Source organism: Lycium barbarum, chromosome 8 (genome assembly GCF_019175385.1).
Source record: "Lycium barbarum isolate Lr01 chromosome 8, ASM1917538v2, whole genome shotgun sequence".
NCBI lineage: Eukaryota > Viridiplantae > Streptophyta > Magnoliopsida > Solanales > Solanaceae > Lycium > Lycium barbarum.
The window spans coordinates 130,033,837-130,104,411 of record NC_083344.1 but is presented as its reverse complement, the minus strand read 5'-3'; the positions used below and the strand labels follow the sequence as shown (position 1 = coordinate 130,104,411).

The 70,575-nt window shown below is 33.4% G+C and overlaps 6 protein-coding genes and 1 long non-coding RNA gene across 14 annotated transcripts in view; 5 read left to right on the top strand and 2 right to left on the bottom strand.

Annotated features, from left to right (window-relative positions):
- The first annotated feature begins 5,213 nt into the window (after window positions 1-5,213).
- On the top strand, window positions 5,214-6,373 carry LOC132605488 (uncharacterized). Its single transcript, XR_009569200.1, has 2 exons — window positions 5,214-5,562; window positions 6,221-6,373. It is a non-coding gene; the product is annotated as an uncharacterized LOC132605488 (long non-coding RNA).
- Window positions 6,374-24,862: 18,489 nt separating this feature from the next.
- LOC132607438 (two-component response regulator ARR8-like) lies at window positions 24,863-27,522 on the top strand. The gene is made up of 5 exons (XM_060321406.1): window positions 24,863-25,352; window positions 25,600-25,709; window positions 25,812-25,889; window positions 26,431-26,501; window positions 26,609-27,522. Exons 1-5 carry the CDS (start codon window positions 25,247-25,249, stop codon window positions 26,925-26,927), a joined length of 684 nt encoding a protein of 227 aa, XP_060177389.1. The 5' UTR covers window positions 24,863-25,246; the 3' UTR covers window positions 26,928-27,522.
- Window positions 27,523-30,741: 3,219 nt separating this feature from the next.
- Window positions 30,742-39,440, top strand: LOC132607437 (uncharacterized). 7 transcript variants are annotated; one of them, XM_060321404.1, is made up of 8 exons: window positions 30,742-30,897; window positions 34,338-34,496; window positions 36,882-36,987; window positions 37,469-37,642; window positions 38,001-38,489; window positions 38,568-38,636; window positions 38,764-38,810; window positions 39,015-39,440. In XM_060321404.1, exons 2-7 carry the CDS (start codon window positions 34,449-34,451, stop codon window positions 38,793-38,795), a joined length of 918 nt encoding a protein of 305 aa, XP_060177387.1. In that variant the 5' UTR covers window positions 30,742-30,897; window positions 34,338-34,448; the 3' UTR covers window positions 38,796-38,810; window positions 39,015-39,440. The 7 variants fall into 7 exon arrangements, with proteins under 7 accessions (XP_060177387.1, XP_060177382.1, XP_060177384.1 ...); XM_060321399.1 differs by having other exon boundaries at window positions 38,734-38,810; XM_060321401.1 differs by having other exon boundaries at window positions 38,568-38,654.
- Window positions 39,441-39,689: 249 nt separating this feature from the next.
- On the bottom strand, window positions 39,690-47,035 carry LOC132607436 (cystathionine beta-lyase, chloroplastic). Its single transcript, XM_060321397.1, has 13 exons — window positions 46,895-47,035; window positions 45,316-45,463; window positions 45,076-45,224; window positions 43,447-43,517; window positions 43,261-43,352; window positions 42,595-42,682; window positions 42,406-42,517; window positions 42,181-42,277; window positions 42,004-42,085; window positions 41,573-41,690; window positions 40,508-40,615; window positions 40,310-40,412; window positions 39,690-40,114 (listed from the first exon to the last, which is right to left on the bottom strand). The coding sequence occupies exons 1-13, from the start codon at window positions 46,985-46,987 to the stop codon at window positions 39,939-39,941; spliced, it is 1,437 nt and encodes a 478-aa protein (XP_060177380.1). The 5' UTR covers window positions 46,988-47,035; the 3' UTR covers window positions 39,690-39,938.
- A 1,047-nt stretch (window positions 47,036-48,082) lies between these two features.
- Window positions 48,083-57,780, bottom strand: LOC132607435 (condensin-1 complex subunit CAP-D2). The gene is made up of 16 exons (XM_060321396.1): window positions 57,556-57,780; window positions 56,277-56,638; window positions 55,504-55,664; window positions 54,238-55,423; window positions 53,917-54,108; window positions 52,383-53,012; window positions 52,110-52,286; window positions 51,641-51,708; window positions 51,331-51,553; window positions 51,149-51,248; window positions 50,862-50,977; window positions 50,732-50,789; window positions 49,722-49,873; window positions 49,409-49,610; window positions 48,518-48,676; window positions 48,083-48,438 (listed from the first exon to the last, which is right to left on the bottom strand). The coding sequence occupies exons 1-16, from the start codon at window positions 57,698-57,700 to the stop codon at window positions 48,338-48,340; spliced, it is 4,032 nt and encodes a 1,343-aa protein (XP_060177379.1). The 5' UTR covers window positions 57,701-57,780; the 3' UTR covers window positions 48,083-48,337.
- Window positions 57,781-61,656: 3,876 nt separating this feature from the next.
- LOC132607434 (AUGMIN subunit 1) lies at window positions 61,657-66,156 on the top strand. 2 transcript variants are annotated; one of them, XM_060321394.1, is made up of 7 exons: window positions 61,657-61,814; window positions 63,345-63,669; window positions 63,764-63,896; window positions 63,981-64,115; window positions 64,355-64,478; window positions 65,581-65,718; window positions 65,801-66,156. In XM_060321394.1, exons 2-7 carry the CDS (start codon window positions 63,390-63,392, stop codon window positions 65,906-65,908), a joined length of 918 nt encoding a protein of 305 aa, XP_060177377.1. In that variant the 5' UTR covers window positions 61,657-61,814; window positions 63,345-63,389; the 3' UTR covers window positions 65,909-66,156. The 2 variants fall into 2 exon arrangements, with proteins under 2 accessions (XP_060177377.1, XP_060177378.1); XM_060321395.1 differs by having other exon boundaries at window positions 61,681-61,748.
- Window positions 66,157-67,787: 1,631 nt separating this feature from the next.
- Window positions 67,788-70,575, top strand: part of LOC132607433 (protein NLP7-like) — a 4,616-nt gene continuing 1,828 nt past the window's right edge. Inside the window, exons 1-3 of the mRNA XM_060321392.1 lie at window positions 67,788-68,358; window positions 69,290-69,843; window positions 70,459-70,506. Of these exons, the coding sequence (XP_060177375.1) occupies window positions 68,097-68,358; window positions 69,290-69,843; window positions 70,459-70,506 (864 nt within the window). The 5' untranslated portion in view covers window positions 67,788-68,096. The remainder of the gene's footprint in view (window positions 68,359-69,289; window positions 69,844-70,458; window positions 70,507-70,575) is intronic.

Genomic DNA, 70,575 nt, shown 5'->3' with positions numbered 1-70,575 from the left:
CAGTTGTATTCATGTATACAGTTGTATTCATGTATACAGTCAGTTTGAATATATCATTTCAAACTTTAGGATAAAATTCTCTAATTTGAATATAAACTGTGAAACTCAGGAATGTTCAAGAAATATTCTATTCGTTTGCAGATTTAATCATATACAGTCATATATACACAGTAAATTATATTCATATATACAATCTTGTATACAAATACAGGGGATGCAGCCACTTGTGTTCTCAGGTTGTATTCATGTATACAGACAGTACATATCTATATGCAGTTGTTTTCATGTATACAGTCAGTGCAGTTGTATTCATTTATATTCATGTATACACATAATTAGACATCAATAAAATTGAAATATAAATAAAGAACACTGATAAAAATGCTGATACAGACAAATTACCTCAGTTGGAATATGAGTTGTGCAAGTCTCATTTTGATTTGGTGGTGTATCAAAGATGTTGTCATCAACTGAGCGATGTATTGCAATGTCATGCCGCTGAAATGGAGATTCGCTGGCAGCCCCCTGTAAGGAAAAAAATGTATATTTATTTGACTTGAATATAGTAGTGTTTTTAATTGTTTTGTTTTACTTTGTCCAAATCATTATTCCCTTTGATAGCTTGAAGAACCTTTGTGAAGTTGTCATTGATTGTTGTGCGAAGATCATTAAACTCGTCCTTGACCTAAATTTTGAATTAAATATCAATATATTATGCTTATCATACACTTTCAAAACACATGATATAAAAATAATTGAAAGCTATAAATTACTCTTACCAACTTCTTAAAATCATCAAATTCTTGCCTTATGAGAGACAACTCGTCTTGTTTGTTGGTTGTCGAGATGTCATGCTGGACAATGGGGTTTTTGGATGCACTTGCTGATTGGAGTTTGGAGAAACTGGCATTTTAGATTGTACAAAAGGCATCCTCCCAGGGGTATTAATGTTGGAAGTTGGAACTGTTTCGGGGCGAGGACTTGTTTTCTTGGATGAAGAACCTCCAACAGGTCTCTCCTTACGTTTCTTGTGAGGTGGGGTAGAACTAAAATCATCAAAATCATCATCTACAAGCATCGGGGCAGTGGTAGTTTGTGCCACACCAATGACAAGCAGGGGCAATTGAAGACAAGCAACCTCATTAATGGTCGGCACTATGTTGTCAAATGAATGCATCTCCTAAGCAACATTTCAATTTCTGTCAGTATGTGTATAAAAATATATAATGCAATTTGTTATGTATTTGTAATTTATATACATACACCATTTTATGTATTCATGATTATGTATGTATACAAAATTAAAATAGATAAATTAAGATACAAAATTCAAAGAGTTGGAACAACAAATCACCGGCCTGTTATCTTCTTTAAACATGTCATCCATCAGGTCTTTAAAAGTTGGTTGGCTTTCTATGGTCCTCCAATTAAGAATTCTGGGGATGTTGTCACCCGACTTAACTGCAAGAGTGTTGTCAACACATGAACAACACTCGTACAACCATACTTGCATGGCAAGGGGCATTCCATGAAGCCTATAAAACTTTTTCTCAACAGTCATCTTCTGGCTGATGCTTTTGATCAAATCGCGGAATGCTAACTTACCCTATGGGAAATCTCTGTATCTACCAGTCTCCACCAATTCAAAATGTAGCCTTGATATCCTTGTAGCATTCTTCTCATTGGACAAGATATACGCATGTATGAAATATAATATAGCAATCTTAACGGCATCGCCATCATTGAGGCCCCAATTTTTGTCCCTGAAGCAATCAACCAAATCTGCCTTTTTTGGCAATTTTTTAGACCCACCAAAATATTGTTCCAATATCATGTTTTTCTGTTTTTGGTTGACTTTAAAATCGTATTCATCGTCAATACACTTCAAACCAGTAATGAGTGTGATTCCCTAAATAGAAAAGCGCAATTCCCTGCCATTTATGTCCATCAAAAAAGCATCGGTAGAACTATCCGTGAGCTCTCTCACCATGCAACACCTCAACATCTGTGCTTGGACCTCACATAACTGCATATGGATGAATACACCAAAGCAAGTATCCCCGAATAATTTGTACTGCTCATCGGTTAGTTTGTCCTTAAGCTGTTTAAATACCTCTGTATTTGTGTAACAACTCATGTGCACCGAATGTGTAAGAGGATCTTTCACAAAGAACTAATTAAATACAATATCGATAAAAACATGATCAATGATACAGTATATCAAATCTAAATACAGTTATATATACATTGTATCTATTTTTTGCACTGTGTTCACAGCTATGTTGTATTCACACCCACTACAAAGTAAAAATACAAATACAAAAACTCTAAAAAAGGTAAATGGCAAGGTGCATAATGTAGAATACTCATTACAAAATATATTGTATCAAATCTAAATACAACCATTTATACAGTGTATCTATTTTTTGCACTATGTTCACAACTATGTTGTATTCACCCCCACTAGAAAGTAAAATACAATGACTCTAAAAAAAAGGTAAATGGCAAGGTGCATAATGTAGAATACTCATTACAAAATATATTGTATCAAAACTAAAATACTCAATTTATAAAGTGTATCTATTTGCATTGTATTTTCACCAGTAAAATCATATACAAAACACATACACAGAATATGAGATTGTATTCACGACTAAAATCAAATTAAAATACACTATCAATAAAAAGGGGAAAAATTGTATCAAACATTGAAAAACTAAAAATACACAGATACATTGTATTCATAACTTCGTGAAAAGAAATACAGTACCTCCACTGTCTTCTGAGGCACATCTACAACAATATTTTTTCCCTTGCTCCTTGAAGCGTCATCGATGAGTTTTCTCCGCTTATCAGTGCTAGGTACGGATGCTTTGGAATTTGATGGAGTCTGAACTACATCTTTTCGTTTGATACTACTACTCTGGGCAGCCATTCTAGCAATAGAGCTTGCAATTTCTTGTTCATCTTGAGAGGTACACAAATCAAAAGATGGAGCATAATCAAAATACTGCACATTATTGGGTATACCTCTAGTTATTCTACTTGGAGTGCTTCCGTCCGCCATTAACCCCAAATTCGAAACTTCTTCAAAAACCCTAACAATGGCGGACACTTTTTTTGCATAAAAACGCAAAAACCCTGGCAATGAAGTAAAATTTGTTCCTTAAAATTATAGAGGGCAAGATTGTAGAGAACAAAATATACAATAGAAAACTAAAAAACTACCCAATAACTTACCTATTAGTGCGCGGCTACAATTTAGGATGCGTGAATCGGGTGAGGATCGTGTAGAAGGGAAATAGAGAAAAATTCGGAGAAGATTGCTACAGGATGAGAGAGAAAAATGGTTTGAAAAGTGTGAAATGGGGATACAGATTTCTTTTACTGTGTTTTATCGTGTCAGTTATTAAATGTGATTAATATATCGATGTTTGCTATGGAAAGTAATTAAGACAAACTATAGCTACTAAATATAATTACCTAGTATAAGTTTGTCATGCCATGTAGATTTCCCTTCTTTTTTTTGCACGGATTGACCTTCAAAGGCGCTGGTCTTTAATTTTGTCCCTCAAATTGCTGGTTTTTAATTTTTTTCATTCGCTTAAAAGAGTAGTCAAAAATACCCAAAGGTTCTGAATTCAGTTAAAAAAAAAATCGCAAGGTAAGGCTTCACTAAATTTCTGCCTTAAGGCCGTTGCCTTGCAAAAATTCCGCCTTAAGGAAAAAGTTTGTCTTGCAAAATTTTGCAGGGCAGATTTTTTTTTTTTTTTTACTCTGCTAGGATTCTACAAATCAACAGGCCTAACTTTTGCCCGAATAGGTATAGTTTAGCTATGAAATCATGCCTAGCGACTTTCTTTTTACTGAACCGGATTCGAACCCAGAACCTCGAGGTATTTTAGGCGAAAGACAAAAATTAAAGACTAACAATTTGAGGGACAAAAAATTAATCGTGCAAATTGTCCATCTAAATTCCAATCCAACCCCATCTTGTCGTACGACCTGATAGAATTTTGAATAAAGAAGCCCACCAAAAAAAATAAAAAATAAAAATTGAATAAAGAATTGTTAAAGGCATAGTCAACCATGCCCAACTGTATTAGATACGGAGTTGTAAAAACGTTGAGCATTTGAAAGATACAACTCCAAGTAATATAACAAATATCAATTGACAAATCAATGCAGCAAAGTTCAGCTGACAAATTTACACTACAAGTTAGAACAGGCCAATTGGAGTGCCAAGTACAAAATATGGCCCCCTTTATTACTCACTGTTCTAGACTTTTCTTCCCTTTGATTTAAGATTATCCGTACACTGAATTCCACCGCGTGACTCAAATTAGTCCATTCTACTCTTTTTGTACCTGCATTTTTAATACGTTGGGTTAAGGACTAGTTTACTTGATGAGCTTCGTACTTTTCGGTTGATATGAAGAGTTTAAATTCATAGCCTCCTTATCAAGAAATTTATATGTAATTATCTAATAAATAACTTAATAACGTTAAAATTTAACATGTTTATATCATTTCAATAAATTGATGACACATATATTCAGAAGCATGATTGTCACTTGTCACTAAACCATAGTGTATTAATATATATTATCACCTTAAATCAGTACTTAATTATGGCAAACTAGTATAGTTTGTTATAAATACATGTTGCAATAAATTTTACCATTGTTTAATACTCATTTTTTACGCTTTTGCAGATAACTTAACAGGGGTTTGGCCATAGATTTCAAATATTTTTCACTTTTTTTGAAATTTATAGGGTTGTGTTTGATTATATTTTTTAGAAAGAATTTTTAAAATAATGTTCATGCGTTAATGTACTTAAATATAATTCCAGAAGTGAAAAGTGAGTTGGGAAATAAGTTATAAGTTGTTTTTCAAATTTAAGGACCCGTTCAGCCATGAGAACTTTCACCTTTTCCCGATTTTTTCCACTTTATTTGAAAATCAGTGTTTGGCATGAAAATTCCAAATACAACTTGAAATTTTATTTGGAATTTAGAAAACACCTAAAATCTTATTTTCACTTTTTTCACTTTCACTATATTCAAACAACCAAATATTCTTTACAAAAACTATAACCAAACACAACTCCATCTTCAACTCCAACTTCAAAATTTCAAAAAAATGAAAAATATTCGATTTTCATGGCTAAATGACTACTAAATTACAATTATTTCGGAACAAAGTGAATAACTTTTTTTTATCCCCACGTGTTGTTTGTAATTTGTGTATGTCCCTAGGACCCCCCCTACCACTATCAGTGCCACGCTCACAGTCTCTCTGCTAAATTTCTTCTTTTCTCCATGTGATTAATCTCAAAAAAGTCACGAACTTTCAGCTCCTCATTCTCTTCCTTGAATCTTCAAATCTTAACATTTCTCTTCAAAAAACTCGACAATCTAAATTACCATACAAAATCTCTTTCCAATCGTGTGTAAAAAGACAGCAGTCTTTTCCATCTTTCTTGTTTCATTAGTGGCTGCACAAAAAAACTCATCTTTATGGTGATGGTGAACTTATATGGATGTGCTCTCAAATCAGGTCCTTTTTATTTTCTCTGTTTCTTTCTTCTGTTCTAATTTCGCCTTGGAATGTCTTTTGGTTTTTTTTTTTATTTAAAAAAAAAAATGTTCATGATAGTAAATATCCATTAAAATAGTTTATGGAAAATGAAAAATTGGGGAACTTTTTTTTTCTGCTTAAGTTTGAAATCATTTTTGTGCTCTTCGATCTTACATAAGATTGATTTAGAAACAGAGGAACTTTTGATTTGAATTAGCTAAAATGAAAAATAGAATATGTCCTTAGAACATGAGACATGTTACTTGACTGTCGACATTGTAACCTTAGAGTTCTATTAGTAGCACTTTCTTTATAAGTTTATATGTGATGAATTCCCAATATCTATTGTGAGAAAACTATCAAATTTATTTTCTACTTATATTATTTGAGTATCTATTTTGACAAAACCATCAAACTTGATTTAAATGTTAGATTCGTATGTGCTTTTACAACATGTGTCTCACTTATGTCTGACGTCAGCTACAGTAGATTGTGAACAACTTATTCTCCGATAAAAAATCTACATGAAACTATGGTATCCCCTTGTACCTAAGGAAAAGATAGAAGTATTATGTCTGAACTTCATCAATTTGATTGTTGAAAATCTCCTTTGATTTTTTTTTTTCACCCACTATAGGGAGCTGTTGGAGTGGATGCACAAGAGGAAAAATTTGGGTAAATTCAAGCTCGTGATAAAAGAGTATGTCTTTGTTGTTGTTTCAAGTTATATTAATTTTGGGGTATATGTTTGAGACATTTTTCTCATTTATTCAAAATCCTCTTTAGTGAATGCCAAGAAATGGTGTTAGTCTTGCACCCCCATCACATTCTCTTCCTCACGAAAAGAATTATAAATGCATAGAATGGAAACAAGCTTAAAATTTGACGATTATTGTACACAAATTTGTAAAAAATTGTGTAGTGGACTTAGTATTTTTAATGGTGGTGTGTAATTGAAAATATTGGACAATTTATAGTAGCACGAGAATAATACCTCTCCCCAAATTTACCATGGAACTCCTTTTGGTTTGTGCATATCAGGGTGACCTTTTTAATGAGAATGACACCTAAGCTATCATTTGGTCATAGATTTTGAAAGTTGAAACTCGAAAATCGAAAATCTGAATTTTTGAAGTTGTGATTTTGAAACTTGAAGTTGTGTTTGGGCATGCATTTTACTTGGAAAATTTTGAAGTTTTGTGAGTGAAAGTCCCAAAAACCCAAATACTAGTCTGGACCAGTTTTTGGAACTTGAAATTTTTTTGAAAACAGATTTTCAAAATCCAATCCAAAATCTATAGGCCAAACAGATATTTGAAGATGTATTTTTAAAATCTGTCCAAAATCTATGACAAACGCTAGCTAAATATTTTGGCTAATGTAGTATGAAATGAGATGCATTTACCATTTATAGAGGATGGATGCCACCTAAAATTTTTGGCTAATATATATATATGAAGTGATATGCATTTACCATTATAGAGAATTGGGCTATGCATATATGAACACCGTTTATAGTACTTGGAGAACTAGACTTAACTCTTACCAAAACTCTCCTTCACAATTTATGACGAGCGATTATGAATTGGTCATGAGTTCTATCAGATGAGCAAAACTTTGCCTTGTTCACAAGTTATGACAAACGAGTATAACTTTAGTATAAACTATAAACTTTTTACAAGTTCTGACAGATTGACAAAACTCGCATGTGTTATTCAAATGTTCACAAGTTTTGCCAATTGACTCACTATGGAAAGCCTATGGAGCCTGGAGATGCTTTAATTTTTTATGTATCCCCACCCCTTGTCTGTAATGAACAGCTAATTTGTAGAAACTTTAGGATTTGGGAAGCCTAGATTTTCAGATCAAACCAAGTTAGCACTATTGTTAACAATAGATACAAGTCCTCCCAAATTCGGCATGTAAACTTGGATAATTTGCACTTTTGTCCCTATTTCGTGTTGGTCTTTAATTTTTACTCCTCAACTCAAATAACTTTTTCACGGGACATAAGTTTCGCATCGTAATATACCACAAGTTATACCTCGTTAGGCGTTAGGCATAAGTTCCAATCTGAAGGACAAAATTGAAGACCAGCCCATTTGAAGGGAAAACCGTGCAATTTCTTTTGTAAACTTACCTTAAACAAGCCCAAGTATCCTAGGCCCCAGCCAGATTTCTATCCAAGACAATATCATTTTTTTTTCTGTGCGGAATGGCCTTCAAAGGCACCGGTCTTTAATTTTTGGCCCTCAAATCGGCGGTCTTTAATTTTTGTCCTTAGCTAAAAATCCCTTGGTACCTGGTTCGAACTCCCGCTTAGTCAAAAATTAAAAAAAAAAATCACAAGGTAGAGTTTGGATTCGCATGAATTTCAAACTCTGCCTTAAGCCAAAAAAAAAAAAAATTACTTGGCTGGAATTTTGCAAACCTCTGCCTTAAGGCCTAACTTTTGCCCAATAGACTTAATTTTGGACAAAAGTTAGGCTTTAAGGCAGAGGCTTGGCAAGCCTCTGCCTTAAGGCTTAACTTTTGCCTGAATAGGCCTAATTTTGGTACAGCCTCTGCCTTTTTTTTATTATTTATTTTTATTTTTATTATTGAGCCTGGGTTCGAACCCAAGATCTCGGGGTATTAAGCAAAGGCCAAAAATTAAAGACCACTAATTTGAGGGCCAAAAATTAAAGACCAATGCCTTTAAAGGACAACCGTGCAAATGACCCAGACAAAATAATGAAGTTCTGAGGCCCAATAGATTGCAAAAGCCCATTATTATTATGACCAATAACCCTGAGTCAATTCTTTGGTGATCTTAACTGATGAAGACAATAGAATAAAGCATTAGCTCCAAATACAACATTGCCAAATACGTAGAGTTAACGTGCCTAATTTGTGTGAATCGAGATATTTTCCCACTTCTTTTCTTGAAAAAAAGGTGCTATATAAGTGGAAGGAGGATAGTGAGAATCAAACTCACATTTATTCAACGAAACATTAATTCTAACCAGTATTACACAAATAAACAGATTCATGTCTACACATTTAACATTAGAGGAAAGTATTTGCAGTTGATTTATAGTTAATGAGCTACCATCATATCTGATTCTGCTAATATTTTGTTTTCATTTGCTTGAAGAAAAATGGTAGATATAATGATAAATAACCCTTCCCTTTCTCTTTAATTTCAGAGCATCTTTTGTATGTTGGTTTATGAGTAAATTTTGTTAGTTTATTTTTTCAAGTATCTCGTTAAAATTATTAATTAGAATATTATCTCTATTTTTGAACTTTCTTTTGTCATTTGAATTATAATCTTTAAGGGATTGTTTTATCATTTCGTATATGTAATGTCCAGGGACTTTGATCCTACAAAATGGACAACTCAATCTCTATTTTTGGGTGGATTGCATTTTCTGCTCTCATATTTTAGAGTGAGAGACAGCATATCCTCTTTAACTTCTTTGCATAGAGGGAAAGCTCCCTTGGAAAACATATCCACCTTTTTTTTTTTTTTTTTAAATAGCTATGGTGATCGGGCAGCTTAAATGCATCTCGACTAATTCCACGGGATACTTCCTATCTCCCATCAACACGTATACCTAGTAATTTTATCCAGACTTTAAGAATTAAGGGGGTCATGGCAGCGACAACATCGTCTTTCCTCAACGCTCAAAACCTCTCAACGACAATGTCTCTATCAATCCAAGCTCAAATTAAACACCATATGAAACTGAAATATTGGCCAATTAAACAAGAGGGAGTTACTCGAATGGTAAGCACCCTCTACCTCCAAACTTAAGTTTGTGGGTTCAAGTCAATCGGAGAGCAAAAAAAGAGGAAGCTCCTAGCGAGGGGTTATTAAAAAAAAAAAAGATACTGACCGATTGCACCAAGTTAAAGTTTCATATCCAGGGAACTCCACACTCCATCACCAATCTGTTTCAGATTATCTATCTTGATGTCAAAGCTACACATACCTCCTTATGCTAAAACAAACCTAGGTAAACAATATTTAGCTTTTAAATCATTTGGAGCAATATTATGACAGTTAAGGTGGGATGAAAGCGGATGAGGGGCAGCAGTCTTACGAAAATGGTAAATAAGAGCCTGTTTAGAAAGCCACCTGGTAATTGGAATTGGTGTAATTACTACCCTAGTAATTACACAGTATTGTAATTACAACGACTTATTTGTTTGTCATAATGTAATTACAGTGTAATTACAAGCGTGTTGTTTGGTTGCACAAGTGTAAGTTCACAATTAGTTTAAATTAAAAAATAAAATTTAATTATAAAAAATTTAAAATTAATATTTAAAAAATATGTGCCTTTATAAATGATATTAAATTATTTATTTAATAATACATTGTTTCTTGAAAATATGTTAATTAATAATCATATATTTGTAACTAATATTGTAAAAAAAAATTGATATATAATTTCAAATTAATAATATTTTGATTTTAATTGATTATAAAAATTAAAAGCATACCTTTTTTGTGAGAACATCATGGGATTGGATGTTTAATAGTTATAAATATAATGTCATAACACTATTCAAATGTTTGACAATAATTCTATCAACTGTAAGTGGAAAAAAACAACATGCAATGTGAAATAACAAGTCAATAGTACTAAAGCAAATATTTTTAAAATAAAAAATATAACCTAAATTCAAAATCCAAAAGAATATTTTTAACATCATACTCTTATGTCAAATTCTAACGTTACATAAGTAAGTTTCAATATAACATAAATAAATACTCCTATAATTCAAAAGAAAGGAAAAATATAAGTCAATAACCTCACAACAAAATTCTACTTTAATAACTTCATTTTTTATATGCCAAGTTTGCTAATGACTCATTCTTTCTAATATTAAGATATGTAGTTTCAAAAATTAGAATATTAACACGGTTATGCTAAATGAATAATAATAATAAAAAAAGGAACAATTACATGAAACCACAAGAATTAAAGGTTGGGAATGAGAAGAAAGGAAATGAAATATAAATTCTATAAAAATACAAATATATTTTAAAAAATACAAATAATTAAAAAGTAAAAATAAAAAAGAAATTAAATAATAGAAATAAAAAATAAATTATAAAAGAAAAGAAATTAAAATAAAATAAAAAAGAAAATAAATTAAAAAAAAAATTAAAAAAAAAAAAACTAAAAAGTAACCCTGTAATTACAGGGTGTAATTACACCCAATTCTCAGCCCCCCCCCCCCCCCCCCCCCCCTTGAGAATTGGAGAGTGTAATTACACCCTCTCAATTACACCTAATTCTCACCTAACTGTGTAATTACCTGGTCAAACAAACATGCCAAACTGTGTAATTATATCCAATTACACCCAATTCCAATTACCTGGTTGGCTTTCCAAACAGGCCCTAAAGGTGAGAGAGATCATTTGAATGAGGTGATTTTTTGTGCATTCCTTATTTGAATAGTATCGGGGTAAAGTGGTGGTGGAGTAACTGTAATCTTCAAGTGGTGCTTTTGAGAGTAGAAGGATCAACTGTTACGATGATGATTGATTTAGAGTGATAATGAGTGTTGACTGGAAAAAATAATATTTGCACAATTATATTTGAAAATGTTTCAGAAAAAATCTGGACCATTTCACATGATTTAATGGCAAGTTTCACCATTTTTCCTTATAAAAGAGATCCGTTCGTGAATAAAGATATATTTGAACCAATTTTCTTATGAGCCTGTATATTTTACCCCAAACTATATTAGCGGAAGGCAATTTTAGAACATTTTACAAAGTTGAAGGGCAAATTTGAATGTTTCTCCCTTATATATATTTTAATCGTAATTTGTAGCTCACCTTTGCTAACTAGTTAATTAGCCCACACGATTTGTCCATTATGTAGAGGAATCTAATAATCTATGTCCTAACAACTGGATTTAGTTGGTTAACATCTCAAGAAAATAAAATAATGTGGCATTTTGCTTGATTTGATATTGGATAATCTCAAAAGAGATCCCCTCAAGCAAGTTGTACTAGTTTATTATCACTTGTGCTTCGTGCAATGTATCTTAACAATAAATAGTTTATCATATTTTTAACTACATTACTTGTTGCTACTTCCCATCAAGCAATAAGTTAAATATTCTGCCAAAAGAAATAATTATAATCCATAACCTGTTTCGGCCGAACACACACTAATGTGACTTCGATTAGGTTTTGTTGCTAATATATCAAGCCTTTATTACTAGACCAAAACATAATTAACGCCGGACAAATTTCATTGCTAACCAAAAAATAGCAATGAATTAGCACAGATATGATAGCAATATATAAAAACCCTTAAATTTACTAAATTTTACCAATATTTCTCTTGTGAAAAAAATGCTAATATAACAAAATCTCATGAAATTCTTGTCTTCTCTCGTTTACCATAATTAACTGGAAAATCGAGAAAATAATATATATTACTTAATGTCTTAATTATATACCGTAAATTTGATAAGTATTTTAACCTTGTATATCGAATACATGCATGTCGTACACTTATTGATTTAGTGCATCAATCGTTCAAATAACTATTTTTCCCTTCTCCTAGAATTGCATGCCCGTGATTCATGATTTTCATTGAAACCTACTTTTAGCTAGTACACACACATGCACACTGTATATACACATATATACCAAATAATTCTCCAAGTATTTTAATGGTACATGATCTGCAAATTAGATCTCAAAGTACAGTTCTATCACTTTAAAATTAAAAGTAATAGTTTGTAGTGGAGGGTTCAGTGTACCAAATTAGTTTAATCATATAGTAATTAATTCCACCAGCTCATTACTACTATTAAATTCTAGCTTTTGTTTTTATTTTCTTCTGTGAAATGGAGAATTTTTATTTATTTTGTCAAGCATGGCTTCGGGTTGACAAGTTTTCTATGTTTGTATTGTTTTTTCAATTGGCAGAAAATTGCATAGTTGGATTTTTCTACTCTTGAACTACTTAATTAAAGAGATAGGATATGTTAATTAATTAATCAGAAATAATTTGTTTAGTTAAGCTAGCACTTCTTGCCACTACAAAATGAGTGAGTTTATCACGTCCTTCTATATATATACTGACCAACCTTATATTATGACATGTTATTAATTAAAAGAAGAAGAGATCAGGCATGTCAATAATGTCAATTAGTTGACATTGAACACCCTATATCATCCATAAGTCAAATATTATAAAATCATTATTTAATTAGCTATGCTTATATGGTAGGCGAATAAAATCTAAATTTGCTTAACGCTTTCGATTAGTTCACCAAAGAAAAATGCTTAATGGCTTGGCACCGTGGAGATTTTCAGATTAAAATAAGAGCTGACTTTATTCGAAGGGGAACTTATTATTGACTTTGATTTTTTATTTTTTTTAACTTCTAATAGTTTTTCAATTCAAAGCCTAAATTGATGACTAGTTCGTTAAATTGATTGAAATTTGAAGCCAAGTAAATAAACCCAAACTGTAAATACCTTAAACAGTGAATATATCAAGAATACAAGTCGGACTAAATTTTGTTATAATATAGTCTGTTCATTGCTTTTTGGTACATATAATATAGTCTGTTCATGCTCACAAGTAAATGTATGTCGTCGTCTTAACGCTTTACTCTTCATTTAGCGCTTAACCTGTCTTAATTTCTTGAAAATGAATATAAAGTAGAAACCAGCTGTTAAAGGAAAAGAAATAGCAATAATTAACTCAACGCATTGAGGATTTAAAAAAAAATAAAAATTGAAACTCCATCTATATTTTATGCCGAATCAATAAAATCCGTTCGAGGAGAGACTCACGTTAGCTAGTTGGTGAGGCAATAACTTACCAGGACGATGATCAGTAGTATTGGTTTGGAAGAATGACCAGCCATATTTGGATTGGAACATGATTGGGATCCTGCCGGTGGCAAACTTATGAGGATCTTTCGCAATATAGGCAAAAGTCTGACAAAACAATGCCACATGGAGGTAGAAAGCCCACAAGTCGTGGATTTCTTTTCCCGAAAGAAGCAACAACAGTATCTGGGAAATAAGTATTGGCTAATTCTGTGTCAACAGTCGGTGTAATACATAGGATAGCGTTGTATGGAATGACTTGGCGTAAATATGTATTGGCTTTTTTAAGTCCACCATCGAATCCATGCAAGATATGTACACGTGAATACGTATGTAACTTATATGTAAACATTTTTACCACTTAATTATAATATTATGAATTACTTACTATGATTACTGTATAATTTTCTAAGATTAAATTGCTTAATCTAATTCTAGTGTAAACAATGCAAGGAAATACACTTTTCCTGGGGAATAATTAATGCTGTACAAAATATTTACTCTGCAATAAATCAAGTTAGGGAAGGAGAAGGTAAACAACTACTCCTATAGTGCATAGTTGGATAGTACTGATAACGAGATATTGGTAATAATTAGCACTATATATAGAAAATAGAATTTCAACTCCTAATAGGTAAAGTGAAGAAGGAGGTCCACGCATTTGACTTTAGGGACCCAAGATATTCGAATTCCAAAATGGGACCAATGAAAAGAAGACTGAAAATTGAAGGAACACATTCTGTATCAACCCTGAAGGGGACCAAATTAACAAGCCAACAAATAAATTCAGCAGTGACAAATCTATGTGATGATTAGATATGCATCACTTAACTTTAATTATATTTTTACAAGAAGATATAAACATCTTAAATAAAAAAAAAAGAGTAAGAAGATACAAAATAATTGTATTATTAACAAATATGCTCAGTCAGAGTATCGTATATATATGACATTATCGTCCTGTTAACACATGGATTACTCACCAGATCAATATCACGCTTCAATTATAATTAAAATATTAGTTTTAAAGTGTCGACTTAAAGTTAAAAATATTTCATGCAAATGTGATTACTGATTAGCAGTCCTTATATTTCATTGGTACTTTTTCCTTATTGATTAGTTCGTTTAAGAAATGTCCCTTTTCTAACTTTAACTTATAATTTATCCTTTAAGTCTATGAGTTCTACATTCTAGGATAGCCACTTCTAGTGTTATAATGAGTTCTAAATATAATTTTTGTACATATTTAGTAATTTTTTAAATATAATTACGAGATTTGGACAAAAATTACTGAATTCAACTAAACTCATTCGAAGGTTGGCTTTCAGCTCCGCCCCGATTGATCATATTTTTATGATCGCAAAAATATCATAACAAACTTAAGATCATAAGTTCTATTTTTTTTTTTTTCTTTTTTAAACTTTATTTCGAGCCAAATATTGCTACAAGAATGGAAATGAATGGAGTAATATATAGAATGGACAAAAAGACAGTAATACGGATATTGTGGATCAATAAAAGATGAGAATATCCTTAAAACATAGGTGGGGTCAAAGTGATGATGAAAAATAGGATGAGAATACATGCATGGTTCCTCAAAAAGTAGACACAATCTGCCCGAATCAAAACTGTTGTAAAACTGATTATACTCTTCCTTGTCCTGTAAAGATAGACGATTACAGACCTAGACAGGTTCATCCCTTCTATTTTTCTTTAATCATACTGCTCCTATATGATATTCGAAAGTTATTTGTCTGATTAATTCGAATCGCATTGAGTAGATAATGTAATACGTTCTCTAACAAGGAGCTGTTTTTCATTTTTAGAATTTAAATTCGAGATATTTGATTAAGAATGAAGAGTTTCTAATCATCACATATCATACTCGTCGGAGACGATAGACAGGGTGGATCTGTAATGTAATATGTGTATATATTCATGTGAATTCAGTAACTTTTACTCAATTATATATATATATATATATATGTATGTATGTATGTGTGTGTGTGTGAGAGAGAGAGAGAGAGAAGAGAGACTGTAAATCTAATTATTATTGTATATTAAATTGAGGTCATTATAGAAGTTTATAAATTTTAAATCTTGAATTCCCCTTTGATCATAGGTATCGACCCTTCCCCACTCTCGCTTCATCTACACTCCTTGGTGACGACAAACAAGGATGGATCTATAATGTAATATGCGGTTTTACGTGAATCCGATAGCTTTTACACAAATTCTATATATATGTATTAAGAAATTCATTAAGTATCTATAAAAACAGTGCACCTAGTTAATTATTATTATCTATTAAGTTGAAATATCTATAAAAATTTATAAACTTCAAATTTGGAATTAAATTCGCCTTTCACATCCCTTCCCCACTCTCCATCCAGCCATGCACCAATCTGAAGGAAAGAACTTACCTATAATATTAGCAATTAAGTTCATATCTTTATACTGCATGTATGTTTCTTCTTTTATGTTTTTGGAAAAGGACTTGTTATTCTCCATGCGTACCCTAGCTGTTGTTTTGCTTGTCTATTTGTGGTCTTCTTTTTCTTTTCTTTTCTTTTCTTTTTTCCCCTTTGGCTTTGTGAAAGAAGAATAATTTTTATCATAATGCAAAGTAGTTCTATGAGTCTTGGGAGTGGTCCTTAATTTGATCACAATCTTCTTGAAACTTAACTATCCTTCTTGTCTGAATCTTTGATGTTGCTGTCATGCTCATGCATATACCTTTGCGACGAAGGTAAATGAGAGCTTATTACAATTGCTCAATTGCATAATTTACTACTCTTTATGCGATGTATTTTGTTGACACCCAATTACGTCCCTCTATTATTCCAATTTATTTCCTTGGGCTTCTAAATTTATTAACGAGCTAAATACTTTATTTTCACCACTATTTTTTTATTGACATTATTATCCTTCTTATTATTTTCATCTTCACTATTTTTACTATCAACATTACGAGTATTACTTTATCACAATTTTTAACGGCTCGTCATCATTTCATTTTCGGATTTGGACTCGTTAAATTAATTATAAGTCAACACTTTATTAAATCCTTACTTTCTACATATTAATCACTAATTGTCATCATTATATATATACAAGTTAACCACTTAGAAGTTGTAAAAGTTAATCACTAAGAAGCCCAAAAGAAATTAAGTTGAAAGAGAAAAGGCCATGAAACTTCAGCCAATTAATGGCCCAAACTACAAACATAATATGCTCCAATCCGCGGCCCATACGGTAATTCACTGATCAGCCCACAAATATTTTCAACTCAACCCAGCCCATTATCTTTCCTACCTGACCCGACCCAACCTTTGCATTTTCACTTTTAAACCTAAAGAACAAAAAACGTCGCACCATTTTTCTCCCCTTCTCTCTCCTTCACTCTCTCTCTCTCTACCCGACGAACTTGGCAAAATCACAGATCCCTTTCACGATCACAGGCCGTGTATGGCCATTTTGGGGAAGGGATTTAATGGTTTTTCCTTCCCCATCTGGATTCAACGGATTGAAAGAGGGTAAATTTGTTTTCTTCCCCTCTTTTTCTGCTTTCATCTGAAAACCCTTTATGGGCTTTGTCCACTTATTGATTTCAAATACTCGCATGTGATTGGTTGGTCAAAGGTTTTGGAGGGATTTTTCCCTCCGTTCTTGCTCACTTTACAACGAAACGGGGATGATCTAGGGTTTTAGGGGTTCTATAAAAGGAACCCCACCCTCAGTGTTGAGGGCAGTTTTTTTTTAGAATCAAAGGGGAACATATTAAAACTTCTAATCAACAACTTTAAAATTTAATATTATTTGACTGGAATTCCAGTTTTCAGTAACATTTCAATCGAGTCTAAACCTCAGTCTGTTCTTATTTTCATCTGTGTTTGAGTGCTCGAGAGTACGTCGGAGACTCAAAACCCAGTTCGTTGCACCTGAAGAAGGTGCGTGATTCTCCTTTCCTTTCTATTTTTTGTTTTTTGTTTTTTTGTTGAGCTATTATGTGTTAGTTGGTTATTAGAACATGTTAATTAGTTAGCTTAACAAAAGACATGCGTGTATTCTGGCATGTTTTCTCGATTTAGGCAGTCTGGTATGTTGGTGTAATCGGAGATATGTTGCTGATATTTAAGTAATGTTCATGCATGCTAGTTTAATTTGGATTTTTAAGATATGTTAGCTATGTGATATTCTGTCTTATGAAATTTATGTCTACGTCAGTGAACTCAGTGGTATAGCATGCCAGTATTAGTTTTAATATAACCTGTTAAATATTTGATTAAGCCTGCTTAAACTGAGCATGTTCAACCTAACTTAATTCGTCTTAATCCAATAAGGTATTAATTTGGCCTGGTTAAGCATATTTATGTTAGCTCAAGCAGCATGTTTAATTCAAATTACTCATGTTTATATGTTAGTTCAGCTTAGCTGGTACAACATACTTGTGTTGGCTTAATCGGCATATTTTAAAAATGAAAACTCATCCTGTTAACTGAGCATGTTCGATCTAGTTTGGTTCTTTTAGCTTAAGCTATTTAAATGTTGGTCTTTGTAAACATGTTCAGGTTAGATTGAACTAGTCAAGCATGGTAATTAGCTTATTTAGGTGTACTTAAATGTTAGTCCAATTTAGTTAGCTAAACAACTGCTTATCCAGACTGTCCCCTTTCTGTTTATACACATTCAATTGACTACACTAAATGCTCATGACCTTATTATTAGATACTTGTTATAATGTTATTATCTGTTCTAACCTGATTATTGCACTACTGATTGTTGCCCCCTTTCTGTGCATATTTGATGTTTATCTTGACTAAGTATAAGTCCTGTGTTGATAAATGTTCGGTTTAATTATTGAGATGCTAAGATAACTATGGTAAGAGGCTGTCACTTGTCTGTCTGCCACTATGTATTCAATTGCCTTTGTCATATGTATTTGATGTGGATTTGAGGTGGCATCTTTAGCTTTGACTCTTTCTTGTTTGTATTGTGCTGATGGTTGAATGAATATGCATAATATTCTGGCAAATCTTTATGCAAATTTGGTTCGTCTTACACTTCATCTGCTGATTAGAAATGGACTGATTCATTTCACATTTTTTTTCTTTTCTTTCGCATGTACTCTGGAGCCTAAAAGTCTCATTTTTGAGACTCGACTACACCACCACTGAACGACAACCTAGCTGCTACATTCATGAAATAATGTTGCTTGTTGTTGCTGTTTCTCCGTGACGAATTGCCATATCTCTTGGGCAAACAATTGACGCGTCTAAGGCTTAAGCCTATACAAACATCGCAGCTTTGCTCTGCTGAACAAACAGCTTGCCATAGGCTGCTGTAACGCCTCTATTTTCCTCCATGTTCGAGCTGCACAGGAAACATTAAAGCTCGGTTGAATGTTCCATTAACTTGTTCCGTTTTGTTGATTTGTTTGCTCTATTTGCTTGTGTGATATTTGGTGAACAATAAGACTAATAATCGATTTTATTTAGTCATGCTAAATTTCATCTACAACTAGTAATTAAGGGAGTAATTTTTAGCATAGATGGTCGTATACGTCTCTGAGGGCAGTAGCTATAACTTTTTCTTTATCATATAGAATGTGACTTAAGTTTAGAGATTAAAATCAACAACCCAATATTTGGTTTTCTCTTTTCAAGTTCAAATGGTCTTTTCCTTTAAAAGAAGTAATTTTCAAAGGTGCTAAACTTGAAAATAATGCATAAGTCGATGTTCGTTGTCCTAACTAGATCTTTGCTCCTAACCTTGTCCAGATCGTGTTTTAAAACAATTTGTTCATTGGGTCATTTTTCAGCATATCGTTTGTCGATACTTTATAAACTCAAAATGTCTAATTATGAGTTATTTTCAAAATACCATGAGATTTCATATTTATATCTACATTTGGTACCTAACCTTTTAATCAACTTTCGGCAAACTCAAAGGATTTGATCTTTTACAATTTGAAACCAACTCTCTAAGGTTCCTTTTAGTAGTGTCTTAGCTACTTTACACTTTAAATTCATTCTTTTAAAGTCTAATTAATTAACATAAGTCCGGTTGGTTAACCATTATTAATGGGTCTTAAAGGATGTCTAATACCTTCCCTTTAGACTAATTGAACCCTTACCTAGAATCTTAAGTTTCGTAGACAGTAAAACGGAGTTAACTTTAGGTAATTACTTTAATTAACCTTAGGTGTCCTAAATCACCATAAGTAATTAGGTGGCGACTCTATAACTCTAATTAACCCCGGAATTACCGGGATGTTTTAAACTATTTTGACTCTGGTTAAAATAGGGTATAACATATTTAAGAATGAAAGTAAAGATTTTTTAAACTTGTGGTCTTAAATCTGTCATAATATTTATCGAGTCATTATAAAACTTTTAAAACATGACATAACATGTGATGGTTAACTAAAAAGCTTCTCATTATAGATGAGTTAATTGTTTCAAAAAATTAAGTGTGTCATTTTTTTGGAATGTAAGATGATGCTTGTCTAAGTCTTGCATATATAATCTTATTATTCCCTCCGTTCACTTTTACTTGTCACGTTTTGACTTTTCACGCTAGCTGTTTAAGAAACAATGATTAAGATAGGTATTTTACCATAATACCCCTATTAAATGGTGTATAATTGTATTGGAGTTGGAAAAATGATTTGAAATGAGTAATAAATCCTAAGGGTAAAACAAGAATTTTTTTTGTCTTACCTTGATATGTGAAAATTGACAAGTAAAAATGAAAATCTATAAAGGGAATAGTGGACAAGTAAAAGTCAATGGAGTGAGTACCCCATAATCATGATTAAATGCTAAATATTCTCACTTTAATTTATGATTCTCATAATTAAATTGTCTGGTTAGATATGTAACCTTAGGGTGCAAATAAATATTTTGCTACCAGCCCCACATGAAACAATTTTTTGGGTAATCTTAGCAGTGTGGATTTAAGTGTAACAGGTTTGTAGCAGTTTTTTTTTTTTTTTTTCATTCTGTTATAATTGTTATACTAACTCCTAATTTTTTTGATAGCGGAGCTCTTTCAATTGCTATATCAAAATGTTATTATATATAATATGGAGAACATATAATATAACATTAACACTATAGTAAGTTCTAAACGTGATTGGTATAGTAAAATATTATTTTAGAGATAAATGTTATATAAAGGTCTGACTGCAAATGTTATATAAGGTGTTTAGCTCTAATCACCAGAGAAGTACGAGGAGAAGTACCGATTAATTGTTTCATGCATGGCTCTCGTTGAAATATTTGATTTTTAGTCCTTTTTTATTTTTTTTTATTTACAGTTTTCTTAGTAATATGGATCTCCTTATTTAACAGAATCTTTTGTGGCGTCCTATTTATGTTTTTTGTTTCTTGTTCTTTCCTTTCTTGAAAATCCTCTTGCACGAGCATATTCTTTTCTCTGTAATGGTCAACAAAATTGTCCTCATTTTCTCTATCCAATCACTACAAGTTGAACAAACAAAGTGAAAATGGAGCCATGGATTCACACACGTCTCCATAACCTATTGGCTTTGCTTTATTATCTCACTAGTAAATTTACCCGCGCTTCGCGCGGTCAATAAACTTCTTTTAATACATGCAGACAAAAAATTGAAAGTAACAAATATATGCAAGATATACATATGAAAGATCTTTTAGAAAAATTAATATATAAGAGAAAAGATACAAAACGGGAAAAAACCTTCAGTAGAAGCATCTCATATGTGTTTTATAAGTTTATAATAGAGTTCTCAAGAAATAATCCTCCACTCATATAGGAATAACTTTTCATATATATGCATATAAAAGTTAGTTCTATGATCAATATTGCTTAAATTATGTAGGAGTATATATTATTCTTATAAATTTGATCGATATAGAAATAGATTTGCTTGTATATGCATGTTAAAGTTAATGACTTAATTCTATCATACATACCCATTTTTTCTGGTTAGCTGCAGCACTTTCCATATAAGCAGTTTCACACAAAGAGTGGAACGAAAACAAACATATGCTTAAAAACATATGATTATAAATTTTTCATAAGCAAATTCTATTTAGAAAAAAAAACATATCTTTGAGTAAAAGAAATCAAATTGTTGGTAATTCAACATTTTAAATGCATGATTATTATTGTGTTACCATGTTGAGTTGGACCTTGATTAATCGGAGCGTCAATGCAAGTATCTGACACCGCGCGAGAAGCCAGAAAAACAATAATGTTGTATTACTGCAAATAGTGAAAGAAGTCTGTAAAACGCAGGTTTGTGTAGGTTGGATTATCAAAGGAAGTGCAAAATGGCTTACCTAAAACAATAAAAATCAATGCTTGTACATGTATAGTTTTAAAACCAAATAAATTGGTTCCGGAAACCAAGTTCGAGTGGCTCTAAATAACAAATATATTATAAGGTTGTCTTGTTTGACAATATGGGTGTTGGAACTATCAATCCCGACTACTTTAACTTCTATAGGTAGTCAATCTTAAAAGGTTACGTACATATGTGAGGTGATCGTTCTTTTGGAAGAACTCCAAATTTGTCCTTGCATTTAAGTTAGACAGTCTGTTTCTGCCATGATTGGTGCTATCATTTCCGTTGCCCGCCTCGTTCTCTTCACAAAACTTGTTACCGTCTCCAGTGTCGTCGGTGTATCCGTGTTTAATTTGATGGCTTCTCCGAAATTAAAGAGCACATACCATATCAAATGAAACTTGTTTAATTCAATGCGTGAGCAACGACACAACTAATAGACAAAATACTGAGTAGTACAATTAACATAAAATGAGGTGGAAAAAATATATGTTGAAGAGGAAAAGAGAATTTGCTGGCCAGTGGGAGGGAGAGGTAAAGGAGAAGGGCAGAAAGTGAATGAAAAATAGTTTTAGTTGGAAAAGGGAAAGAGGAATAGTAATTAACAAAGGGAGGTTTTAAAACTGCCAATTTAAAAGGCGTGTCCTTTTAATTTTCTTTAGCAAATTAAATGGCAAAAAAGGAGTAAAGAGGCAAAAAAAAATAGGAAAAAAGATAAATATGATTTCTGATTTTTTAGAGCGCCACGTAGGCGAGCCTATTGCCTGCTTTTATATATATAAGATTTTTAGAAAGTCAAATTATTTTGGATTGAAAAAGAAAACATTTTATTAAAAACATAATAACTACTTATGTCTCAATTCTGAACAAGTCGAAATTAATTAGATTAATTTTCGTCATGTATATCTATTAAACTAACCTCGTCTAAATTCAATATTTTTAACAGATAATTTCTCTAGCAATGCATGTCTCTAACAAGCTAAGCAAGAAAGACTTTTAGCAAACATTTGAACTAAAGTAAACATACTAATATGACTAAAATCAATCCAAATATGAACTACATTCTTTCGTTACATGTTATTTTCGCCGAGTATATGATTTAGTTAAAAACTAATTATGTGGTTTAGGAAAAATTAATGTCTGTTCTGTTTATATACTCCATCGTTTTGGCTTAATATTGAAATTGTAATTAACTGTGCTTCACTCGATAGATATCAAGAGTAAAAATTTGCAAAGTTGGGAAAAAAATAGATATATACAGTAATCCAAGGGGTCACTTATCTCTTTTTTCCTCCATCCGGTGGCTATTATATTGTCAAACGTAAAATAAAGAAGTAAATTATATAGTAAAGATTTTTTATGTGTATGGGGAGAAACTTCGGAACGAATTCAAAGATGAAGATGGGCATGATAACGTGAAGAATAATAAAATAACGTATAGTAACTTTATTCTGTTTAAGTCAAATTGTTGGAAGATTCCATGATCATGTGCCTCCAGTCATTCCATCTCATTACAACAAATATCGACTTCTTTCATAATAGTTCTCAATGATACTATTTATGTGTTTTTAATCTGTTTAAAAAAAGAAAGAAAGAATTTTAAATATGTTTTTGAACTTTGTAAAATGGCTAAAATATGTTAACCATTAATAGTTGCGGTCGAATATACTTTTAATGTTACAAGATTTATCCACATATGCTATTAACTAATGGCGGAAGTTTTCAGACATTTTTACAAGGAAAGATGATCATTTTTTTTTTACCTATGCGAAATTATCCAAATTTGCCTTTAAACTTTGTGAAATTTGAACTCGTGAATTGTATGGGCAAACTGAATTTGAAATTTATTTTGAATTTTGACCGTGTGAATCTCAAGATAAATAATGATGCTATATCTTAATTACTTTGATTAAAGCTCTATATTCACGTTACAAAATCACTTAATATATAAGAAACCTGAAAGAGAAAATTACAAATCCACTCAAAATAAAAGCTAGAATTTATTTTTTCTAAAATAGTCATAAATTCAAAATTCTAAACACAATTTTATGGTTAAGTAGATGCATGAATAAGAATAGGTGAGAAGAGACATAGAGAGATGGAGGAGCACACACATGGGAAGCAAATCTCGAAAGAAATTGCCATGTCTCAAAGATATGGTAAGTCCACATAATTAATTTCACACCAGGAAAAGGGCACCATTGCTTACATCACCTGTATCTCTTTGTGGATTTTTGTGGGCCCCCACAACCCACCCTTACCCACGCACCCCAAAACACACTCAACCCCCACTTGTCCTTTTAATTTCCAATCCCCAATTTTTTTGATTTACATAATACATGCTTAATTTTATAGGGATATATTTGATTAATCATGTAATTTAAGATACTACTTTGACTTATATATTACATTAGTAATAGTAAGAGGAAATATATATATATTTTTAGAAAAAAGCAAATCATTTCATGTTAATGTATTTGAGTGGCCGTGGAGTTTAAGTGAGACAAAAAATTAAAATTAATATTCTTAAGTATGTTACTCACATTTATGTGCTTATAAAATCATGTCACTAAAGACGTGACCCAATATTAATGAAATGGGTGAAAAATCATGAAGTTTTAAGTTCAAATCCTTATAAGCGAAAATACTAGTAGGTGATTTGTTTCAATCCGTCAAAGCTTTGATAGATAAAATTACCTGATACTGTGCTGGTAGCGGTAGGAAGTAGCAAGTATCAGTAGATTTAGTAGAGGTGCATGAAGCTGGCCTGACCGCCACGCTTATAAAATAATCATGTCGCTTAGGATAAAATTAAAAAATTAAAATTAATTTATTTCTAAATATAAAAATATATCATTTCTTTTAAAACAAACTAAAAAGAAGAGTGTCATGCCAATTGGAACAAGAAATAGTCAAAGATTTAGTTTGTTAAAGAAATATCACATCAAAATTTTAAAGTAGATCTAATATGTCTGAATTCTTGAAAATATGAAAGTTATATTAAAAACTGAAATGATGCCAAAATTTTGAAATATGTAAAATACATAGGAGTATAGCATAAATTGAGACTATATATATCTCTCTAATTTTTCTTTTGGTCTTCTTATATACATGCAAAAACCCCGACCTCCAAGAATCATCATCATCATTATCAAGCAATATAATAAAAGCCAGCCAACCCCATGTTCTAGATTTGTAATCTTTTTGGTAATCCAAATACCCTTTTTATATATTTCCACTTTCTATTATTTCATTGGCCTTTCCTATTGCTTGCCTTGTAACTCCAAAAACCAGCTTGGAAAATATTTGGAGAGATATTCTGGTCAGATCTTCCTTTGTTGGAATTTATTTCTTCCAAACTCAACAAGAACCCCCCCCAAAAAAAAAAAAAAAAAACCAACAACATTTTTCCATCTTTTTTCCCCCTTTGTTCTCTCTTTTTTTTTTGTTGTGAAAATAAGTTTGAGAAAATGGGAATGGCAGCTGCAGATCTACAGTTTCATGTTCTAGCTGTTGATGATAGTTTAATAGATAGAAAACTCATTGAAAGACTCTTTAAAATCTCTTCTTGCCAAGGTAACTTCTTGATTCAACTCATTCAATAACTTTTATTTAAACCCTGTATTTATATTAAAAAGTTAATTAGTAATAGATATGTATAAATATTTAAGAGTGAACCCAATAACTAAGACGAGCGAGCTATGATTCGGTGGCAAGTTCTGAACCAGTAAATTTTAAATCTTGGCTCCGCTTCTGGCTATTTATTTTATGTTGGTATTGACTTATTTTCTTTGTGGGCATTTTGCATTTGTTATAATGACAGTTACAACTGTGGATTCTGGAAGTAAAGCTTTGGAATTTCTTGGTTTACAAGAAGAACATGATGACCAAAATAACCCAAATCAGCCTTGTGTTTCTCCTAGCAACCAACAGGTAATTTACTAAATTTTAATGATTTTTCTTGGACTTTACCACTGACTTCCAAGAAAATTTGAACAGAAAAATTAATTCTTGTTTACTGGGAATTAATTGCAGGAAGTGGAAGTTAATCTTATTATTACAGATTATTGTATGCCTGGGATGACAGGCTATGATTTGCTAAAGAAAATTAAGGTGTGTTTCTATTTTGCCGTTTTGTTTTGGTTCTACTTTTCTCTATTTTCTGTTTGCTGCCATATTCCCCTTTTACTTTCATTTCCAAATTCTGTTATTTTCCTTTCTTGGAAAATACTCTGAGAACAAAATTTTCCTCATCAAGTTGCTTGTGTCATTTTAAAAGATTTCATTTTTATTTTTTTATTTTTTTGGCTTTTTTCTTGAAGGGTTTCTCCCACTTGGACTTGGGGTCCTTTTCTCACCTTTCAATTTTTAGATCATTTGAGAATCTAATTAATAGAAATATTGCATACCTAAATACTACATAAATAGATATTGAAAGGGACATGTGCCCTATGTTTTTTAGCTATGTTGCTCAAAATATTGTCACACTCCTGATGATTTTCCCAATATGCACCATTTTTGGAGGATCTTTCACAGTCTGATATTTTTATAGAGTCGGAGTTTCAGTTACTTTTTTGGGAACCTACTGGAACTTCATTTAGTTCTTCAATTTTTTGCATTCAATTTACTTACTTTTTATCTTACTTTTGAACAGGAATCTTCATCGCTAAGAAATATACCTGTAGTCATTATGTCATCTGAAAATGTTCCTTCAAGAATCAGTAGGTAAGAACAAACAATTAATCTCTTTGTGAATTTATACAAATGAATCACTTTTATTTTCTTCCTCTATGGGATGTGAACTAATTCAATTGTGTGTATTGATTTTACAGATGCTTAGAAGAAGGGGCAGAAGAATTTTTCTTGAAGCCAGTGAGATTATCAGATGTTAATAAACTTAAACCCCATATGATGAAAACCAAATGTAAAAGCCAGTTACAAGAACCTGAGAAATTGGTCACAGAAGAAAAACAAGAATCAATAGAAATTGCACATGTTGTTCCATCACAACCACAAAAAGAATCAGACACAACACAACAACAACAGCAGCAATTACAAGCCAATAGTAATAATAACAAGAGAAAGGCCATGGAAGAAAATCTATCACCAGACAGAACAAGATCAAGATTCAGTAGCCTCACAACAGTCTAATCTCTGTTGCAAATATGTAAACTTTTTCGTTTTTCCCCTGATTTGGAAGTTACTTCAGATAACCCCCTTTTATTTCCCTTTTTCAACTTTTGTTTAGTTAACAGAGTTAGGATAATGTAAAGAAGAGAGAGAGAGAGAGAGAAATCATCCATCCTTATAAGATGATGTGCTGTCCATGACGGAGGACAAGTCAATGAGTGCGGAAGGCTGACAGGCTTCTAGACTTGAAAGCTTCTGAAGAAGGGGTGTACGTGATATTTTAGGTGAATCTCACAAAGGAACGAAGGAGTAAAGTAAAGAGTTCTAGAAGACATAACAAAAGTTTATATGGTTCGCTCGTTTTTGATTGATGATACCGTAGCTCAAGGGGCAAATATGTGAGTTTATTGAGCCAAAGCGGATAATATGTGCCATAAACTTAGGCTGTGACAACTTCTGTGGACATTTTACATGGGATAAAACTTTCATCCAGTTTTGGTTTGCTAATCTAATAGGGGAACAGTTTGCCAATGTAGTTAGAAATGTGCTGAAATTTACTTCATGTAAATAGACGAGCATTTAACATAGAAGTAGCCTGATGTTCTCTTTCTGCTTTCTCAATTTTTTTGAGCCTGTTGCTAATTTTTATTGGGTCTACTTAGGTTATTGGTTTGTTAGATACTGTGTTACAAACTCAAAGGATAATGGTTTGCTCCTTTTTATGTTTTTTTCCCACTTTATATGCATGGTTCAAATTCGTAACATGCGACAAACCCATGCATCACAAGTTAGTGCTCTTATCCACCACTAAATCAAACCACTGGGTGCTAAATATTGTGTTCTTTTTGTTTCCTTTTTTTTATGCTGCATTGAGAATCTTCAAACAAATTAGAAGTGCCGATAATAGTGTACGATTATTCCAATTTGTGACTGACAACTGCTTGCAAGAGGTGACGATTGGCAGTGTTCCAAACTCTTTAATGCTATCAAATATGCCTTCTTATCCAAATATATGTATCAATATGCTTTTTGGATGCTGAAGTACGTTTTTTAGGAATTGCCATTTAAAAACTAAAAAATTACTCATCTTTATAGTTGAATATGAAAGACATCTATTGTTCGAAAGGAAAATATTTATTTTCTTACTTTTCCTTTTTAGTGCTTAAATTAGGATAAGACAAAAATGAAGCTACATAGTTCCTTAGTTTTCAAGAATTCATCATAATTTTGATGAAAACAAGATTGACTTTTATTATTTGACGCCTTTGTTTACTTTTGTCAAAAGTTATTTTTGCGAATCTTCTCTTGAATGAAAGATTTGGGCAAGATTTTCAACATCCAATTGGTGAGTTGAATGCCTTTGCTTTTGGATAGGGGAAAATAATGTATTTTCTCCTGTTATTTATGACTTATTGTCCAATTCACCTTACAATAGAAACGATCAATCTGTTTTCTTTGGATGTGAAAGAAACTTGGTATCAGATTATGATCTTTAATGATGGCCATTGATACTCAAACCCCACATTAAGGTTCCATTTAATGTAGTATGACTTCTTATTGCCTAACTTAAGCCTAAAGGATTTGTTGGGCAAAAACAGCAGGCTCTTGATATTATGTGATGTTTCTTTTAAGTCACGTTGGTACGGTTTTTGTGAGAAGGCTTCATATTATTAAGAGTATTACTACATTTTATTCGCGCGTCCGACAATTAAGTTGGATCCTACAACACCACTCCGCCGCCTCTATACTCGTCTCGCCAAACTATTATCTTTGAATATGGTGGTGTGATATTGTCTACTTTAAGACAAGCCTATAAGACCTTTCTTTATATATAACTTCTTTTTGTTTCAACTATTGATGTGGTATTGTGCTCGCACACTCGACATAATCTTTTAGACAGAGATGAACGGTGAGAAAGATGGAGAAACATTATCCTTTTGGGTGCACTTATGTCTTCTTTCCCCTGTTTTTCTTGATCATTTTTGACAAAATAAAAGTACTTTACAGCATATGAATAAAAGTCATTACTATATGCTTGCTGATGTTATAAGCCTTTAAAGTTGAAAAAAAGCAAGATATTATCAATAGATTTTACGGCATGCAGAATCTGAGCATGTCAAGTTGTCAACTATCTAGTAGCTATAATCAAATCCTCCTAATGTTTAAGATCTTCATTCTAGTTTTCACACACATTATTTATCGGTGACAGAGAATTGAACAATCCTATTTGGAACAATTTAGATATTTACATGTTACATTAGGTACTTCCTATTACTCCATGTGTGACACAATTTTACTTTGGCACTAAAAGTAAGATAAAGATAATTATTATGTTGTAATTTAAAAGTAAACTATTTAAGGAAACTTACGAAAATGTATCCTTTTACCATTTAATTAGCAAACATGGCCAAAGTATACACCGCCCAGGGGCGGATTCAGGATTTTGAATTCGGGGGTGCTGGATCTAGGAATTTTGAGTTCGGGGGTGCTCTATTAACTATTTATATCTGTTTCCTTTATATTTTCTATACAGTTATACACTCCGTAACTGAATTTAATGGGTGCCGGAGCACCCAAAAATTCTACATAGGTCCGCCCCTGACACCGCCGATACACTTCGTTTGTATAGATAGTGTATAAATATGTATATTTATTACAAACTATACACTGTGTACATATTTTGTAAACTAGATTTTTTAATGATATTTGACTGTAACATTATTCAACTATTTAAGCACTTAGTGGAGGGAATGTATAGTGAGCTAGATTGATACTAAAAGATCTCAATATTATTTTAAGTACCGTTCGGTAGCATTTGTATACCTATGTCAGATTCTAAGTTTGACATATTTTTAATGGTAATTAACTGAATCTTGAAAATACTAGTGAAATGACAAGTCCAACTAAAATTTAATGGTGTATATCTTTATCTACTTTTTTCATATTGTTGATTGCAACTTGAATACAGGAGAATAGATAAGATAGACTGATAATGCGTACCATAGGCTGAAAACACATAAAGCTAGCCCATTTTTTTGATGAATCCACCCTCTTTTTTTTTTTTTTTTTTTTTTTTTTGCTTTTACCATTATTAATCGAGTCAATCTATATGACTTTGACTAATCTAAATTGATTGTGCAAAAACTTCAAAAGACACTTAAATGGAACAAATGGAGTGTAAAATTAATTGAAACAAAAAAACAACACAGTAAAAGCTTATTTGATTAATAAATTAATTTAGAAACTCATGAGCTTCGCATATAATTATATTATTACTGATAAAACACATAAAATATTTTGAGACACCTCAAAATCGAAAGAATTACCGCCATATTTATGAATTCAAATGGAGAGGGTATTAATTTGGCACTATAAAAGAACTAGTAGTTCATAAGCTCGATTCAAATAGATGAGTAGAATCTGATAACTGAAAACTACTACCCCTCGTTTCAATTTATTTGCGTGGTTTTGACTTGACATGAAATTTAAGAAAATAAAGAATACTTTTAAAGCTTGTGGTCTTAAATTAAAGATAATTAGAATGTACTATTTAATCTTGTGATCATAAACATGTCATGTGAAAAGTTAAAATTAAAGAGTTTCCAAAAAAAGAAAAAACCCATTCTTTTTTTAACGAACTAAAAAAGAAAGTGAGACAAACAAATTAAAACGGAGGTTGTATTTGAAAAGAAGAAGAAGAGGGAACTGTTTATATTTTGGAATATTGGGGGTCAATTGACAATAAAAAAAAAAAAACAACTCAACAAGTTGGTACTGAAAAGAGAAAATATAAAACAAGTGGGCATTTAAAACGTATATTCTATAATAATGGGGGGGTTAAAAAGACAAGAATAATAGAAGATTCTAGTCTTCCATATGATCTGTTCATTCAAACAACTTTGCAAAAAAGCGAGGGAGAGAAGAACTAAATCGGAGTTACCGGCAACCGGCGATTACAGCGGGGTTTTCCGGTCAACTTATTATATTTTAGGTAAAATTACCTAAAAATCCTTTTTATTTATTTTCCTTGAAAAAAAAAATAGGTCTTTGTATTATTATTTTTTCTGCTCAGTTAACATGATTTTGGTTCAGTTATATATTGTTATTATATCGCAATTAGTGTTATTAGAAGTTGTTTTTGTACGTAAAATTGTAAAATTGAGCTATTTTTGTTTAATATTATATCGCAATTAGGTTTTTGTGTTTTTTTTTCCTGCTCAATTAACATGATTTTGATTCAGTTATATTGATGTAATTAAGTTAAAAGCTTAGGATTGTTCATAGAGATTTTTTTGTTTAATATTATGTGGCAATTAGGTTTTTATGTTATTTTGTTTCTTCGTAATTAACTTGATTTTGGTTCAGTTATATTGATGTAGTTAAGTTAAAGGCTTAGGATTGTACATAGAATTATTTTGCTTAAGATTACGTCATTAGAGTTCGTTTTTGTACGGTATTTGGGGAAAAAAAAAATTAGCTGCTTGAGCCTTGAAATATTAAACTCCTTTTTTGCTTCCTTGAAGAAATAGGTGTTTGTGTTGTTTTTTTCTCTACGTATTTAACGTGATTTTGATTTAATTGTACTGATGTAAAGGCTTACCTTTATTTATTTTGCTCGAAGAAATAGGTTTTGTGTTTTGTTTCTTCGTAATTAACTTGATTTTGGTTCAGTTATATTGATGTAGTTAAGTTTAAGGCTTACCTTTATTTATTTTGCTTGAAGAAATAGGTTTTGTGTTTTGTTTCTTCGTAATTAACTTGATTTTGGTTCAGTTATATTGATGTAGTTAAGTTAAAGGCTTAGAATTGTTCATAGAGCTATTTTGCTTAGTATTATATCACAATTAATGTTAGTAGAAGTCGTTTTTGTACGTAAAATTGACCTAAAACACCTTTTTTTTGTTTTCCTTGAAGAAATAGGCTGTCGTATTTTTTTCTGCGTAACTAAGAGCCCGTTTGGATTGGCTTATAAGTTGCTTATAAGCCGTTTTCAGCTTTTTTAAGTGTTTGGCTGGCCAGCTTAAAGTCATTTTGTGCTTAAAATAAGCTCAAAAAATTAATTGGGCCCGTTTGACTTAGCTTATCTAAAACAGCTTATAAGCTGCTTAAAATAAGCCCATCCAAACAGGCTCTAACATGATTTTGATTCAGTTATATTGATATAATTAAGTGAAAAGCTTAGGATTGTTCATAGAGGTATTTTTTTTTTTTTAATATTATAAATGTTAATAGAAGTCGTTTTTGGACGTAAAATTGGCCTGAAACGCCTTTTTTTGTTTTCAATGAAAAAAAATACGTATTTTTTTGTGTTTTGTTTCTTCGTAATTAACATGATTTTGATTCAATTATATTGATGTAATTAAGTGAAAGGCTTAGGATTGTTCATAGAGCTATTTTGCTTAATATTACGTCATTAGAGTTCATTTTCCTTGAAGAAATAGGTTTTTATGTTTTTTTCTGTGTAATTAACATGATTTTGGTTCAGTTTATCTTGATGTAGTTAAGTGAAAGGCTTAGGATTGTTCTTAGAGCTATTTTGTTTAATCTTATATTGACCTAGAACTCCGTTAATTATTTTGCTTGAAGAAATAGGTTCTTGTGTTATATTTTCGTCTTAATTAACATGATTTTGGTTCAGATATATTGATATAGTTAAGTGAAAGGCTTAGGATTGTTCGTAGAGCTATTTTCCTTAATATTATATCGCAATTAATGTTTTTGTACATAAAATTGACTTGAAGCTCCTTTTTTGGTTTCCTTGAAGAAATAGGTTTTTGTGTTTTGTTTCTTCGTAATTAACTTGATTTTGATTCAATTATACTGATGTAGTTAAGTTAAAGGCTTACCTTTATTTATTTTGCTTGAAGAAATAGGTTTTTGTGTTCTGTTTCTTCGTAATTAACATGATTTTGATTCAGTTGTATTGATGTAGTTTAGTGAAAGGCTTAAGATTATTCATAGACCTATTTTGTTTAATATTATATCGCAATTAATGTTATTAACATGATTTTGGTTCAGTTATATTCATGTAGTTAAGTTAAAGGCTTAGGATTGTTCACAGAGCTATTTTGCTTAATATTATGTCATTAAAGTTCATTTTCCTTGAACAAATAGGTTTCTGTGTTTTTTTTCTGCGTAATTAACATGATTTTGGTTCAGTTACATTGATATAGTTAAGTTAAAGCTTAGGATTGTTCATAGAGCTATTTTGCTTAATAATACATCATTAGAGTTCATTTTCCTCGAAGTAATAGGTTTCTGTGTTTTTTTTTTCTGCGTAATTAACATGATTTTGGTTCAATTATATTGATGTATTTAAGTTAAAGGCTTAGGATTGTTCGTAGAGCTATTTTGCTTAATATTACGTCATTAGAGTTCATTTTTCTTGAAGAAATAGGTTTCTGTGTTTTTTTTTTTTTCTGAGTAATTAATATGATTTTGGTTGAGTTATATTGACGTAGTTAAGTTAAAGGCTTAGGATTGTTCGTAGAGCTATTCTGCTTAATATTACGTCATTAGAGTTCATTTTCCTTGAAGAAATAGGTTTCTGTGTTTTTTTTTCTGCGTAATTAACATGATTTTGGTTCATTATATTGATGTATTTAAGTTAAAGGCTTAGGATTGTTCGTAGAGCTATTTTTCTTAATAATACGTCATTAGAGTTCATTTTCCTTGAAGAAATAGGTTTCTGTGTTTTTTTTTCTGCGTAATTAACATGATTTTGGTTCAGTTATATTGATGTAGTTAAGTTAAAGGCTTAGGATTGTTCGTAGAGCTATTTTGCCTAATATTACGTCATTAGAGTTCATTTTCCTTGAAGAAATAGGTTTCTCTGTTTTTTTTTCTGCGTAATTAACATGATTTTGGTTCAGTTATATTGATGTAGTTAAGTTAAAGGCTTAGGATTGTTCGTAGAGCTATTTTGCTTAATATTATGTCATTAGAGTTCATTTTCCTTGAAGAAATAGGTTTCTGTGTTTTTTTTTTCTGCGTAATTAACATGATTTCGGTTCAGTTATATTGATGTATTTAAGTTAAAGGCTTAGGATTGTTCGTAGAGCTATTTTGCTTAATATTACGTCATTAGAGTTCATTTTCGTACGGTATTGGAAAAAAAATGAGCTGCTTGAAATTATTTGTGTTGTAAATGTTTCTGGAGCCATCTTGGTTCAATATTAGGGGAATTATTTTTGAATTATTGAAATTGAAACAAATAAATATTAAAAAATCAGAAATTAGTTGTAGTGGATAAATTTTCTTAGTTTCTTCTGGACTCTTAAAAGCTGTATTTTACTGTTACTTGATTGATGCTATAGCGTCATGTACCTCATGGACGAGTTAGGGTATCTGCTTTTGCTTTTGTTTGTCTTTTCTTTTTGGGATATTTGGTAATTTTAAGCGTCTAATACTGAGTTTACTTTATGTTATCAGGAGGAATCAGTTGTTTTGCATATTTGTTAGCAAGAGGTGGATTACATTCCTTTGCAAGACCTTGTCAACACGAATTATTTTGCTGAGTTTTTCAGTATTGAAAGATTGAAAATGTCTGAGGGGGAGGTTAAGAAGATCTCACGCCAAGATATACAACTGGTAAGCCAATAGCTTAAATCATTGTTTTTATGCATTGCTTGTACAAATCATCTAATAGAGAAACATGGACAGCGAGGATCATATAGACGACCGCGACTTGTCCGGGACTTAGATAAATTAGTAATAGTAGGAATGCAATGGAAGAAGATAGAGCATGCATTTTTATCTTTAAGCTTATAAATTTTGATTGCACTTTAGTGCTTAGATAGAAACACTCTTTGCAGTTGCAATTATTTCATTTAATTCGTATTAAGGTATTTCATTCCTCTAGAATTTTGCCTAACCATGCATATCCATGAATTTACGTCTTTTTAATTGAAGAGACTGCCAGATTATGTAAGCAGGGCTATTAGTTAGAACTTTCTTCTGTGGTTTAATGCAGATAACTAGGTTGTGTTAGTTAATCTTGTAGTCGATGTTTATAACCCACTGACCATCACCCTTTGGGTCAGTTGTGATAAACCTACCATCTAAATCAGTTGATGGTCTCCATAATAAGCTGAATCATCTGAATGGGAGGAAGTATCTGAAGACCCATTTTCAGGTTGTTGATGAGCACCGTGGTTAATGATGTGAGGAGCACCAAGGATTTCATGTTGTATGTGCTGCGTTTTTAGTGTGAATGAGGTTTGATCCCATGACCTTTGGATTAGCTAATGAATGGGAAATGAAGGGACTTTGTTCTACATAGGAAGGACAAAAAAAAAATTGTTGGGTATAAATCCAAAAGCACTTCCGCTCTAGCTTAAAGAGTTGGGAAGATGGTATGCCCTCGCTCGGCGACACACCTAAATTCTAAACAGACACCTATTGCTGGCTATAAATGCAGAGGGTTCACTTCAGATTTGATATACTGAAAACACTAAAATTTGAAATCTTCTTGCCCTCTTTTTCTGCATTGTTTTTGAAGACAAAAGTGAGTGTCAAGTGTGATTTGCACCGTTCTTTGAGTTAACCCGAAGTTCTGTATTTGATGTGCCACTATCACAGAATAGTTTATTACGTTCTAAGCTGGGAGGAACTAATCCAATACCTTGGGCAACAGTGAGGGGATTAAATTACTTGAGATTGTAATCTCTAATAAAATAGTGAAGTTTTTATATCTTCAAACTGAGTAACAAATCGGAGTAGAAATCACAAGGATTTTAGTCTACAAAAAGGGAGTAGAAAACCACGAGGATTTTGGTCTCCCAAAAACAGAAAACAAGATGAATACAGAAAATTATTAACAATCTTAAGGAATTCTGTTTACGTTGACATTTTTTATATTCATCTTACTTTATGTCTTCAGGAGACTAAACTCTTTGTGGTTTTCTACTTCCAGTTTGGAGATTAAAATCCCTGTGATTCTCTACTCCCAATTAGTTACTTGGCTTGAAGATATAAACACTTCGCTGTTTTATCAGATCTTTTAAGAATACAGGAGATAACAGTACAGAGTCCCAACAATCCCGTAGGAACACATAAATGTTCTACCGATTTCGGACTTCCTATCATAAAGTTTGTGATCCTGTAAATTCATGCCTTCTTGATGAATAATTCTGGATAATTGTTTGGATAGAGAAGATGCCGCTCTTTTTCTTTTCTTTTTCTCCCTTAGAACATAGATTTTAGATTAACAACACACGGTAGTCACAGTGCCCAAGTTGTTACCTGTCAATTGTTGATTCTGTGGAATATGGAAGATGTTCAAGTAACTTATCCAATTGCAAGGAAAGATTTCAAGTAATATCTCAGTCAAAGCAACAATCAGAAGAGATGATTTGTTAAAAGGGTAGAAAAAAGAAATATGAATTTTTGCTTCCCTAGTTCCCTTTTGAAGATGTAAGCTAAATTATCATAGAGAACAGTAATCTCCTTATGGACCGACCAAGTGCTAGTTGACTTTTTTTAATTTTTTCAATTTCCAATGGAAATTTATGATAGAGAACAGTATTGCATTGTCTTGATGGACCTAGCTAATCTCTTGTAACTTTTTGTCTAATTCTTATCGGAAATGGGATTCTGAGGCCTAGCTTCGAAGTTCTATGTTTTAGGTGCTGATGCAGTTGATACTTCCAAATCTGTACAAATCTGTAATAGGTTTCTAATTCTTTATTTGCAGGTTCACTGTTCATAACTTGCAATTACGGTTGCTTTTTAGCTGTTCTTCTGCAATAGGGGTTGTCTTGTTATAGTTAGATATTTGGAACTTGGGTTGTCTTGTTATAGTTAGAAATTTGGAACCTCTTTAACTGTTGTTGGTTTAACACAAATGTTACATCATTAAGTTCATTCGTACACGTAAAGAGAGGCCTTACACAATAATCAAGTTCTTTCTGGCTGTATAATTGTTTGCGTGCCACATGCCTTTTTCTCTTTTAACATGAGTTTCTTTGATGTCAGGTGCAAAATCTGATAGAAAGATGTCTACAGCTTTACATGAACCAGGAGGAAGTTGTCAGAACCCTCTTAGATCAAGCAAAAATTGAGCCTGGTTTCACTGAACTTGGTTCGTCCTTTCTCTTCCCAACATTTTGTTCATATTTTTTGCCGTTATGAAGCTAGCAGAGTACCATATCTACTCAGATACAATTTTGGGATTTAATGACTTGGGAGGAAGAAAAAACATACAGACTGTGACCTTTTAATTACGTAAACTAGGATTAAATGACCAGGAAAAGAAAAATCACTACGTAAATCGTCCTGTTATCAGAATTGATCCAATGAAGAGGACACAGTTGTGATCATTTGTTTTTCTTTCAATGACAAGCACTCGTTCACCTACTTATATTTCAAGGAAAGAATTAGTAACTAGAGGAACTAACTTTTAAGCTGAAGTGTGATGGAAATGAGATATCTGAAATTTTATTTTCTTGATTCACTTGGTCAATCTCCCATTTCTCAAGTTCTGTAAGCGAGGTGTTTTATCTATATGCTCCATGTGTATCTTGCGGAAGAGATAAGAGTCTGACATCTAGATATGTTTCCAGTGTGGCAGAAGCTTGAAGAAGAAAACCACGAGTTTTTCAGGGCATATCATTTAAGGTTGATGCTGAAGAATCAAATAGAGAGATTCAATGATTTGCTTGAGAGACAGGTTGAGGGAATGCAGATGTTTCCAACTGGATCAATCCCCATGTCTAATGGATCTCAGATTCGGCAAAGTAGGCATAATATCTTGGATTGCTATGTTGATTATTGATCTTCCTGGAGATAATTGTTCTGCTGGTTTTTTTTTCCCGTTTCAATTGTGTCTTTGAATTGTTAGAACAAAAACTGGGTTATCAGCTTGAGAATGGATTACTAGGGGAAAGGCTTAAGCCATGAAAATGGCTGAGCAGCATGTGAATTTTGCAAATTGTTATACTCAAAAAAAAAAAAAAAAAAACTAATATACGTTATAATCTGGACTGCCGGTGCAACACTGAAATTGAAGTCTCATGCTTGATTATGCAATCATTTTGATCAGTGACTTGTTGAATAAGGATGAAGGTTTAATTTATGACTGTTACACTTTTACAGTCCCACCAAACTCAACATGTCAAGCAAGAGATCATGCTGGACCTAATGTGAAGCCTGAGAATGTGCACCAGACTGCTAATGCCAATTTATCTCACGTATACACTAATGGTGTGTCCTCACTCCAACCATGTATGCAAACTGCTATTGATGTCGCTGCTCATGCAAGAAGAAATGATGCATCCTCGAACATGCTATTGGCTCACAGCTCAAATATGGGAATGCAGCAAGGTGTGAGAGGGGGGATGATCAAGTCAGAATCTGGTTATTCAGGCAATTTACCCTTCCTGTATGGTACTGAGACAAATATCCTCGAAGCTCATCCTGGAATTACGGATCCTTCTGTATCATCTTTCAGCAGTGTAGAATCAGATTCACAACCAGTAAATGAGACTGTATTGGATGCTGATACATCTTCATTTGGTTTCTTGGGGCAGATTCCTCGAAACTTTAGTTTGTCAGACTTAACAGCTGACTTTTCTAACGGTTCTGGTTTGTGCCTGCCCTCTCTTTTTGGTTGATATTTATCTCAAATGCGCATTCTTATCTTTAAATTTCTGTCATTTGTAGATATTTTGGATAGCTATTCTGGATCAGCCTTCCTGGCAACAGATGTTAACAATTTCTTCGATCCTCAAGGTAGGAGAGAACATCAAGGTTAGTCGTGTGACATGTTAATTGGTTTCCTTAACCTGGTAGACAAGTAGTTATATATCGACGCCTCACATTTTAGCAGACACTAAAAGGTTGGATGCTATGTCTGAAGGCTTGAGCTTCGAAGATTTTGCCAGTGATTGAGTGAACAATCAGATGGTACCATCTTGTCTTGAATTCAAAATTTTCTGGTTAGGGAGTATAGTTTAGTAGTACTCCAGGCTAATGTCCATAGCTGAGAAATTTGTGATTTGTTCTGTATTTTGTTACTAACATTGATAGTTTCCAATCAATACGCATTCTTTCTTATATTGGTGCTAGACATTTGACATTTTTTTTTTTCGTTTTTTGCAATTGTTGCAGGTTTAATGGCCCCTGGACTAAGAAGGTTTTGTAAATAGGATTGCGAAAGGAAGTGCTTTGACCCCCTTTTGAACGGCATTAGTTGGACACCTTTCAAGCTAATCATTATGGCTGACAGGTCTCTGGTTCTGGGATAAACATGAAATAATATAAACAAAAGCTCTTGGAAATTGGTTATTCTGCTTTATCCTAGAAATAAAGCATTATTTTGTTGTGAGTTCTGTTAACAGGATTGTGATGAATAAGATCTGATGTTTGTATTTTTTTTTTTTTTTAAGTTTTTGAAAGGTCTGTGTAATATTTTTCTTAAAATGACCTGAAGTTGTGTTTCTTTTTCCCTTAAAAGCTGAGGGAAAAGATGGGATGCTTCGCGACTTGCATCAATTGTAAATTATTTATACATAAATTTACCGGTCATTTGTGATATCTTTACATCTGTCCAAACTCTTTCTTTTGCTTGCAATGCTATACCTATCAAAGTAGGTGAAGGCTTCTGTAACCTTAGACTCGTTACGCAGCCCTGATTGATAAAATTATTCGGTACCTGTGCACTGCTAGAAGGTAGCAGGTATCCTGTGGCAGGTTGGCTTAGACACGAAAGGTTATATATATAAAATAAAAACAATTGACAGACAATCTAGTCGAAATCAACCAAAAGGTGTCGAAACAACAAAATGGATAGCAACATGCCGTGAATTGATCGCCTTTCCAACTCCTTAATTAATTTTGCCCAAATACCAAACTGAGAACTCCAAAGAGAGCAAACTTGATTACATGGAATGAATTGCAGGATCTCTCAATATCAGGACATTTTGCACTAACCAGGAATATCAAATAAATCACTGAGATGAAATGACGCGACAAAGCTTACAATAGAAAGTGTACTTAAGCTTGGCATCCGTCCCACAAACTTTGCTTAATCTTCTAGGCAGGCCCACTCTTGAGTGCATAGTCTAAATCATCTATCAAGTCATTAACATCTTCGATCCCAACAGAAATTCGAACCAGGTCTTCAGTAAGACCTCTAGCCTCTCGTACTTCACCAGGTATGCTTGCATGGGACATGAAGCAAGGCAAGCTTATGAGTGACTTGACACTTCCTGCAAATTTGAGGACCAGACAACACATTTGATAACGACAAAAGGAAAATGCAAATGCAAGGACGGGAATATAATGAATGGCATCACAAAAGGGAAAAGAGAGAAAAAGGCAAACATCATTAGGTATTGTACATTTCTATAGGAAAAAGTGATCTCACTAGCGGAAAAAGTAATTGAGCATAAGATGAAACTAACCAAAACTGACAGTAATGCTGAAGTATTTGGTAGCCTCAGCGACATGCTTAGAGAGTGCCAAAGAACCTGTCAGAAAACTCAGCACTGATCCTGCACCCGTGGCCTGTAAATTGATCAAAATTTCAGACACATATCTATCAAGGGAAAACTCCCAAGTGTCTTAGTTCAAATTCCCAAAATATCACGTGTCTGAAATACCTGAGAAAAGTGCAAAGATCTCCCTGGATGGTCAGGAAGACCTGCATAGTTGACCTTCTTCACTTGTGGATGGGAAGCTAAAAATTCAGCAATTTTTTGTGCATTTTCCTGCAATATATTGAAATTATTTAATTAGAAACCACACCACTCTCAAACATGCACCTCCAAATGTAAATACATATCATCAACGGAATCTTTATGCAAATGCTGACTGCCCAGCAACCACTTGCCAATAAAAGCAAAATAAGGGAAACAACACCCAAGAATCCTATTATTTCAGGTTCTCAACCAAGTAACTGCTGGCTAAAGATGAAAGAGACATTCTTAGTAACAGAAATATTCATCAGAAAATTGAGGACTTGTCCATTTTCATATCAGCCCCTTGTTATGTCTTCTTTTCAAGAATTTCACAGATTTATGCCCCAAATTCTCTTATTGGGACTTCGAAATTTTGCTTTTCATAATTTTCCCGAGGATAATGTTGAATAGTATGAACCACCTCATCTAAAAGCAGAAATCACGAGAGTGATAGAACTTTTATTTATATATATTTTGTCTTAAAACACACCCCTGGTGCGGGTCAGATTTCTTTAATACCGTGCAGAATGTTAATCACCTCATCTAAAGTTTAAGCTACTAGAGGTAACACTTCTATTTATTCGATTACACCTTAACGCCCCACCTCATGTGTTGGCCAAAATATTCTTTGGGCCAAGCACGCGAAAATTCTTTTGCGGTGGATAACAACTAGACTCAACCTCAGGACCTTCGTCTACGCTGATACTATTATAAATTTTGTAAACCACTACATCCAAAGCTTAATGTAACAGGTTTGGGATATTTTTATTCATTTAATTATGTCTTAAACAAATGCCATCAATATTCCCTTCTGAAGTTTTGCATTTTATGAGCTCTTCATCGTAGCATCTCCTCGATGATTCGATTTGAATGTATAATTTAGAATAATAGATTAAGGAAGATGCAGGAAGGCATATATGTTTCTAGAAAGAGTGGTGGGACAACTAATTTAACCACAAAAGAAAAGAAAAGCAAAAAAAATTAAACCTGTTGTTTTTGAACGCGAAGAGCCATTGTTTTGATTCCTCTTAAACAAAGCCAACAATCGAATGGCGCTAACCCTGCACCTTCAGAATTTTGTAGGAAGTACACCTCCTTCGCCAATCTGGTTAATAGGAAAATTTGTAAGCAAATTATCAAAAGGGCACTTGAGATGTTCTAAGAGAAAAAGAGCATCAGACATTTACATTCAATACTTTATACATATCTAACTAAGAATTTTCAGATATAGACTTGTCAATGAACTGATTTCTTAAATTTAACTTTATGAACAGGAAAAGAACTAATTTCTTTTGAGAAGAAAAAAAAAAATCTTAAACTTCATCCTTAACCACAGAATACTCAAGAAAATTAAGGATAAACAACCATAAGATAACAATAAATCAAAATATGAAACATATACGAAATAGAGGAAAAACCTTTCTCCTCTGACAGCAAGTACCCCAGCCATGAGATCACTATGACCAGATATGAACTTAGTAGCTGAATGCATCACAATGTCTGCAAAAGCATGGACAAGTACACCAACATCCCATGCATGTTATTGGAGAGTGCTCCAGTTAGCACATCGGGAAAAAAAGGGTATTTGCACAAACCTGCTCCGAGCTCCAAAGGATGGGACAATACTGAGGACATAATGCTGTTATCCACCAGCACAAGAGCCCCATGTGCATGAGCCATCTCGGCTATTTTCTAGAATAAATCAGAAGAGACAAAAACAGTCATTATCTTTTGAAGTTCATTATATTACTCTCTATCAGCTATGGAAAGCTGAAAACACTACGGGCATAATCTACATATGCCACTGTCAATTTACCCACACGAATATCACAAATTTGTTGACGAGGGTTGGTTGGACTCTCCAGCCAAACAAGCTTTGTCGATGGTTTAATGACAGAAGCAACCTCATCTAAGTTAGTGGTATCCACTCGCCTGTACAAATAAGGTGACAATCAAAATTCTTACAACCTAATTGGAAACAAAGTTACATCGATAAACGAGATACCAACTTGACCACAATCCCGGCTTTTGGAACAACTTGTGACAGCAGCCGGTCAGAACCGCCATATATGTCATCCCCGGCAACAATCTCCTCACCTATAAAATCAACAAACTGAAGCTAATCTTTTGCTAACTATCATTTGCTTGCCTAGATGTCAAGAAAGAAAATACTAGCATGACACAAACGAAGATTCAATGTTTTATCCAGCTAGAAAGCATAACCATCTTAAATGAGCACAACAAACTTCCAAGAAGGTGTTGATCAAGTTTTTTTTTTTTTTTTTTAAATTACAACAACAACAACAGCCCAGTGAAATCCCACATCTTGGGGTCTGGGGAGGGTATAATGTACGCAGACCTTACTCCTACCAAGGTAGGATGGCTGTTTCCGAGAGACCCTCGGCTCAATAGAAGCATAAAAAGGGGGTCAGATAAGGTTAAAAGATTTAAAACGATATTGCAATGAAATAATGCAAGCGACACAGTAAAACAGGATAATCAAGGAATTCAAAGCGATATGGAAATGCAAATCACGTGTTTATTTAAAACGATATTGCAATGAAATTATTATTGTTTATTTTTCTGATGTTAATCAAGTTTGCTGCAAATTTATCTGATATGCACAAGTCCAATCTTTTATGCAAATGAACTACGTGTATGATTTTTAGATATACCGGCTCGAACGAGACGAGTTACAGCTGCCAAGGCGGCCATTCCACTGGTAAAGCAAAATGCTCGATCTGCTTTCTCAAGCTCTGCAAGAAGCCTGAAATTTTTCAAAATGCGGTAATGGTATTGATAACAATAATGTTAACAGATGAACTTTCAACTATTAGCAGTCTGCACACGGTTTAACGTACTTTTCCAATACATCCCTTGTTGGATTTCCACTCCGTGTATAATCATATTGCCCATTTTCGGTCGCTGAGGGCTGCAGAAGGATATAGAGACAATTAAGGTTAAGACATGCTGACATAAATATCAAAAATATTCTACACAATATTCTTAATAGTTCTCAATCCCAACCATTAACATAACATTCTCTATCAATGGTCATATCCTACTGGAGCTTGAGGCTATCTTGGATCAGATTTTTTTTTTTTGCCATGCTCAAAGGTTGAAGCGCAGCTGCTACTTAAATGGTTCAGTTGTCCTTCTAAAGATAATCCTCGAGGACAAGAATTGTTTTAGGATGGCTGCAGCCGGTTATGTGCCAAAATTACCATTGCAGACCGAATAACTCAGTCAAAGGAGTTAGTTTATTGGAAGGTAGTATGGCCATTTACTCTAGTTAATTAAGTCATCCCAAGGTCTGTTGGAGGTCCTGGAATTAGTTAACCATCCACAATTGCATTCGTTTGGTTAGCTTTAAAATGTGTGTCCATAATAAGTGACCTTCTGGGTAAGCAAATGCAAATCCCCTCTTTTTCTTTTTGCAGCAACTCGTCCAGGAAAATTTTCTTCGTCAAGTTAGTTAGAGTTCTGTGACATGCTCTCTCAATTTGATTGAGCTCATTCCCACTAATTAGTTTTAAGGACTTCTCCTACCTCACAGAGTTTAACCACTTAACTTTGTAGAGGCTGCCTCGTCCTACCTTTTCTAATTTGGTCCTTTTTCTTCATGAAAAATGAAGACCATAACTCTTTCTTCTTAAATGCCCAAGGAAAAGTGCACTCTCTCGTTGATTTATTCACCTTTTCCTACAACACATTACTATTTATGAGGGTCTTTTACATATACACAGTGCAATACATTTTCTTCAAAAAACGTAATACTCCCTCCATTTCAATTTGTTTGTCTTACTTCCTTTTTACTTTGTATCAAAAAGAATGCTACTTTCTATATTTAGTAACTCTTTACCCCCATCATCTTACATGGCACATTTAAGACCACAAAATTCAAACAACATTCTGGTACATTACACACATCTTTAGTTTGAGACCACAAGATTCAAAAAATTTCTTATACCGAGTCAAACTAAGACAAACAAAATGGAAACGAAGGGAGTAATAGAGTTGCATTCCACTTCCAATCTTTTACATATTATTGTGAATGGTTCAGAAAAGGTGGGTCGACGATAGTGGTGATGTGGACGTTACGGAGAGAGCAGTAGAAGGCATGCTCAAGACACAATACAATCCTAAAAGTAGAGAGAGAGAGAGAGAGAGAGAGAGATGCGATAAAAAGAAAAGGTGTGAAGGGAGATTAAAACTTGTGTCCTAGTTGCTTTCTTTTGGTCTTTACTCTTTTGCATGTAATACTAACTTTCCTTTCTTATCCTTGTTGCACATATTAATATTTGCAAATTGCTGCATGTCTTTATCCAATATATCCTACAAAACCTCCAAATATTTTGACAGTTTACATCTCATAGTAGAAACAAGTAACTAAGGAGCATTGATTGCAAAAATTGCACCCATTAAATTCTTTAAGAAAAAAAATTGTTGTACAAAAACAGTGCAGCTTTGCAAGTATCTTTGAAACTTACTTGCTTAAAAGTAGATGTTTGATACAAGGGGGTACTTAAGGCACCATAAGGATCAAACTCATTACTGAAGTTCATCAACATTGTTGAAACACTTGGCTCTTTAGCTTCCCTAACCTCAACTTGAGGAGGTAGTTCCATAGTCCCCGTATCTGCCATCAATCAATACATACTTATTAGCATAAGATTAACCAGAAGAATAAAACTCGCTTATCCTCGTCTGCAAATGGATTTGATACATACCACCCATGCATTCGGCAACAATTAAAGCTGCTGCACTGAGATCCATCTCTTTGTCTCTCGAGCAATTCAGTTGGAATTTCTTTTCCATTAGAGTTCCCTTCCCATTCATGCACCCAAATGTCACTTGAAAGTTCCCAGATAATTTATCCTACACATTAGCACAACATTCCATCAGAAGTAGGAGTGGCAAACGGATGGGTCAGATCGGATATGGGCGGTCAAAAACTGATTAAACAAAAAACGGATAAAATATCTAACCCGTCCATATTTAACACGGATAAAAAAAAAAGGGTTAACTGACGGATATCCATATTATCCATGGTTTCAGGAATAGTCAGGTGAGAACACAAGTTAAAAGCCAAGAACTCGTGAAAAAAAAAACCGACAAATGGGTATGCTAATATGGATATCCATTTTTAGTGGATAGTATGGATAATATCCGTATTTAATCCATTTTTAAATGGACAGTTACCCAACCCATATTTAACGAGTCGGATTGGATGCTTCCTTGTCTTTTTAATCATTTTAACAGCCCTAATCAGAAGTAACACTTTTGCCACTTGTTTGGCTTCTCACGAGTACAAGTAAAAGAAATCTATCATATTTTTTTTTTATCTAAGTTTAGGAAAAATGCACAAAACATCTAGAAGATATTGCCTTAGCTTAAACAAGAGCTTTAGTTTGTGTGAAATACCAATCAAAATTGCTTTACATTACACATTCTTTAAGTTCCCCAGAAAAAAAAAAATTACAAAGGCCCAAAAAGCAAAACAATTGTGTGAAGCTCATAGAACCACAAAGATGATGACTTTTTTTTTCCAGCTTAAATTGCTTTACTTTATACATTATTCTGTTCCACAAAATAAAATTAGAGAGACCCAATATGCAAAACAATTGTGTGAACCTCGAGAAGCATAAGAACAATTAAAAATCCTATCTTTTTTCAAGTTCTCAGGCCTAAATTGAATAAAGATTACAACCCAGTTCTACATTTCTCTAAATTATCTTTCTGTTAATAATTATTACACAAAAAATAATAATAATAACAACACATTCTTTATATTTCCCAGAACAAAAAAAGAATCAGAAAGGCCCAAAAAAAGCAAAACAACTGCTTTACCTTATACATTCTTATGTTTGAAAAAAAATATATTAGAGACACCCAATAAGCACAACAACTATGTGAAGCATAATAACAATTAAAAATCCAATCTTTTTTCAATTTCTGGTACTAAAATTGAATAAAGATTACAACCCAGTTCTAGATTTCCCTAATATTTCTTTCTGCGAATAATTACTACACAAAAAAAAAAACACATTGAAAAACAAGAATTGGAAAGGCCCAAAAAAGCAAGAAAATTGTGTGAAGCACAAAGATGATAACTTTTCAAGCTTAAATTGGTTTACTTTATACATTCTTAAGTTCCATTAGAAAATTAAAGCGCCCCAATAAGCAAAACAACTATGTGAAGCATTAAAAATCCAATCTTTTTTCAATTTATCTGGCCTAAATTGAATAAAGATTACAACCCAGTTTTAGATTTCTCTAAGCCAATGAATTTTACACAAAAATAGTCACCTGGATATTTGGGTAGGTAGGCAGACAGGTGAATGGCTGCTTGAGAGACATAGAAGAACATGCCATTTTCAATAAAATTGTCCTCTTGTTCATAAAGGTGCTTGTTATACATACGCATACTCTAGTTAATTAAGTTTTTTTGAGATTTATATTTAATAATCAAAATGTTTTAAAAAAAAATGCCTTAGGTCCAACAATGTTCATGTTTTTACTTAATTAGATCAAAAATGTCATTTTTTTAATAAATATATTGTTTCTTTTCATTTTAAATATAATTATTTTCCTAATAAAAAAATTATTTTTAAAGAATACTTTTCTTCTAAAAGCTCTTTAAATTGTAAAAAAATCTTAATATCGTTTTATCATTAAAATAGAATAACCTCGTTTACTTTTTTACCTGATATTCTAGACTTAGTAATCCCGCCATTAAACTTTATTTAGATCACAATAAAATTCTTTTTCCTAATAAAATAGGAAATACTTTTATTTCTTAATCTTTTCTGAATTGAAGTAGAATAAGCATTTATAAATATAATCTTTGATTTTAAAGTTAAAGTTAAAAAAAAAGGTCAACAATAACTTCGTCAACGATATTTTGTGATTTGAGGCAATGTCATAAATTTTGTGTTTTATAGCATTATGATTGTTGAGTCTTAACTTTAAATGAGATGTCAAGCTAATACACACGCCCATCACTTTTTTTTTTAATAATGATGGTGTCCAGACCAATTTGCACACACTTGGACTATTTTATCGAATACCTACTATCTCTCACCAACACATGTACTAGGTAACTGGTAACTCAGCTCTGGTAACTCAGCTCGGCAAAACTTAGGCATAGAATGCACCCCATCTTCGCCAATGGGAGTTGAGAAAAGGCCTTGTAATCAGCTTGAGCACATAAACTAGGCTTCCAGTACAATATTCATCTTAAAATGAACTTGAATAACACCTGGGCTTGGCATAAAGCGCCCACAACACTTGGTTAAGCACTTGAGCCCACTTCAGTTCACCACCTCTATTGAAAATCAATTGAACAACATGTAGCCCATTGCTAGGCTTGCAATTTCTTTTAAAGTGACTAGGATAGAGAGGCAAAAGAAAACTACTACCACGCCTCAATACCAAACAAGTTGGATTCGGCTTTAATAAGCAAAGCTAATTATAACTTTGTAGAAACACCAACAGTAAGTTCTCAACACATGGAGAATTGAGTCCCTATATATATGATCCAAAGAATTGCATCAGTATCCAAGAACCCAAGCCACAAACCAAATATTGCCTTTTTATCAGGAAAATGATCCAAACTGTCCTTAGGCTAGGAGAGAAGGGCAAAGAGGAATATTGACCATCAACAAGTTAGCATACAAACAGTTGTCAGTCAAGTTAACTGCCCTGACTAAAATTGAAAATGCAAGGAAATGTTTAATACTAAGCGGGTGTTTAGGACTTTCGCCTGGACCTTGTTATTCTTCTAGTTGAATTGGAAGTATCAACATTTTGAGTACTTCTACTGCTGTTCTTAGCTCTGGATCTAGTGGCACCTGCAAATGTAAAAGCATTAGTGCTTGTTCACCCCGTTAGAGAAACAAGTTGCGAAGGACATAGGGCATTGCAAGGAACCTCTGGTGCGACTTATAGGGGATTGAACTTCAGTTTCATCAATTGCTGAATCAGTCACTTCACTGGAAGCATGAGAATTTCCTTCCGACTCAGCACATCCTGCTTCTGAAGGTGAACATTCTGTTTGCGCTTCCATTGATGGATCAGTGACTTCAGAATCTGTTACATGATTAAGAAAATGAAGTTACAGAAAACTCAAGAGAACCAAACACGACTAAAAAAGCAGGAATTAGTGACGGACATTCTATAGCTAAATAACACAATCCGTCACTAATCCTATTTAGCGACAGATAATCATAAATTTTTGTCAGCTACGAGCAATTTAACAATGAATTAGCGACGAAGTTCGTAGCTAATTTGTTTTGTAGTGAAATAAGGCAGTGTTGCCCCTTCCAATCAGAGATCATCAGAAATATAACAGACACAATAATCCTCCACCATGTTGGCTTCATTCATTTTGCCTATACAGTTTGCACACTGACTTTGTAAGTTTTGTCAATCCATTTCGTCCCTACCCTCTACATATCTACAGCTCTCTCGCCAAAAGACTTTAGAGCTTTTTTAGCAGCATCTACATCATCAATGCACCAAATTCTGAAAATCCCCATTGTATAAATTTATATGGATTTTAAAAAAAGCTATTAGGGAAGGATCTACTATTTGTATAAAGTACTACCACGTAATGTATTGTTAACAGCTTCTATCTCCTTTACATTGCTTTTAAATTCTTTCAAGGAATAAAAACAAAAATGGCACATATAATTAAAGAGACAAGCATGCAGTTCTGGTGTCCTCAGCCAGAAAACATTTCAATTGAAAATGAGAACCTTGTAAATAAAGCATGAAATAGTAATAACTGAATGAGCAGGCAATAGACTTGAAGAAAACTACCTTCAGCAATTTCAGATTCATCAATTTCCTCTTCTTCTTTTTTAGTCACCGTGATGCTCTCCAAGCTGTCCACTTTCTGTTGATGGCTTTGAGCATTTTTGGCAGTAAGTTCTTGTTCCTTCCTGTCTATGTGGAACTTATTCAATTTTTCCTCAAACTCCTCAATGCATGATTTGAGTTCAGGTTTAGCAAACTTCTTCCCCTAATTGAAGACATTCAGACAGGCAGATAAAGCTTTAACACAGTGAAATGAATTCCCAATAACTGCCGAAAACTAGTCTAAGCCCCTTGTGAAAGCTACAGCAAATCTTACCTTGTTGATAATAGTTCGGAAGTTATCCATCACAGAGTCTTCAGATAAGGCATGTTCATACGTCTTAAACAACTCTATCAGCTTTCTCATGCTCTTATCAGTGTAAGATAGCTGAGAAAGGCAATAGGAGATGTATTCGCATAGCCTGACATCTGCATAAAAAAGGATGTTAACATGCAGAAGTTTCTCCGGTGATAATTCAAATAGCAATCAGAAGCTAAGCTATCCACTAAAATCTCTTCATACAAAGGTCTCCTAATTATAATTTTCTTTTGAATTTTTGCAAAGGTACTCCTAAAAGTATGGTAAACACGCCTGCCATAACAGCACAGAAAGCTGAGTACTACACACCTGCCATAACAGCACAGAAAGCTGAGTACAAAAGCAAATATCAGATGAAGCATGCACAACACCTCTTTGAAGCATGCACAACACCTCTTATGGACTTTGTACCAAATACAGAAAGACCGGCAACTCCTCAATCAATCTTAAATAAGTATATCAGCCTCTTTGAAGCTCGCAGAAACACAACTCAACGTAGACAACTGCCGTATCTTTGTAACGTAGAGCAAACAGGGATTATCGAGAATAAATACTGTAAAATCAAACACTAAACGGGACTTGCCGAGCAATAGCAAGTGGAGCAAACTGGCATCATGATTTATCCACAAAAGTGTGAAACCTCAGAGAAAGTTATGAAAAACCACAATGCCAAGTTTAGGCTGAAAAAAATAAAAAATAAAAATAAAAAGAAGAAGGAGACGTCCATGTTTTCACATATAGCTCAAGCAAGTATATGCAAACAGACCAAAACCAGGGCAGAAATAGACTAATTCAGACTAACTTCTTAAGTTTAGCACAGTGCAAACTTAGAGAACAGATATCCTTGCAAACTACATACTTTTCTCTCTTCTTCTAAATCTTGATCTATAGTCTACAATTTAAAGTTAGAGCAGAGTTCACAAATTCTTCAAGAGGAGACAAATCAAAACAATTTTCAAACTCCATACCAGTAACTCCACAAAATCTGTTGCAAAGCTTCTCGACAAGAGCTTCCATTTGCTTGTCCTAAAATACAAATAAGCATTTCAATCAATCCTCTAGAAATGAGCCCAAAGAATCAAGTCAAATTCATGGTACCTTCTTAATTGAAGCAATTAAAAATTGCATGATGTTGCAGAATGATTCTTCCTTCAAGTTCTGGCTAGACAACTTGCCAAGGATATCTGGAAGTAGGTTATAAATTGGATTGCTCCCTGTAAACATTAAGTTTAGAGGGAAAAAAAGAGCATTATTTGATGTGTGTACACACAGAAACACGCAACAGCAGACGAAAGAAGCTCAACAGTAGAAAGACTTGAAATAGATTAGATAGATTAACTTCTTTAGTAGCAACTAATGAAAGAAAAGTTGGGTAGATATACTACCTTTCTTTGACAACTCATGAAAGAAAAGTTTGGCTAGATTTGAAATTCTTTCATCTTCATCTTCCAAACAGATGGCCATTTCATTTATATAACCTTTCACCTAGAAATGATACACACAAATCAAGATGCTAAAGATCTACCACAGGAAAGCTAAATATAAATGTATGATAATCCAGCCAAACCTTCATCATATCATTAAGTATCAGATGAGAAAGAACCAATACAGCATTCTTCCGCACAGAAACTGATGGATCTCTTAATCGTGCATACACGTGCTCTGTCCATGGCTCTAACAGATTAGGAAAACGAACTGCCAGATCACCAAGAGCAACAGTACAATTTGATCGAACAGTTTCAGAAGGTGCATTCTCCACAACAGTGAAAAGAAGCTGGAGATTTGCATCACTAAAAAGTTACATAGACACATGTTTAGAAACTTTTCCACATATATAAGTATAAAACAAGAAAAGAGGAATTGAGGAAAAGGCTAACCAGAAGTCAGCATCAATTATCATAAATCGGCATAATGCAAGCATTGCAGATGCTTGCAGTTCAGGGTACTGGAAGAGATACAAAAGATATGTCAGTATCCATTAAATGATGTTAGATTGAGACTACTGATTGAACAATGAAGTAAATTGCCCTTGGGTAAACTACTAGAGTTTGGAAGGTTCTATTTTCTTCGCTGATAAAAGTCTGGGGCCACAACACCAAGTAACAGATCAATAGAACACGAAACAAACATTTCACATTTGCACTCTAACTTGATTAAATATTATTAACTTAATCTGAGCAAAAGGCATATGCTTCACATTCAGTCGAACTACCTTACAAATTCATACTGGTGCATCTGATTATGGAGATTCATGTGAGTTAAACAAGGAGCAAAAATCAAAAAGGGATTGGTTTAGTTCCAGTGTTTGAAAGTACAAAAAATAGACAGTGTAGGCGTAACAATCACCTTCTGCATCAAAGTGTAATTCCTACAGAGTTTAGAAAGAAAAGGTGCGCAATGGCCAATCAAGTTTCTTTCACAGGAACTGCCAGATACAATTTCTTTCTCTGCTCTTTCGGATAACGTATCGAGGAATGCATCTTCAGAGGCTGCTAAACCTAGCTCCGCGTTGATACCATTATCCTGCAAACAAGCAGCACCAATTTTATAAAGAATTTAAAGTATAAAATGGCTGCAGACTTCATCAAAAAGATCAATGTGCCTTAATATCCTTTTCACCTTCTGTGCACCGGTATTATCTGTGCAATCACTCTTATCCTCAGTAACCATTTTCTCTTTTTTTGCTTTATCTTTCCGAATTTTGCGGACCCAAGACTCAATGTAAACCAATTGGTTCAAAGCTACATGGCTTACAACAAAAAGAATCCTACTGAGTTTTGTCACTTGAACTGTGGTTAGCAAATTTTGTAGCTCATCCCCTCTGCTGCCATCAAATACAGAACTAAGAGATTTCTTCACCATATCAGCAGCCATTTTGTCAGGATAAGGATGGATAGTATATATAGTAGCTATTGCTCTATCTGCAGCAGCATACCATATATGTTCAGGAAGCCAAAATCCGGTAACTAAGCTTTCTAAGATACTAAATACCCGACTTCCATTAGTGGATAATAATTTTTTCTTGTCCTCTTCAGACAGCCTCTGAAGAGCAACACATGCTGTCCTAGCAAGTAAGGGTTCGACTTTTGCCCAACGCCCAAAGCCTATGTCAATGATGTCTTGTAAGTGAGAGCTGAGAATAGAATTTGATGTTTTTGCTGCCATGCATAAAATAGATAAAGCACCACGACTTTGCTCTGCAGTTGTTCCAGGGATATTGAAACAGAAGAAATCCCATAATGCTGACAACTGCAATATTGAATGAATCACTATTAAAGTTTTTCCTTAAAGCTTTAGGCAAAAAGATAGATGAGTAAAGCTTATCAAATTTCTATGAGGATGGGTAATTCATATTAAGTCAAAGTGGGTTGAGCAAAGGCAATATAGCTTATTGAAGTCAAAAGAGTTGACACTTTCAATTCATGACAGAGATATTAATCTTTTAGCACCATGTTGATAAATGAAGGAGCTTCAAAGACATTAACAACTCTTATGAATGGAAAAGGATGACTCACTTGCCATTTTTGTCAGGTTGCAAATTTCTCTGACACAATAGTTTATACAGCCTTTAATCCTCATCAAGTCTTTGATAAATTTTTAGGTAAACCGAGCTCTTTATTAATATTAAGTTAATTATATGAAAGATGATTTGTTCTTCTCAAATCCTGAATTTGTTAGAGAAAAATGATCCCACATTACCACCAAAGACATAACCATTACAGCAATTCAGGAATGATATTGGTTTAAATGGTTAAATTAACCACTTATAGGTCCAATAACAGAGCATTGTTTAGGTGATTAAATCTGGATTGAAGGATAAATTACACTTTTTATCTAGTATAATTATTAATCCACATTGTAACACTTAACCCCTGTCTCTCTAGCTTATGCTTAACAACAATCTCTAAGGCTACTAAATCCGCACACATCACCCAGTACCAAAATAAACATCTGGCATTCAATTCCAAAATATAATTAAGATAATTAAATTATGGCATGTTCTCTCCACGTGAGATCCTCAATGAAATAAATGCAACCATTCTACCATGCTTCAAAAACAAAATTTAAAACTTCTCGAGTCACGCCTCACTAGATTTCTTATTTAGCAATACAGAAGCAAAAAAAGATTGGAATGATTTTACAGATTACATACTGTGCTACTCGTTAAGTCGCCCTTGGACATTAAGGCTCCAATTAGAAACTCCAATGAAGCAAGATCTCCAATATTTGAATCTATAGCAAGATTCAAGAGATTCTTAGCAGTTTCCTCTGGGTTCTTCCTCACATATATTGTAATGAAAGCATTCTCAACAGCTTCATAAATTGCTTTGTCTTGTGAAAATACCTGCAGGTGTGCTTTATTAGGTCAAAATGTTTAATAAAGCCTCAGTAATAAATCATACAAGATAAAAAAACTGAAAAAGCAACATCTTAAGATGCACAATAAAGCACATCGAAATCGGCTCACTATTACCAGTGGCAACATTTTTCTGAGGCAAGCTTCTGAGCCATCTATTTGGAACTGTCTGCATCTCATCAGTAGAAGGATTGTGTTCTCCACATCTGTGGCAGAAGATGAGGCCATTAATTGGACAAGGGTCGGCATTGTGGCAGACACACAATTGGAAAATCTCAAGCCTGCCTCTAATGATGCAACCAAGGTCCTTGTTTGCTCCAAATTCCCAAAATCTGGCACAGAATCATCCGTCTGACCTGTAAGATCTTCCTCGTGAGGCAAGCAGCTGTCTGTCAGACTGTCATCCTGTTCCTTGTTTATCTCTTCACCCGCATTGTGGACTTCGCCATCTCCATCACTAATTTCATCACAGGAAGGCAATCCATCCAAAACACTTGTTGGCTGAGTCTTTGGTCCTAGGTCATCTAACTTTTTCTTGTATTGTTCCAAGGTTGCTTCAAAAGATGCCGCTCGAAGCTGGGGTCCAAAGGGATTGTGCTGCAACATCATAATAAGTAAATTGAGTGCAGATTTTCTGACAATTGCACTCTTATCCTCTAACCTCCCAGCCGCTACTTCTGCAACCTCAATCCACATGCCAATTGAAACTGAATGCTCTTCACATAATTCAGCCCAGACCTGAAGCACTCGACTCCTTGTATAGGCTGACACATCCCTACAACGTTCCAACAAGATTTCCAACATAGCTTGCTTGGTTCGGAGACGAATGGATTTAGAACTCACTTCAACTTCGGTGTCATCGAAAGCCTTCATGACCAACTTACCCAACACCCCAACAAGAGCATTTCTCATCTTATAAGATTCACCTCCAAAATGTGGGATTAATAAGCCAATATTAGTTGAGACCAACTTAGGCATTCTATCAGCAAGCTCTACAAGAAAGCGCCCAACATTTTCAGCCCCTACTGTATCCTTCACATAATCTTTCGGGGCTGTCCTTCCTATCTCTCTGATAAGAGAAGAAGCCATGCTACCATCAGCATACTTCTTCTCAGCCCAAGCAACTGTATCAGCCAAATGGGAAACTGCAAAATCATATTTGTGAACCAGGTGCAAAATTGAAGCACATGATGGGGCAGCATAGTGATACTTGGTAGCACATGTCCCGATTATGCGACTCAAGGCGTCTTTTGTTTCTGAATCTTTTAAGACTGCCGCATTCTCGAACATAGAAAAAGCGTTTCTACAGGAAACCACATCATCAGATTGGGTTAGTATTTGATCCACTAAAAGATAATCAGCTCAACAAAACAAAAAACTTACTTCACAATGAAGGACAAGTAATTTTCATCAGGGTTTGATGATCCAAAGAGCAACGAGAGGTTAATCTCTAATGAATTTGCAACTGAATTCAGTATCCTTGCCCTTTGTGGCTCCCAATTCCACGCGCTAACAAGTTGCTTCTTTCGACTACTAGCGACCACCTAAAGCCAACCAACCATAGTCTCAGTTGCCCTCCAAATTTCAGGATGATACAAATAGGAACATATACTTTTAAAGAAGAGCTATAAAGGAAATAAATACACACAGGTCATCACAAAATCAACTAAACTCACTTCTCCAGAATCCCTTGAAACCACACCTAAGTTACAACCATCAATGTACTCCCTTTGTTTCAATTTGGTCGTCTTATTTTCCTTTTTAGTTTGTTTCAAAACAAATGCATCTTTCCTAATTTGGCAACTCTTTAATTTCAGCATCCCACATGGCATGTTTAAGACCACAAGATTAAAAAGCATTTTGGTACGTTATACATATTTTTAAACCACACAAGATTCAAAAGTCGTCTTTATTTTCTTAAACTCCGAGCCACGTCAAACTAAGACATACAGATTGAAACGAAGGGAGTGTCAACTATGCATGCAGGATTCTAATATTCCATTACCAGCAAGAAGACACATTCGTGCATGCAGTTGCCTTAACTAAAAACAGTAAGTTCATCATAAGCAATTCATAAAATCGTACACATTGGGAACATACTACATGCATCACACACATAAACACACACACTATATCAGATGAAGAAAGGAGCTTACTTTTGTATTGTTGTTAGAGCTAGAATTGGACTCCTCAATGAGCACAATGTGAATGAGGAAGAAAGTGTAAATCTTGAAAGCATTTCGATATGATGCAACTCGATCAGCAAGCGAACACTCATCCTCCTCGCTGTCATTCTTCTCGTCGTCAGCATTTCCATTATCCTTATGCTGAGATACCCTCAAGAGGGAATCGACAGTGGGGAGTAAAACACTTAGATTAGACCTAAGAGACTCAACCAAATTGAGCTTACAGCTAGGAGTAAGGCAAGCAAACTCCTTCACTAGTGAATATACACGATCAAACACATCCTGCTCCTCCACACAGAATAGCTCTTTGTCCGATAAGTCGAAGGAGACACCTGTTTAAATTGAAAAACTTGAAAATTTAGGATCCGTTTGGCCATAAAAAAAAAGAAGGGAAAATTACGTTCTATGTCTACTGGGAGAAAATATTTGCGCCTCGCAGCACATATTTTGAGTTTTTTACCCGGTTTAGCCCATATTTGTGTATAAAAACCTTTTATACACGTTTATACAACGTTGATACATTATGTATAATGCTTCCCCAGGCATAATGTTGTATAATATTGTATAAACTGAAAATATGGCTCCATGGCGTAATATTCTATGTTGGGCTGCAATTTCTGAAAATTTACGTAAAAAATTTCACTTTTTTCCGCAATAATTTTTTCAATCAGCGTTTGGCCATGAAAATTCCAAATCCAACTTGAAGTCGTATAAATTTGGAAAGCAGCTCATAACCTGTTATGGGACTAACTTTTCATTTATGAAGTTATATTTAAGTACATTCAAGCATGAATATTATTCCGAATATTCTTTTGCAAAAATATAACCAAACACAACTCTGTCGTTAACTCCAACTCCATAAATTCCTAATAAAGTGGGAAAATAAAAACATTTGGAATCTATTGCCAAACACCTACTTAAAGTACCAAATAGAAAACTAGAAAAAGAATAAAAACCCAGTTGCCTAAATCGAAAAAACTGAGAACCCATTGAAAAAAAATAGAAACAACCCAGTTGGAAAAATAATGAAAATGGGTCTTTAATTGACAAAAAAAAATTGAAAATTTAGAGAACAAAGTAGGAAAATAACGAGAACCCAGTTAGCTCAAAAAAAAAAAAATGAGAACCCATTTGGCTCAAAAAAGAAAAAAAAAAAAAAAAAAAAAAAAAAAAAAAAGGAACCCAGAAGCATAAATTGAAAAAATTAAGATAAAAAAAAATAATGGAAATAGGGTGGGAAAAAACTAACCTTTGACAAATTCTTCTAATTCAGAAGGACGCAGATTGTTGAGTGAAGTTTGATTTTGGACTATGAATTTATTGTTATTATCTGACTCTTCTTCTTGCTGTTCTAGAGAGTGTAAATTTTGAGGAAATATGAAGGGTGGAGCCATTTAAGAGTCACGATTTTAATGGGTGTCAATTTTGTAGATCAGAAAGAAGAGGTCTTCTTCTTCTTGGTAATGACAATTTGAAATACTCTGTGAGAGCGGGAATATGATATGATATGAAACCCTTAGGGGTCGTTTGGTAGCATAAGTTATTCATGTGTTAAAATTCTGCATAATTAATACTCCGTGTTGTGTTTGGTAGTTAGTTATGAGGTGAGTTATTCATTAGTATAGTGTTTGATTTGAAATTTAGAAATCTTCATAAGTTATGAGAGAATCTATATATTGTTTTATGGACGACAAAGGTAGAATTGCTAAGACATGAATAATTAATACATGCATAACTAATATTTGTATAAAATAATACATAAATTCCTTCGTAATTAATCTATGTACTATTAATACCTCTATAATCCTAACCATATACCAAACGACCCCTTAATATTGAGACTTGCCCCTCAATTATGAGAAATAAAACAATTTTGCCCTTAGTTTGACTTTAGTCCCAAATAGTATTCCCTCTCTCTCAATTTATGTGGCATCATTTTTCCTTTAGTCCGTATATACAAGAATGTCATCTTTTTATAATTAAAAATAATTTAATTTTAAAATGCTCATTTTACCCTTAATAAAATGATTTATAGCCACATAATTGTCTAAGGTTTGGTTTAAACCACACATTTCAAAAATCAATCTTTTTTTCTTAAATTTTGTGTCAAGTCAAATGATGTCACATAAATTAGGATGGAGAGAGTATGTATTTATTGTTGAAAAACTTGTTCAAATTTGCCTCTTAAAATTAACGGATCTTACTATTTTATTTTACATAGTTGAATGACAAATTTGAATAAGTCCACTAATTATAAGGGCTTTTTTAGGACCAAATTCAAACGGATGGCAAGGTTGTTCTATTTCCTAGAATTCAGGTGCATTTTTGGCCCTTTTTCGTGAAACAAACTAATGCTCCGTCTATGAACGAGTGATGTACAGGAATAGTTTCTGATGTGAATGATCTTGAACTTTTAACCCTTTTTAATTCATAGGCAAAACTTTAAGTCTAACAAGCTTTGATTTTTGTCCTTGAGGATGAGCTAGTAGCCAAAAGTTCAAAACCATCTATTTTCTTGAAGGTTATTAGGTGTAATTTCCTTTTTCTGTGAATAAGAGCATGTGGCTTCGTTTGCTAAGGTAAGGGCTCTTTTTACCATAACTATTAGCAAAGAGTTAAATTAAATGGTTTTACATAATTTCACATAAATGATTTTTTCTACAAAAAAGAAACTTCTGTCTGAAGTAATTTTCCGTCCCAATCAAACAACTTTTCTCTTGATTGTGATTTTTCAAACTCTTTTTCGATATATCTACTTATTAAGGTCTCGTTTGGACATGGTTTGAAACAATAGTTAACTGGTTTGAAACCATGTTTAAACATGCAATTTGGATATTTTAAGGAGTATTTTCTCTTATAGACATAAAAACCCCACAAGTTATGAAAACTATCAAAACATTCCAATTCTTATATAATCTTACCAAGTGAGCAAGTCATAGTTCATAACAAAATTAATACACTAATTCATAACAACTGGCTCAAAATTAATACTAGAAGACCTTTCTAAAAATACAACATCAATTGATCAAATTTTAGTTTAATAAATAAAATTAAACTATGGGTCTTTTTTTACAAAATTTGTTAGTCACCTATAGTTAAATTTTCGTAATAACTAAACTATTCACATGGCAATAAACAATTACCCGTATGTCCCCTTCTAAGATTTTGCAGATTGATGCCTTTCGTTGATGCTCTCGTAATAGGGCCCGTTTGGATTGGTTTATAAGTTGGTCAAACCAGCTTAATAAGTCATTTTTAACTTATTTAAGTGTTTGACAAAAATAGAAAACAGCTTAAATTAAGTTGAAAAGTGTTTACAATAAGCCAAAACTACGAAGTTACTCAACCCAGCTTATTTTTTTTTTGGCTTAAAAGTCATTTTAGTTTAACCAACAACTTTACCCTTTTATCCTTTATATTTTCTGTTAATTCCAATACTAGCCTTACTTCTAAAAACCCTTTAAGTACTTTTATCCAAACACATAACTGCTTATTTAGAAAATAACTTTCGGCACTTAAAAGTACTTTAATCACTTGCTTAAAAGCCATTTTTTTTTCAGTTAATCAAAACGGGCTCTAGTATTTGTCTTTTGTCTTTTGTCTTTATTTTATTGTTTCTCTTTCTATTTTTCTAATCTTTTTATTTTTCTTTTTAAAAATTATAAAAAAAGGCACAAAGACCAATATTTTAGCTAACCGTTTTTAGATTAGTGCGAATATAAGAAAATTAAATAATTATACTACAACAAGAAATAATTTAAAAAATACTAAAGTCACTGCTATTAAAATATAAATTACTAGGAAACATATCCTTTTTTTCATTTGCAAATAAAACAAAACTTATTTCGAAAATATGAATCTATATTTTTATAATTTGTTTCACAAAAATTAACTTGCTAAAAATGATTTAAAATCAAAATATTAAAATTAAGCTTAAATTCTTTTTCTTGATTTTTTTTTTAGAATTTGTTTCTAGAGTAAACTTGTCATTTATTATACCTTGTTAGTATATAATATATACCATGTAGGTGTCATAAAGGACCGAGAAGCTTTTTTTGAAGGAATGAATCGGTCCTTTAATACCTTATCGGTATACAATATGCATCATGTGGATTTCATAAAAGACCGTTTTAGGAATGACCCGGTCTCTATGATACCTTGTCAGTATATTATATATACCATGCTGGTATCATATATGATTGAACTCTTTTTGAAGGAATGAATCAACACTCTATGATATCTTGTCAGCATATGATATATGATTCATGACACCTTGTGAGTAGATAATATATACCATGTGGGTGTGTCATAGAGAATTGAGTTGTTCTTGATAAGAATGAACCAGCCTTAAGTTGTGTTTTTTTTAAAAGGAATAAATCAATCCTTTATAATACCTTGTCAATAAATGATAGCATGTGAGCATCATAGAGGACTGAGTAAGAAATGAATGTGTCATCTATGGTACCCATGTTAGTAGATATATATACCAATTTGGTATCATAGAGGACTGAGTAAGAAATGAATGTGTCATCTATGGTACCCATGTTAGTAGATATATATACCAGTTTGGTATCATAGAGGACTGAGTGCTTTTCTTGAACAAATGAAATGTAAGTCCTCTATGATACCTATCAGTATATGTTATATACCATGTGAGTATCATAGAGGGATGAGGAGTGTTTCTTGAAAGAATAAATCTGTCACCTATAATACCCTGTCACTATAGATATACCATGTGGGTATCATAATATACTGCAACAATATACTTCAACTATTACTGATTTGGTATAGCATATGCTAGAATAAATTGTTTTTTGAGATATAGAAAAAATAAAATAAAAATAAAAATATGTACTGTAGTAGTTATCTTTTTACACTCTATGTCAATTAGGGCAAAATAATTACCAGCCATTGTTTGTTTTTTACTCGAGCTAGCACCCCCCCCCCCCCCCCTCACACCTGGTTTTTTTATCCTAGCTCTCATTTCGCGTTTCACGACGCCGGTGGGGTGTCGAGGGAGGTAAGGGCGGTGCTGGGGCCTTGGATATGTGTTAGTAGGGTTTCGCATCAGGAACTAAAACTAAATAGAAGTTTGTCTAATATTATATCTTAGTGTAAAAGTGTGCGTAAACACCTTTTATACATTTTTATACAAGGTTGATACATTGTCTACGGTAGGTGTATATTGTTGTATAATGTTGTATACCCTGAAAAATGGCTATGCGAGTATAAATTAAAAATATGGCTTATGCTGGATTGTACATTATTGAAATTTCTCCATTATATTAGAGAAGAAAAAAAAAGGAAATAAAGAAAAAAAATTGAATAAAAATAAAATTAGAAAAATAAAATAGATAAAACAATGCACCAATATTCTCACTTTCTGCCTTTGCTCTCAGTTGTCAAAACTCTCCGCTCATATTCAAATTGTAGCTTTCATTCGTGAGTCTCTTGCCCTCCAGTGAATCGCTCATCACAAGTATCTTTCTCTACAATTGAGCCCCCTAGGTTTCTAATCTTCTTCACTTCTCTTCCTTCATTTAATTAATTAATTAATTCATCTTCTTTTCTTTTTATCATTATTATTATTATTATTATTAATGCTGTCTTGAAGAAATTGGTTGAGAAAAATCACGCTGGGCACTGTAAGAGGTGTAAATTGCACCGGAGAAAAAATGGGTTTAGTGATTTCGAGTACTAATAATTTTTGAATTAATTAGATTAATTACTCCCTTAAATTTAATAATCCTGCTCAGAGTGGCCCTTTGAGTTAATGTTGGTAGTGTTAGAGACGGAACGGAAACATTCAGGATCTTAATTTCTGCATATGAGTTTCGGGTCGGGTCGGGTCTTTTAATTGGGTTTGTATTTATTAGATTAAAAATAAAAAAATATTACTCATCGGAAGTTGGATTTTCCGGTAGGTGTGAGTTTTGTGACTTTTGTGTTAGAAAATATAGTTAAGTGATTTTGGTGAAAAAACGTTATAGTTATGTGACCATCTATGAAATTTACACCTCGTTTGTGTCATTTACATATCGAAGTTATTCCGGTAGGTGTGGTTTTTGTGTTAATAAATTCAATGTTTTGTGAATTTTGTATTAGAAAATATAGTTAAGTGATTTTGGTGGATAAAAAAAGTGATGGTTATGTGACCATATATGAAATTTACCCTTTGTTTGTGTCATTTACATATCAAAGTTATTCAACATTAATAAGTAATATGTATGTCGAATCGAATGTGCTGAGTTTGCCCGAATCCATTAGCTTTGGTCCAAATCTTGTATTTGTCTTAAAAAATTCATTCAATGTACACTAATCATTAATTTAGAACCCATTAAGTTAAAAGGGCTAGAATTCAAAACCCATAAAATTCACATCCTGGATCCGACTTTGCTTGTTAGAGATCTTGATAGTTAATTTTACGAAATGAAGTGATCTCGTCTTGCTTGCTGGGAGAGATGAAGCTTCCGGACCATCTTTTCCTGCCAGATAGTGAGCGATCACTCAGTAATGAACTAATTCAACAATGTAGAATAGCTGAAAGCGGTGGGCAAGTAGTGTACCTATCACTTACGGGAATAATATCTCTATTTTTCTTATAAAGTAGTTAATGGAGTAACTCTTAAAGTCGCACTCGCTCGCTTGCTGTAAAGATTGGGACTAGATTGATAGAGCACAGGGCATCTGATCGTTAGCAGTCTGGTTCAGAAGGATCTTTTTTGGTATTAAAGTCTGAAATCCGCGAGAAAGTAGCCCATTCTTCATCTACGCAAAGATGAATTACTGCTTATTCGACCCATCCTACCCCGGCAAAAGCCTGAATATCATTAAGAATATCTTAACATTGTGGATTTTTCGTGTGTGTGTGTGTTTTAATAATGAAAGGTAATATATGAATAAGAAATAACCTAGAGTTATTGCATCTACAGAGATTTAATTATTAGAAGGTTGGTTTATGGATTCCACTTTATTTTTCTTTTCAGTGATCTTTCGTCTTCCTTGTGTAATTTGTTTGTCTACTGATTTTGGCTGAAGGGTCTGAAAATTCAAAAGGGAGGTACAAGAAAAGGGAAAAAAGAGATGAGTGATATAGTGGGGGGACCTGATTCTTCTGCAACTACTTCAGTAACTGTAGAATCATCAAAAACTACTGGTTTTGATGCAAATCAAATTGCTGAAGTGAAAGCTTGGCTCACTTTACAATTTGACGCTGTGGGTAAAGATGTCCCTGATTTTGAGTATACTCCTCGAAGCATTGGTGAATTACACAAAATTGCCACTCTATCGCAAGCCAAAACTCAAGCTGCTGTAATTGTTGCCAATGATCACCGTCAAAAAGCAGCTGAGTACAGGTCCCAAGGTTATAATTTTTCTGTTTAAATTACTCAAGCTGACATTTGGTTGAGAATTGAGGTTCTTGTCTCAGTGAGCTGATTGTGTGTTTGTGATTGCAGCTGCCAGGATAAGAGAGATACTAGAGAGTGTGGGATTGGCCCAAGAGAGTTTACCATCTAATGTGGTTTCATCTGCACATGTTCTTGCAAAGGTTTCAAATTTGTTGGATATTAGAGATACTGAATTAAGTAGGTAGGTCACCTTTTTCCACTAATTATTTTTTGTAGTTCTCTCTCTTTTTAATTTGTTTATTCTTACTAGGAAAAATCGTTGTAGTTTTCTTGTTGCAGTGGCAGATCTTTCTCTACGGAAAACAGCAGTAGAAGAGAAGAGAGCTAAAGTGCAGCAAGAATCAAAAGTTCTTCTTGAGTACACTCGAAAGGCAATAGCAAGATTGACTTATTTGAAAAGGTACATTTTCTTTTACATTTGATCTCACTCACTCATGAAATAACTCCTTTGGAATAGGGTAGTAGATAGCACAACTTGGAGTCAATGTTCTTATATGGTTGAGTTTGACTTCCTGGCACTCTCTTTCTGCAGTATGTTGTTTCAAGAAATGAATACTTCTCTTACCAAAGAGAAATTCTGAGCCTTACAGTTAATCAATGCCATCTTTCTTCTCTCAACTATTTTCTGTGTTCTGGCAGAACACTTTCACAGCTTGAAGATGATGTTGCTCCATGTGAAGCACAAATGGAGAACTGGAAAACAAACTTAGCAATTATGGAGTCAAAAGAGCGGCAGTATTTGAAAGAGTATGGTTATTATAAGGTAAGTTTATTTTTGTCTTGAATAATTTACTGCGAATTTATGGATATCATCTTCTTCTCCCAGTTAAAAGACAAGATGCTGTTGCAATATTTTAGTATCATATGAATGGTTATGAGGACATCTTTTGATGTAGTATACCCGGCAATTTTGTGGTTCTAGAGCTTCAACTTTATTAGTTTTCGCGACACGTCCTCTTAAACTTTTTGCTAGTTTCCATGGAATATGTATGTATATACATGCCCGTGTGCATATGTGTATGAGTGTATATGTGTATGAATTTCATATCTTTGAGTAGCATTTACTCTTGTGAAGGAGAAAGCTTGATGGAAAAGTCTTTCTAGTATAGAGAAGATTCAATATCCTCAAGATGATAGTCTGCAGCTTTGTGAGTGAGTCTGTTTATTTTATTTTTCTCTTCCTCTGTGCCAATAGAGATGGGAAATTTGTGGTACCATTTTTTTTTAATGATGAAAAAGTCGTCCGACAGTGTCTCTCTTCACGTTTAATGCTAAATGGATGATCTTGGCAAAGTAAAGCCATGAGTTGGCTGGATGTGAGGATCGGTGAAGGCCTCTGGAGGGCTCTGCTATCTGTAAAACTTTAATCCTCCCTTTCTCCCTACTGGTGGGCAAATGTAAGTGAAATAGTGGTTTAGTCATTGTGACTTGTTGCGAACCTTGATTCAGAAGGCAGCACTTCTAGGACCAGTTGTGCGATGACTGGCAAGGGCTTATGTCAGTAAGGTCGCCACTGGAGGACTGGTTAAAGAATGCTCATGCGTGATGACTGGATGAGTCAGAAGGCAGCACTTCTAGGACCAGATAAATTGCTTAATGGGCCCAGATTATCGTTCTATGAAGCAGCAACTCATCTTTCATCACTTGTCATAAAAGCTACTTCTGCAGTGAAACATAGTTTATTTGATGAGCTGCCCTTCAGCAGGCAATTTCTTCTGTTAAAAAAACCTATTTTAATCTGAAAATCGGATCCTTTTTGCCTCAACATGCTAGAAACTTTGAGATCTGAATGTAAACCTGGCACCTGATCATAATTTTGGATACCTGAAACTGTGAAGTGGATGTTAAAAGGTCTTTGGATGCAGGCTATGCTTAACCGTGTTGGTTACACCCCAGAGGTTAGTCACGGGGTATTGGTCGAGATGGCAGAGCATAAGAAGGACTTGGATAAGAAAACAAAGCCAATTCTTGATACTCTGAGAAGCTACCAAGACTTGCCTCCTGTAAGTATTTCTAAACGTGACACAAGTTCGATTATTCTCCTCCTTAAATTATGCTGTTGACATTTGAGACTTCCATCTGCAGGATAAAGCCTTAGCGGCGTTGGCAATTGAGGACAAGAAAAGGCAGTATGCTGCTGCTGAGAAGTATCTTGAAGATGTGTTGCAGTCAGCTCTTGCCTCCTCAGAGTGACGTAGAATTGCTTTTCTTTGGACATTCATTTTGCCTTCACTTCAGCTTGTAGTGCCTCACCTATCAAACATTTGGGGAATTGAGATTGTGATTGATTTTCCTTTGACGCTTGTGCTATCTTATCTTTCACTTTTTGTACGTGCCATGATGTTGTATTCTCAACACTGTAAAGACCTCTTAAAATTGACTCATAATGATTTGTGTATTTTGAGTAGATAAGTGGTGGTAAAGAAATCCGTTTGTTCTTATTTTCTACTTCATTTTCATTTGTTCTTTGAGCTTTGAGCCAAGAGTCTATCGGATACCTCTCTACCTCCATGGCAGGGGTAAGGTTTGCATACACTTTACCCTTTCCAGACCCTAGTTTGTGGGATTACACTGGTTTTGTTGTTGTTGTTGTTGTATTTTTATTTGTGTTCTTTTTTTCATTGAGCATATTCACCCAAGAAAGGGTTTCCTTGTCATACTACTTTCATTTCTAGAAGCATTTGAAGCGTGCGAAAAAGGAATAGCCAACAAAATATAAGCTCCGCAGGAAACAGTTCAGAACTGATTTAGGTAATAATGTCCGATTATCAGTAGAACACTAGTTATTGGCCTAAGCATTTCTTCTTTTATATTTGGGGCCATTTACCAGTACTAAATTTTTGGCTGAAGCCTTCAAAATATGTGTCAGATAGGTGTTAAATGCCTTGTTTCATGTAGTATGTATAACCTTCAACTCATTGAATAGACAATCACAACAAACCAATGAAAAGTTAGAGGGATAAGACATCATTACCCCCTCACCTAGTAGCGTTTTTGTTACGACACACCTTATCTAATTTTTGGTCCTATCACCCCCTAAATTATTTAAAACTGTAATATTTTACCCCCTAAACGCTGACGTGGCAAGGAGAGTATGTTTCACTCTCCTTGAGAGAGTGAGAAACATAAAAAACAGGAAAACTTAATTTTTTTCTGAAAAATCTGTATTTTCTTAAAATATGAATATAAATCTAGTTTTCCACATTTTAAAAAAATAATTAATTTTTTCAAAATTTTATAAAAAATCAGTTTTTTAAAAAATCAAGATCTTTTAAGACAATTTAAAAATAATAATCAAGCTTTTCCATATTTAAAAAAAAATCATGTTTTCAGTTTTTTTTTTTTTTTAAAAACATATGGGTTTTAAAAAAAATCAAATTTTCAATTTTTTTAAAAAGGGTTTTAAATTTATTTTCTTAAATAAAATTCAGTCTTTTAATTCGCGTTTTCAGTTTTTTTTTTTTTTTTTTTTTTAAAAAGGGCTTTAAAAATAAAATTTTTAAAAGAAAAATCAGTTTTTTAATTTGCGTTTTCATTTTTTTTAAACGGGTTTTAAAAACAATTTTTAATTCGCGTTTTCAGTTGTTTTAAAAATAATTAAAAAAAAAATCAGTTTTTTATTTTTTTATTCTTAAAATTGACACGTAAGCTGAATTGTTTTTTTTAAAAAAGAAAATAAATAAATGCACATGTGGCAAGGAGAGTGTATGTCACTCTTCCATATGAGGGTGGACATCAGCGTTTAAGGGATAAAATATTACGGTTTTAAATAGTTTAGGTGGTAGATAGAACAAAAAATTAGGTAAGGTGTGTCGTAGCAAAAACGCTACTAGGTAAGGGGGTAATGATGTGTTAAACGCCTTGTTTCATGTAATTTCTATAACCTTCAATTCATTGAATGGACAATCACAACAAACCAATGAAAAGTTAAGACAAACATCTATTTGTTTTTTTTAATTATACATCTATTTGTGGGAGACAGTCCAAAATGTAAATTAAGTCTAAAATTAGTTAAAAAGTAATAGCTTTTTATTCATACTGAAAAAGATAAATTGAAATGACGTTCAAAATTTTACATTTGGCCTGGTTTCCCATATCTTCAAATAGTTATAAATTTCCTTCACTGGAAACACAAAAAAGTTCAGCAACACCAATTAAGAAGTTCCATTGACAAAGTCATCCACTACTTTGAATTTGCTCCAAGAGCCAATTATAGTACAAGGCCAAAGGTTCAACTAGAATAAAATACTCAATTTTCTAAAGGTTCAAATTAATAGGACTTTTTTAAGACTCCAGCACAGAGAATAAGGTCCATTCCTCGTTAGCCCCTGCCACTATAAAGCTGAAGTTTTTCAAAGAACATTACCATGCCTATTGTCTAATGGCTGAGCAATTACAAATTCAAGAATTTGTAGTAGGAGAAGAAGAAAAAGAATGTACAACAATTATGGATGTACAAATAGAATCGCCGGTAAATCTCTATAATCTGGATTATTGCTATTTAAACCTCCCTCCTATCAGCCCATTAGCTGATATTGTGCTATCCCCCTTGTGGAGCTCTTCTGATTGCAATGATACTGGCTGTTATGATGGAAGCAGCATCAGTGCTATTAGGAGGATTAGCAATGATCAACACTTTTCCAGTAAGTTTTTTTCCTAAGATTCAAAAGGCTGACTTTTGTTTAGTTTATATTGTATTATGAGAATCAAATTGATCACTGGATGTTGCCTCAGTACTTTCTGCATAATTGAAGCAATAGCCTGAATAGTCTTTAATTTTGTGAATACATAAGGGAAGGCGATTATTAAGGTGAGAATCTAACTATCACCAACAAGGTGGAAATTCACGTATCCAACCTCTCTTTCCTTTTTTCGTCCCCATGCCTACCTTAATCCCCCTAGGGGATAAACTTAGATATTGAATTTTCGAGATGTTTTCTACATATATGGGTAAAGACCATTTATTTAAGGAAAAGTGCAATGGAAATTATGTGAAGAGATGTACAGCAGCAAAGTGAACTTTTTACATCATTATTTTCTAAGTTTCGAAGGAAAATTCAAACTTAACCCTGCATCTGTCCTGCCTGTGCCCTCTTTAAATCTGCCGTTCACATCCTCGAGTCCAAACTAGCTGAATCAGTTCATGCTCAGGAGAGGGTGCTATAACATGACCTCAGTCAGGATAACATCACGCATGAAAAAAGAAATTTTGCATTAAGATGGGAAAAAATGAACCTAATATCTGTGAAGAATGGTACTTGATGTATAAATAAGGTCAGGCAATATACTATGGATTGTGGTTTTTTCCCCATATTAATGAGAAGGCTATGGAACTTGACCCCAAACATAGCATTTTGGCCTGTTTGTAGTTAAATTGATACCTCTCATCAACTTCTTTTTGTCTTAGTTCCTGTAGCCTTTTCTTTGCCTATAAAATGATATCTACATAATTGGTCTATTTTATTATCATTCTAGTTTTCAGCTAGAAGACATCTTATGGATGTGAACTAATGCAAAGGATTAATTACCATAGCAAATACGACTAATGCATCTTATGGATTAATGTATTTACAGGCCATTCTGCATCATATCCTGATGGTTCACCTGGAGATGTTGATAGAAGCCTCAGAAAGAGCCCTGCATATGAGAAAGCCAGTAGTCTAGATTTTTGTAATATTAAAAAAAGGATTTCTCAGGCAGTTGAATACATTTTATCAATGGGAGAAGACATCCTAGTTCAATTTTGGGCACCTGTGAAGACCAGTAGTCAGTGTATACTTGCAACTTGTGGGCAACCGTTTGCTATTGATTCCACAAATTCGAGACTTCATCATTATAGGATGATTTCAGTGATGTATTATTACTCTGTTGATGGTACGAATGATGGATGCCTCGGGCTTCCTGGACGTGTCTTTAAGATGAAATTCCCAGAGTGGACTCCAAATGTCAAATATTACTCGAGCAAAGAATTTCCACAGTTAGATCATGCTTTACTCTACAATATTCGCGGAACCTTAGCACTTCCAGTATTTGAAGGAGATCGCTGTGTTGGTGTTCTTGAGCTCATAATGACATCAGAGAAGATCAATTATGCGCCAGAGTTTGACAAAGTCTGCAAAGCGTTAGAGGTAACTGTTTTGCGGCTTTTGCCACCATTTTTTTCAGTTTCATGTTATACACTCAAATGCTGGATCATCTCGGTCCTACATACAGCTTCTTACTAAATCAACTATTTACCAGATATATAACTTAATTTGGTTCAACTCTTTATTTGTACTTAAAATCCACTTGTAAATTTGGATTTTTTCTTTTTAAAAAGATGCAAGTATTACAAGGCCTCACTGCGAACTGCACTATGCTTTCACCTCTATGGAAGTATTAATTTGTTTGCTATCCTTCCAGTCAAATCCCTGATAAAAGTTACTTGATATGAGGCTATTACTGTAAAGTTCCATGTTCATTTCGCAAATCTGAAGATTAAAAGATCAGGATTTTGGTTTACTGGCAAGGCTAGCCAATTATTACCTATTCTGGATATCTGCATAGAAGGTAATTTTAAGACACCGAGATGAGGATTCAAAAAACATTATCATTTCTGAAAATTCATCCACTTCACCTTTCTTCTCTAGCTAAAACAAAAGCATCTTTCATCATTCTATCCGTGCTGTGGAAATCCCACAGTTAAACTCCACCAATTTCACATCTTTTGAAGTCCATAGTAACTAAGCAACGATCTTTTGCAGGCAACCAATCTAAAAAGCACAGAAACATTTGATCAGCGAGATACATTGGTTAGTTTTTAGAATCACCGAGGTTCCTAATTTATTTTCAACAATATCTAACTTGCTTGAACTAATAGT

What these genes read in the sequence shown, in the direction of transcription:
- LOC132607438 (XM_060321406.1), top strand. Translation starts at nt 25,247, where the DNA reads ATGGGAATGGCAGCTGCAGATCTACAGTTTCATGTTCTAGCTGTTGAT. An exon ending in ATTTGCTAAAGAAAATTAAG is followed by an intron (nt 25,890 to 26,430) that starts GTGTGTTTCTAT and finishes ACTTTTGAACAG; the next exon opens with GAATCTTCATCGCTAAGAAA. An exon ending in GTTCCTTCAAGAATCAGTAG is followed by an intron (nt 26,502 to 26,608) that starts GTAAGAACAAAC and finishes TTGATTTTACAG; the next exon opens with ATGCTTAGAAGAAGGGGCAG.
- LOC132607437 (XM_060321398.1), top strand. Translation starts at nt 34,449, where the DNA reads ATGTCTGAGGGGGAGGTTAAGAAGATCTCACGCCAAGATATACAACTG. An exon ending in CACGCCAAGATATACAACTG is followed by an intron (nt 34,497 to 36,881) that starts GTAAGCCAATAG and finishes CTTTGATGTCAG; the next exon opens with GTGCAAAATCTGATAGAAAG. An exon ending in GCCTGGTTTCACTGAACTTG is followed by an intron (nt 36,988 to 37,468) that starts GTTCGTCCTTTC and finishes ATATGTTTCCAG; the next exon opens with TGTGGCAGAAGCTTGAAGAA.
- LOC132607436 (XM_060321397.1), bottom strand. Translation starts at nt 46,987, where the DNA reads ATGAACAAGAGGACAATTTTATTGAAAATGGCATGTTCTTCTATGTCT. An exon ending in CTACCTACCCAAATATCCAG is followed by an intron (nt 45,464 to 46,894) that starts GTGACTATTTTT and finishes GCTAATGTGTAG; the next exon opens with GATAAATTATCTGGGAACTT. An exon ending in AAAGCCGGGATTGTGGTCAA is followed by an intron (nt 42,518 to 42,594) that starts GTTGGTATCTCG and finishes TTATTTGTACAG; the next exon opens with GCGAGTGGATACCACTAACT.
- LOC132607435 (XM_060321396.1), bottom strand. Translation starts at nt 57,700, where the DNA reads ATGGCTCCACCCTTCATATTTCCTCAAAATTTACACTCTCTAGAACAG. An exon ending in GCTCTAACAACAATACAAAA is followed by an intron (nt 55,665 to 56,276) that starts GTAAGCTCCTTT and finishes GGTTGGCTTTAG; the next exon opens with GTGGTCGCTAGTAGTCGAAA. An exon ending in TACTTGTCCTTCATTGTGAA is followed by an intron (nt 55,424 to 55,503) that starts GTAAGTTTTTTG and finishes GGTTTCCTGTAG; the next exon opens with AAACGCTTTTTCTATGTTCG.
- LOC132607434 (XM_060321394.1), top strand. Translation starts at nt 63,390, where the DNA reads ATGAGTGATATAGTGGGGGGACCTGATTCTTCTGCAACTACTTCAGTA. An exon ending in AGATTGACTTATTTGAAAAG is followed by an intron (nt 64,116 to 64,354) that starts GTACATTTTCTT and finishes GTGTTCTGGCAG; the next exon opens with AACACTTTCACAGCTTGAAG. An exon ending in AAGAGTATGGTTATTATAAG is followed by an intron (nt 64,479 to 65,580) that starts GTAAGTTTATTT and finishes CTTTGGATGCAG; the next exon opens with GCTATGCTTAACCGTGTTGG.